Genomic DNA, 72,089 nt, shown 5'->3' with positions numbered 1-72,089 from the left:
AAATGATTTATTTACAAACTTAATCATTATAATGTTCCATTAACCACAAAAGTAAAGACTCAGAGCCACCATTATAATCCAAATTGGTTAGGCATCTGTTTGATTTTACAACTCATAGTCCAAAATGACTGCAGGTGTATTATTCCTACCAAGTTTAAAGTATCAATAACTCCTAGGAATTAGGAATCTAACAGAAATTGTTATTTTAAAAAGAGGAAGTGGAGTATATTCTGTATATAATTTCTGATCAATATATAAAGATGGGTTTCGACAAAGCAATCTAACGTGGACTGCGGACTGAGTGAGCGTGATTGAAGCAAGATTCTTTGAATCGAAAAAAGATCATAAAGAAACACAATTATGATTGTAAAGAAATATTGGGACCCGGAAAAAATATGAATACAGAAAAATGGCTATGGTATAACAAGGTTACTATCCACAATTGAAACTAGTGACACATTGAATGAACAAAAACCAGTACACACATTGAATCAACAAAAACCAGTGCACACAAAATACACGGTCTGCAAAACAGAACAGCTCCACAAAGATGAAAATTGGAAACTTCCAATTGGCTCAGATTTAACAAAATCCAAACTTGAGCTTTCGTAACTTATTTAACTCTAAATATTTGATCCATAAATGTCAAACCTTAAGACTAATCTGCTTTTAAATCCTCTGTCTAACAGTGTATTATACTAAAATTTACGTCTCTCAATCTGTGCAAACAGAAAATTTTCAGCAATACATTCAAAACACAGTACCTACTCCAAAAATAAGTGGGTGAAAAGGGGTTGGGAAGCCTAATGGAAAATGTGAGCAATTGGTATATCATTCCTTCAAAAGCATACACAACCACACCTAAACCATATAAATAATCACATGCTTCTTATGTCTCATGGCAACGGCCAACAATGTCAGATTGTACAAAAACATTGATTAGTGCAGAAGGAATATAGCATCATCGTATGAAACTTCAGTTCATAAACTGTTAATGAACACAAGTTTATTTGTAATCATCCAATAATTTGCAACTAAACCACTACAAATGGCTCACCATATCCTAGAAGTTGCTAGGTCTCTTATTTTCACCACACGTGTTCCAACATTCTTTTGGAGTGACTCAACAACCAAAATTCTTTTGAAAAGCTACATTGATTTGTGTGTACATATTTTGTAAATATTTATATATGTTCTAAGTTCTAACAACAAACTAATTTAACAAGAAAAACACAATTTGCTGAATCAAAAACATGGCAGCAATCTATGAAGCACGGATATGGACATGAACATCAACAACACTAATAATTTGAAAAAAAATCACATCATTCAGTGCAGGGGCGGTTTCACCGCCCGGCGACCCCGGGCGGTTGCCCTGGCTCGATCGATAATCAGTGGTGGATCTACCTTGGAACCCATGGTACCGCAATGTTTCTATATATATATATATTATATCAGGCATGTTATTTGCATATTTTCTAGTTAGCATAGTGGAAAAGCAGTTGCTTGTTCTCTCAGACGTCGCGAGTTCGATTCTTCCTTCTTCTCCTTTTTTTATATTTCTGTATATATTTACTTTTTTGTCAAAAAAGTTCCACGGAGGTAATCGAACACACACCTCTGGGCCCTACTCATGTAAATTAAACCACTACAATAGTTAACATTTATGATAAATCTTTCAAACAGCTTAATATATATTTCATAGAATTTTGGTACCCCCGAGATAATAACTCAAGATCCACCACTGTCGATAAATCCTTCAAACAACTTAATATGACGATCCTTTTTTATTTTTATATCTGACTATATTTTTTTTTTTAAGGAAGGAATTTATATATATTATGTCACATGTGAATTTGCGATAAATTTTTCGCCCAGGCTCTACGTAATTTCTGGCTCCGCCACTGATTCAGTGTAATTATATGTGTCGGTTTCGTGTTGGTGTCAGACACGTGTCTAATCCGAGGAGTGTCCGTGCTTTTTAGGCAGCAATTAAAATTTAAAGCAACCATAAAACTCAAAATCACTAATTGGCAGCAAATCAAAAAACCCCCCAAAATTAGAAACCCTAATATCCAAAATCACAACTTATCAGTAAATCAATCAATATATAAAGATGTGTATTATGATTCACTAACCTTTCAAGACTGAGCAAGCTAATATGGAGCGTGGTTGATGCGAGATTCTGTGAACAAAAAAAAAAAAAGATTGTAAAGAAACACATTGATTTAGTGTGATTTAGGGTTTGATTTCATTAAAATATACAAAATTTCAAAAAATCCCTAAAAAACAATTCAGAGGTTTTAAACCCTAATCCTCAAATAACATAAGAAATTGATCAAAGGAATGCCAACCTCATCTAAAAATCACTACAATTAAAAGCGATTTTTGTAGTGGTGTTAGCCAAACATAAATTATGTATAAACATAAATTACGTGCTAGTTTGCGAGGGAATAGACAATGCAAATCAATTCATCTTTAGTTTACATCTAAGACACACTGACACAGACACCGAACACGTCAAAACCGGTAATAACATGAGAAAATGAATTATTTGAATACATGTGTCAGTGTTGTGTATTTGCTACAGCGGTTAACTTACATACAAGTGATCAGCAATGCAAAACCATAAATTACACACTAGTTAACTGAAATAATTAAAAAGTAACATATAAATCAGCATGTTCTTCTTCGTCTTAGACAAAACCCTAACACTAACAATTGAAGGTAATGAATCAGAGTTTAAATTTGAATTTAGGGTTTCGGAGACGTACTTACAATTAGGAGGATGGATAGGAACAAGGCGAGAAACTGTGAGAGAAGATGTTTTCAGAGAGAGTGGAGCAAGTTAGTAAATAAATGAGCAGCAAGTAACATTGATGTGGATAGAACTTGGTAATCCTCAATCATTGAGGCCCCACATACATTCATATGATATGGCCCATTCTTAACAAATAATATTTTTTTCTCATTTTATTATGAGAAATGATATTTGAACATTCATTTTTTAACAATTTTTGTGACAACCCTCTCTCTCATACTTTCATTGTATTTTTATTATCTCTTTTCCTTTTTCTCTCTCTATTGTTATTGTCCAATAAAAAGAGAGGAAAAGGGTTGTCACTAAAAGTTGTTAGAAATTGGATGTCAAAATATCATTCCTCTTTTATTATTAATGATAAAAAAAAATTGTACTTTGTTAAATGACAAAACTAGCCCCTTAAGTTGGCAAAGAAGATAATCGAATTTGAGACTTTCGAGAGAAGCATACTCTAAGGTTTCATGCCAACATCTTCGGACCAACGTTAGTAACTTTTTTCAATGGTAAATGTTAATTGTTAATTTGTTAGATTAGTTTTTACACCATTAAAACTAGAGCTAGGAGTAGTGAAAATGGCTATTGGTTGCAGTGGCGGAGCTAGGATTATTGTAAAGTTCGATTAAAAAAATTTTGCAACACATTTATAAAGGTTTGCATAAGAAATTGCGAAAAATTTAGGCCGGAGCCCGGGCGAATACCCGGGGTCGCCAGGCCATAGAACCGCCCATCGGCTTAGCCAAATTGAGTAAAGAGGTTCGAGAAATTGAGCACCTATGCGAAGAGAAGATCAAACAGAGACCAAAGTTTCACTAAACTAGATAATAAAAATCAGTACTCCCTCCATTTCTCAATCCTTAATATTTTCTCCCTCACATGCATAGTATATTGGGATGCTACCAAATTGTTAGTTCATAAATAGTACGTTTCAGTGCACATGGGAGCCAAGACTAAGCCATTTTGTATTTAAATTAAAAACAGACTTACTTTCAATTGTTCTGTCTACAATTTTTCAAATTGTCAACTTTCTCACACATTTAGCATGCCACTGTACCAAAAATTTAATATGATTTACACTAGATCTCCTAGCATATTATTAAAAAATAATGAGTTTACTGAAACATTGTTCGACTTGATTATCAAGTGATTATCAAATCATGTTTCATTTAATTTAATGATGAGATTTATTGAACAGAAACAATCTTATCTATTGTGCAAGATTTATCTTCCTAATGCACCATAGACTTGATCATATTAATATTGAGTTTTTCGTTGAGTAGAATCAAATAGTTCTTAATACCCCACAATTATCGTTATAGATGAACCAATAAAAAACTCTTAACTAACCACTTAAGTACTAAAAAATATAGTTATACCCTTTTCAATGCTCAAAGAGATTCGACAAATAAAAATAAGAAAAACAAAATATAGAATGAGGTAAACGAAAAAACAAGCAATACATCTCAATTTGTCTATCTAAGAGAGCTAATTTGATAAAGGGAAGCAAAATGTAAACATAGAGAGCTACACATTTATCTCCTAATCCATTAACTATCTCTAACAGCTTTTCTCACATTTTGAGTTTCATGTCAATCTGTCTTTCTTCTTTACTGGTTCCTTTTTCCAATTTTTACATATGTTTTAAGTACTACCGACCTTTCACAATTTCTATCTCCTATCAATTACTCTTTTAGCCTTGTATTTTGGCACCAATCCTTATCCCCTCGTTTTCTCTCTCTATATACTCCCACCAAAGAAGAAGATAATTGTGAAATTCCTTCAAAAAGAGATAAATGTGAAATCTATTTTCCCAGCAAAAAGAAATCTATCATCTTTCACACAAAAAACCGAAACACACTTCAACACTCATTTTTTAAGAAAGCTCAAACACAACAGCTAAGCCAATTACTTTCCTATGAATCCATTTAATTTCATCATCATCAATCTCCTTCTTTGCACAAACCAGTTACCACCAAAAATTCAACATTGGACCAACATCAACCGCGGCCACGGATAGTACCATCCAGCCACCCTCAGGGTCCATGTATTCACTCTCTCCCTTGACCTTCTCTTCCTCATTTTCTTTCCCTTTCCCTTTCTCTCTTCTCCCTGATTTTTTTCCTCTACCTGTGATAGGGTTATGTGTATGTCATCATGAGCTTTGCGGCGGCCTAATCCCTATTGTGTGGACTTTTTGTGTGGGTATTTGGCATATAGTATTTTTTTGTCGTCTTGAATTATATGATTGGTCATAGTATATATTAATTACTTATTATTATATATATTGTTGATACATTAGTATGATCGCCAAATATACTGTTACATTACAACATTCAATCATAGAAGAAAAAAAAAAACAAGAGTTTTGTTGCTCTTCCCTAATTATAGACAACCTAATATGATATGTACTCATGAAGTTTGTAAGAGGTATAAAAATGCATGATCAAAGGCTTTAATTCATATGATACTAGAGACCAAAAATAACACCATGCCTCTACTTTCTTTGCCATATTTAAAGAACCGTTTGACAGACATAAATCTAACCAAAATCAACATCAAATAAAAAAAAAATAGAACTCATGTTAACCTTACAAGTGTTGCTGGTTGAAAGATCATATTAGTAGCTCTAGTGTCGGGTTGTTTTTCTTATTGTGGCTGTTAATTACTACTCAAGTATATCAAATCTACTAGCGTAAGTATGCCCGTAAAAAACCTAGAAGCGATGTTATAAATTATCAAAGTTACTTACCTCTAAGTTTTGTGATCTGTGTTTTGTGAACATCACTTACACAAATAAACAGATAAATTAAGTCCAGTGTTCTACTTCTCTTTTGTTTTCCACGGTAGAGAGGGTTTACCCTAGAAAACAGAAGAGGAGTCGTACATTTGCCTCGATCATCTGCTTACCTTGTTGTGCTAGTCATTGTTGTGACCTCGCAACTATAAACTTGATTACTCTTCCGAATCATATATAGAAATTAGATAACAAAGATTTGAGGATATCTGGCTTATGATTTACAACATTGCTTTAAGGTTTTTCACTTGAAGGTTCACATCAGCGGGGCAAAAATCCTAAGTCAAGAGAAGAAACGGAGAACCAAATCAGATATATGCTTATTAACAATCGCAAATGAGAAGATCAACCGTGACTAAGAACTACTGAACCCCGGATAGGTTCATTCAACCTGCAACACTAAAGGGTTGAGCAAGTTCCATTTGTTTGTAATTATTTTTGGCTTGGTGTATACTTAATATTTTTAACAAAATGAATATTTAACTTTTAACCACCCATGTGTACTTTCTTATGTAAATACTTTTGAAAACCCCTCCATTTTCTCTTTTCTTGCACCTGTTCTCTTTTTATTTGTCCCATAGTTGTAGGGAAACAAGATGAAACATCATGCCTTCCAGCATCACCGAGGATTGCATCTACTCATCGTGTCCCTGCCAACATTGCCATCTAGCTTCTTCCTCGATGAGTATCTTTTGTCAACCTGATCATAGATTGAGTTTTCACCAAATTTTGGCAAAACTCTAAATTCATATTTGATCCTTCACAAACTTATTCTCATCCATTCTACAAAAATAACAATCACATCTTCAAGGTAAACTTTATGTTACATTTGTTTCACGGTGGCTACGGTAGGCGACCTTAATGGGTCTCCTACCATAAGAGACTACAATTTTATTTTATTTTTGGTTTGTAAATTGGTTGTGAGCCATTGGATTTAGAAAGAACATTTTGAATAACACAGATTTCTTGGCAGATTGACCCATTAGGATAGTATATTTTAATCTTTAAAGTTGATCTTTAATAACTTAAATGATTTTGCAAACAATTTACGTAAAGGGTGTTATTCTCAATTTAAGTAAATGATTTTGTTGCGCATATGGTTTTCTTGTGTATATGTTCCCAGGAAAATCTTTGCTTCACGAACCCTTTAAGCAAAAAGTTAATTTCATATTTTTGCCTATTGAATTTTTGGGTGGGGATGTTTATTAAAGGGTTAGTTAATTTGACTAATTGAGGCATGATTTTGTATTATAAATAAATTTTTAACGCAAAAGACAATAATAGAAAACATACGAATATTTGAATTAAATAGGATTACGGCTAACAACATAATACTCTCTCTGTTCCCTCAAAAAACATAATACTCTCTCTGTCCCTAATTCTAAGCACCCATTGAGAAAAAAAAATTGTTCCTAAATACACCATACGGTCACTATTATAAGCAAAAATCAACATTTTAGATTCATTCATTAAATGATGTATGTGGTCGATAATAAAGACGATATACATCATTTAATAAATGAATCTAAAATTATGTTTTTGCTTATAATAGTGACCGGAGGGTGTACTCCAAACATAACCCTAATTAATACTACTAATTAATACTAGATGCATTTATTATTATTTTTTCAAACATAACCCTAATTAATACTACTAATTTACCTTTTTTTTTACGTTTATTTACCTTGGAATATGAAAAAGTCAAATTTGAATATACTACTAATTTACGTTATATCAACGTTTATTATTATTTTTTCAAACATAACTCCAATGCCACAACAGGACACAAAACCACTTATTTGGATACATCACGATGAAAGAATGTTCAATGACTAATCAATCTAAAATATCTTCTAAACAGTTAATAACGTATGAGAGCTACCAATAATCAAATCATGTGTAATAACAATTTTTAATCACTAATATAGGGTTAATTAAGTTTTTGGTTCCTATAAATATCTGCAGTTTTGTTTTTAGTCCTTATAAAAATAAATCACACTTTTTAGTCCCTACAAAATTTTCTGTTGGTGTTTTTAGTCTTTGTTAAATTAAAATTTGTTTAGTTATGAAGAAATTGTGAAAGAAGATGTTCTTCTCGTTTAAGTAAAGGCAAGGAAAAGAGGAAAGGTATTACTTTTGAACTACCCAAAATAACCTCAGCACTCAATTTGTATATGTGATTACTACCTCCGTTCCTTTTTAACTGTCACTTTTTGATATTTTACACAAACCAAGACACTCAATAAATGTTACTTTTTCTTATACAATAATTCATACTTTTACTATAAAAGCCTTAGTCATTTAATATCTTATTTCATATATTTCGCTCTCCATAATAAATAACTAAGGGTAATGTTGGTAAAACAACATTTATTGTTGCATTGAACTTTGAAAGTGACAGTTAAATAGAAACAAATTTTTTTTCCAAAAATGACACTTAAAAAGGAACGGATGGAGTAATATAATACTGATTACCTGCAACAACATGTAATTAATACTGGGTTGACCTACACATGCAAGTTATAAGACCAACATAAAAAATAAAAACAAACTTGTAAAAGCATGTCATGCACCATGCAAGACCCATAAGGGTCATGTACCTTAAACGAGGCCTTGTTTCACCCTTTCAAGTTTGAGTTTCATGTTCACTCTTTTTTACCATGTTAATAATTTTTTTTTTTTATATACTATTTTTATGTTTGTCATCGTTGTTTCTTTCTCTCATTTCCCCCTTTTGTCTTTGACTCGGTAACAACATATCTGCAATAAATCGAGAAAAGCATAAATATTGTAACATTGAAGATGTGGCATGTTGGGTATGTTCTTTTGGTGGTAAAGGTATGCTTTTTTTTGTTCAGCTGTGCAAAAATATTTTTGCAAGTCTTTCTTTTTGTGTGAAGGTTCATCTTTGCAACTTCATGGTTTTTTCTCGAGAGATTCTATCTCAATATCTTATTTTGTGTGTCAAAAGCGAACATAGAGTCTTCAAATATTGCTTCCCTTTTTGTGGTGAAGGTTCATCTTTGCAACTTCATGGTTTTCTCTCAAGAGATGAATTCAATCTCGATATCACCAAGAAACGCATAGTTTATTTGTGGAGGGTAGCCACCACATTCAAAAAGTTGCAATAAGTCTTGGTACTGATCGTGTATATCACTTGAAAAAGAAGCAAAAGATTAACAACATTAGGTACAATGAAAAATAGGATTATTTCAATAAATGACGCAAAACATAATAAGATTATTTTTATGCAAATTATTGTAGATATAGAAAAAGAATGCAAATGCATCAAATTTCAAAACATTGCAGATAATAGAAGAGTTGCATACGGCAAATACAGCAACCAACGTAACTTTTAGTTAATTTCTCTCATTTTCTTTCATTATGTTTTGGTTTACGTTCTTAAAATCGTTCACGACCTTGATTGTGTCCGCAATATAATGTCAAGGATTGCTGCAGTGCCATTGTGATTGCCTCAACCGTATATAAAAATGAAGTATATTACAAAAAAGTTCACCATGAATAACAATTACTCGACAAGATTCTTCTCTTCGGTGAGCTCTTTGCCAAGATCAAATCTTTACCACTAATTTTGTTCCTAGAACAAAGGTCACCATGGATAGGAATTACTTTGTTGAAGGCACCGTTGAATTTTTTTCTATTTTTCATTTCCTATTCTGTATTTGTCGTTGTTATAAGTGTTTTGCTCCGACTTTGTTGAAGGCGTCACTTTTCTACGGCAATTTTGTGTATTACTATTTGTTAATTTTTATTCTATTTTTTAATTAGTTTTTTTTGGTTGAGAATTTTTTTTTTTATCAAATAGCATAGCGGCTAGAAATTCAACCCTTAGGGTATGTTTGGATAGTGGAAGGAAAGAAAGTTAGAGGAAATAAGGTTAAAGGAAAGAAAGTAAGAAGTGAGTAGAAAGTTGGATGATTTGTTGGTTGTTTGGTTATAGTGAAAGTAAGGGAGGAAATAAATAAATGAATTTATTAAATGACATAAATAACCCTATGTTATTGTGTTATTTAAATAATTTTCAATAAAAATACATTTAAATAATTTTGATATAAACACTATTAAAATTGATCAAAAAAAAATGACTATCAAGAGTTTTAATTTGAGCATGCTAAGAAATGTGTATAAGTATTGAAAATAATAAAATATATGAGAGCATGGTTCAAAATAAAAGAAAAAAATTGAAATATGTGTTGTAAAAATACACAAGACTGGAGGGTATTTTTGTAAATGCAATATAAATAGTGGCATCCTCTCACTTTCTCATCTCTTTAGCACATAAACAATTCTAACGTGGGACCCACACAAGAAACTTGTTTTCCTTAGCTTTGTAGGTGTTCCAAACGGTGGAAAGGGCATCATTCCACTCTCTTTCCATTCCATCCATCTTTCTTTCCTTGGAACCAAACACAACATTAAGGTAAATAAATGGGTAATCCAGGGTTCAAACATAATGTGATGTCCATATCAACTGAGCTACGCTCACGGGATGTTGAGAGCTATTTTTTTATTAGTTGTGTAAGAGAAGCTATGCTATTTACCTGTTCATATTTATGTTTTTTAATCAAAGTTGTTGCATATACACATAAAGATATGGGAGCTCTTTTGAAATTATAGATTTCATATTTTCCTGGACAATTCATTATATCCTTTTGCTTCTCTGTTGGAACACTAGTGTATATTGGCAAAAACTTGGAGTATACTAGTTGTTATGAGGAGACATTGGAATGTAAACACAATGATGTAGAAACTAGTGTAAAGTGTGAATTGAAAATTTTATGTCCCACATTGGGTAGATAACACACTCTAGTAGTGTTTATATATGTGGGAAATCACTTCCAAGGGTGTGCCCTTGGGGTACCCACTTTTGTGAACGGAGTGAGCACTAGCCAAAAATTATATAAGCCACATGCGCGCGCGGCGACGACGCCGTCCGTCCGACCGGGCGGGCTGGGTTTGGCGGGTCGCGAACCGGGTCGGCGGAGAAAACGAGGAAAATTCCCCTCTATAAATAGAGAGCTCGGGAATGGGATTCTTCACTCCAAAACCGAGAATCGAATCCTCTTCTCTGGTTTTCTCCCCTTCTCATCTCCCTCGGTTTGTGTTGACGAACCGTTCTTTTCTTCCTCCCTCTTTGGTTTCTCGAGTGGTCTGCGTGCCATATTAGAGTGGTTTTTCGAAACTTTTCGAAACCATACTGAGGTGTTATTCTCGAGCGATTTCTGGCAGTGCAGCCTTTAATCGTACAGTAAGAATCTGGGCTGTTTTATCCTGGAGACGGCGCGGTTGCTAATCTACGTTGCACAACTTAGGTAGTGCCGCGAAACGTCTTAAAGAAAGCGACCTGATCGTGACTCACCCCGATAATAGTTTCAAAACTCCGTCGTAATTTTCAAATTACAAAAAACAACATTCTCTATGTGTGAACTTAACATGACATAATCCAATGTTACTATGTTAGGATGCACCCCTATCAAGAAAGTCTATGAGAGAAGAAACAAGGCTAAAGGGAGTGTGTAGAGAATCTATTAAATGAGTCTCATTAATTCAAATGGCATGGTTCTAAATTTAACAAATGAAAATCTGATGGTGTAATATGTGGTTAGAAGTTCATTGATAGAGTTTTAAAGCTCTGTTTGTGTATTTGGACAAATTGGAGTCTAATATAGATTTACGAAATTGAAATTATTTGCATAAAATTTATGGGGGGGAGTTCATTAACTAAGTCATGGTTAAAGGTTTACTTTGTGAGTATTAGTAGATTAATGTTTCTAATAAAATTTATGATATAATTGGTTTGTTTTAATCTCCATTTAAGTAATATTTCTCTAACTTGTTGAGGGTGAAGTGATTTTTCTAAAAAAATTTCCATTAGATATCAATTTTACTATTAAATGGAAGGGCTAAGATGTAAAATCTTGCATAATAGATGATGGCTAGTTTTTTTTTTTTTTAATAATTTTGGTGAAAAAAGTGATTTACTAGATTTAGTTAGGATATCTTATTTCATTGTGTTATTTATCAAAAATTGTTGATCCAAATTTTGTCTTGTGATTGCTTGAATTATGTAAAAACACTTGTTATGTGGTTTGTAGATTCAAGGCGGGGGATGAGTACAAAAACTCATAATTAATCCACTTTTTTTAATCTATTGTAATTAGTAATATTTTTTTGGTAGATTCACAGGTTTTTAGGCTAGGAAATTTTGCGACATTGTTTACACCTTCTCAAGAAGTTATAAATGTGACATTTTATTAGTGTTATCAGTAATACAAAAAGTGTTAAAAAAAATATATAAACAAGTAACACTTTATGAATGTTACTCATAATACTATAAAATATTACTCAAACTCTTTAGTAACACAGATTTTGCCTAACAATTTTGTTCAAATGTTACAAAATATAATTAGTAACATTTTTCTTGATTTAATTACATTTTTTAATTGTTACTTAATCTCAATGTTGTAGTGATAGAATCTTTTTGAGTTAGTTTAATTATTTCTTTCAATTTAACGTTGGTTTTAGAGTTATTTTGATAAGGTGTTTTTAATTTCATCTTCTTGATTAACCTTGCATTTTTCTTAGCTTCATTTTGTTTATTTGGTGCTGAAGTGATAGAAGCCTCCATGGAAGGCATATGCAAGGAATAAGTTCAATTGGGAACTTAGAAGAATTCAATATTGGAGGAGGATCATCAGGAAATGGGACCCACGCACATCATGGCTTAATCATATACGGAGTGGCTCCAATTTGCATCGGCAATCTTCACCAAGTAACATGCTTTGGCACAAAACATCATCATTTGTTAATGGTTCTCTAGGCCTTCCTCAGATGCCAAACTTTGCTAGAACACCGCCTCATATGCCGAAGAAACCACCGGATCGACGTGTTGCTACAGATATCGACCAACCATCTGATTATATTACTTTACAAAAATTTACACCACTCAGTGAATTGTCATTTAGTACTATGATTAAAGTCGAGGTTAAAATGATGGATCTATAATGTATCCAGCATGCTACTACATTTTCTCAATGGTATAAAGGCAACTGATGTATTATTTTTCAAATCAAACCATCTCCGCAATTCACTCAATGGGATCCAAGAGAGTGGTCTCTTGTTCATTGGAAGAGTCAACATGCATGGGAATCTCTTTATCAAAATGAGAACTCGGGGTGGAGTTCTTCAGATGTGGAGGAGACTAATGTAAGAGGGTTTCCTTAGTATTTTATTATTTCAGTTCAATTTTATTATTTGTTTGTTTTATTTTCAGTTTGTTATTTTCGGCATATTAGAGTTTTGTTATTTCCCCAATTAAGCTTAACAGTTGTAGCCTAAGAGGCAGCTTTTGATCATTCAATAATATTTTAGAGAGTTTTCTCAATTTCTGGTGGATTCCATAACCATATTTTAGCCTAAGCTTCCAACTGCGTCCTTTTATTTTTTTTTAAGAAGTCAAACTAACCCACTAAAATTAGAATCGGGAAGAATCAAACCTTGGATCTTGAGAAACACATTGTTATGGTAACATGTCCCAGGTCAACACCACATATGATTATTTAGTTATTATTTTTGTGTTAAATGATTACGTTATCTAATCTATACTGAATTGAACTTAAGGAATACATCACTACTAACCCTAGGTTTAAATGTTCATTAGATAATTTTTTTTATAGATACCGATTTGTCTAGTTGTGATAAAGAATTTGGTATTCCTTCATGTTTTTTATGACATTGGTTCAACGACGAGGTTATGGTTCTATGTTGGATCAGTGAGACCTTGAATCAAGATTTTTTTTTTGAAAAAGCCAAAATGGAATATATATTAGTGTATTTCGATTTCAACCACCAAAAAGATTGAAGTTTTGCCCTTTCACCTAGCGTTAGCAAGTTATCCTCCTTTCCTTTGAAAATTCTGTTATTCTGTTATTTCCAAATTGTCCAAGATACCGAAAGCCAAATAATCTGCATGGACTCAATCGATTTCTTAGAGAAGCCACGCAGACAACTGAAATGATGAAAATGTTCACAAAAGTGACAATGTAAAGCTATTGAGTAACCAAGCCAAGCCGCAATGATATGCCACACCCCGCCGAAAAAACCGCACGTGAAAAGTAAATGGTCTCTGTCTTCATTAAAACCACAATTAGCAATACACCCCTGTTCAGATGCAAGCAAAACCTTTCGTTGAAAAAGTTTGTCTCTAGTGGGAATCCGGTTGAGGAACAAGCGCCAAGCAAAAATTACTACTTTAAGAGGCACCGCTTTCAGCCATAAAAACCTGTAATTATTATTATGTTGATGATGCTCATCAACCTCCCTGTATGTTAAATAATAATAAGCATAACTAACAGTGTAACAATTAGAATCATGTAATGTCCAAATCCAACTATCTGCACCGTCACCCTAAAAAGAGAAATTAGATATAGACGACTAATACAATCCAACAACAACTCCTCCTCCCACGCGAAAAGTCTCCTACTTCACTTCCACGCTTCCCCGTTAACCCCCCACCCTCTCGCAAACAACCCGGCCACCGTGTCTAATTTGTTCTCCGCTAACTCATACAGACGCGAAAAAATAATACACAAAGGTTTCTCCTCCAGCCAAGGGTCGGCCCAAAACAAAGTGGACAAAACATTCCCTACACGACGAGTAATATTGTCCAACATCCAACCTGAATCAATCTGACCCACACCATCCCTAACATCTAAAATAGTCTCCCACCACAGTGATCCACCACCTTTATGAGAGCAGCAAAGTCGCCCTCCCTCCTCTCAGTAACGGGTACAAAGGACACAATACCAAAGGGTGCCACGCTCCTGTAAAATCCGCCACCACCACTTACCCAAAAGAGCTAAATTAAACTCCCTCAGTCTCCTCCCCCCAATCCGCCTTCCTCCTTACGCGAACAAACAATCTCCCATTTAATCCAAGTAATTTTCCTAATATCCTCACATCCCCCCCCAAAAAAAAAATGCATTAAATAAAGATTCAAGGGTAGAAATTATACCTGAGGGGGCTTTGAAGAAGGACATAAAATAGACCGGAATGGAGGACAGGACAGACTTAAGCAGTATCAAACGACCACCCATAGACAGATTACGACTTTTCCAATCGGACAACCTTCTTTTAATACGATCGACCAGAGGGTACCAAAAAGCCAATTTTCTCGGATCACCACCAATAGGAAGGCCCAAATAAAGAAACGGGAGTCTACCATGTTTACAATGAAGCACTGAGGCCGCCTCATGCAACCAATAGCCAGCAACGTTAACCCCATATAGCATGCTTTTATGGAAGTTTACTTTTAGACCAGAAACTAATTCAAACAACATCAAAACTGATTTTAAAGTTCGAATGTTGCCCCATCTCTTATCACACACCAAAAGGGTGTCATCCGCAAACTGTAAATGAGAGATGCCCATATCACCATGCGCCCCTATCATGAAAGGAGCAAACAATCCCTGCTCCACAACTGAATTCATCATCACATGTAACCCTTCAGCGGCAATAAGAAAGAGGAACGGAGACAAAGGATCGCCCTGATGAAGGCCCCTCTCTAAATTGAACTCCTCGGTAGGACTACCATTCACCGAAACAGAAACAGATGGTGTCGATATACATTCCCACATCCACTTGCACCACAATCTAGGGAAGTTCATTCGACGCAACACGGTATGTAAATAATTCCAATCCACCGAGTCGAAAGCTTTTTCATAGTCTACCTTAAATAATAAGAGTTCCTTCTTACGTTAACGGGCATCGTCCACCAACTCATTAGCTATCAAAAGGCCATCAAGAATTTGGCGGTCGGGCACAAAAGTTGTCTGCGATGAAGAGATAACACTACCATTTTGAAGCCTGTTAGCAAGAACCTTCGACAAAATCTTGTATAAACAATTCACCAAAGAAATGGGTCGAAAATCGGACAGACTTTGAGGACTCTCCACCTTCGGAATCAAGGCTATGAAAGTACTATTAATACCTTTCGACAGTTTACCATGCTTGTGAAAAGCATTAAAGAAACAGATCAAATCACCCTTGAGCAGCCCCCAAAAGTCCTTAATAAAGCCAAGAGAGATGCCATCAGGGCCCGGACTTTTATAGCTATCACAACTCCAAACTGCGTGCTTGATCTCGTCTTCTGAAAATAACCCCATCAAAGACCCACCATCCTCGACAGACAAGGTACTAAAAACCATATCCTCCACACTTGGACGCAAGACGTTAATCGACTTAAAATGATTTCGAAAATGATGAAAAACAGCACCACGGACATTTGCAACCCCTTCAACACGGGCACCGTCGACATCTATAAATAAAAGGGCATTCGACCTCCGCCTTGCAGACATAATACCATGAAAGAATTTAGAATTTGCATCCCCTTCACGGAGCCAGTTAAGTGTAACACCCCGTTTTCCCAATATAAAAATTGTTAAACATTTATCAGAGTAAAACCATAAACAACGAGGTATCACATATAACATAATCCAAAACAGTTAAATAATAATTTAACCAAATATCTTAAACATTGCAGCGGAAATTATATCATAATCCATGAAACGTTTTGGCGCGCAGGCCTCATCAAAATATTTCAGAAGTTAATCAACATTATAAAAATAACATAAATGTTTCACGTAAGAGAATGAAGCATGCATAACATACAACCCCATCCCGTTACGTATCAGAGCGACCTAGACGACACAATGAAGGCAAGGCCACTCACGACGGCAACTGCACACTAAGCACGATCACCTGCAAGTTACCCATACGAAGGGCAACGTTTTCAAGCAGAAGGGGTGAGATTTCATAACAAAATAATGTTAATCAAAGTAATTTGAATCATAATTAACATCATATCAATCTTAAACAACTTTGCATATTTGATAAACATTTATCATGTAATCACATATTCAATCGTCATCAACAACATAACATATTAGACATGACAATGCGACAATGCTCTTAGACTCCTTATATGCATGTGGTATCAATCGTCATCATAAGTATTAATATACTTCATACGTGCGGAGGACAAAGCTCCTAATAAATCGTGCGGAGGACAAAGCTCCTAATAATCGTGGTGAGGACTAAGCTCAATGAATGCTAATGCATGGACTCTTATCAACAAATCACCGTAATCATCATATCAATATGCATCCAATAATTTGAAGCTAAACGTCATCTTATTCTTCATATATAGACATTATGCACTTAGTTAAATAACAGCAGCAGCATAGTCAAGTCACACAACAACAGGATGATATCATTATATCAATTGCAATTCAATGGCATCATAATATTTAATTCATATCTTACATAATGCATAATACATTAATCATGCTCAATTAATATCGACATATCTTAAACGGCTTTACAGATTGCATTAAACATCATCATTAGGTCTCATTACCAATTAGGGATTCACTCTTGATCAAAACGTGTGACACAGATCGCACAAACACTCAAGGCACTCCAATCTGGAAGTGCTCGCGAGGCGAGAGTACCTACTCGCCATGGCGAGTACCAGTCAATTTCCAAACTAATGTTGTTCTGGGTTCAATCTTGTCCTACATTCATCCCTAATCATTACTAGGTATGTTCAGGCACTCAATGACACTCAAGGTCCAACTAAAAAGTCGAAATTGCAAAATCTTACATGCTCTCTGCCTTAGCTCGCTATGGCGAGTAAGGTTGCTCGTTGTGGCGAGCTGCAAAGTGCAACTCGCGAGGCGAGGGGAGGGGCTCGCTAGGCGAGCGATGAATGTTCATCACTCGCGAGGCGAGACTCATAGCTCGCCATGGCGAGCGATGAATGTCGCTACGGCCAGACTTGCTATTTTCACAAAAATCCGACGATCCTCATGGTTCTAAGCCTAATATTGATTCCAAAGTTCGTCCTAAACATTATCTAAGGTCTAGGAACACTTTCTACACCAATTTAATCAATTCCTACCGTTTGATCATCAATTCTAGGGATTTGACCTAGTTTTCGTTTTCTCCAATTCAAACCTAATTCTTGCTAACTAAACATCAGAATTACAATCAATTACCATTACTGAGTTATTAGTCTCACCCTTACCTGGTTATGAAGAAAAATCGCAGCTCTCTTTGATTCTCCCTTCTCTTAGCTTTTTCTCCCTTTTCCAAAAGTTTTCATGTACAATAGTTTTTCTAACAATTAGGTCTTCTCCTATGTATATCTCTTCCTAATAACTTATCTTATTTCACTTTCTCCCCCAAAACTCTGTAAAATCTCAAAACAACCCTTAACTAAATATTTTATATTATTTTCAAATCTTTATTTTATTGTTATTTAACAATAAAATAAGTCCCTTAATCTTATCAAATCTTCCAAAACTCATAACTTATCACAATATCAACCAAACCATCAAGATAGTCGTAAATCATTCAAATCATACCAAAATCATGCATATATTATATAAATATAATATAATCGCCTAAACTCGATTAAATAAACAATTAACGAAAGTGGGCGTTACATTAAGCCTTGATTTTTTGCCATTGAATGCTTGCATGAAATTTTGACAAAGAAAGAACTTCAGACAACAAGGAGTGAACCTCCTCCAATTCAGCATCTGCTAAATCATGCTCCTCCGCTTTAACGTCCAAAATAGATAGGCGCTCTTTTACCGAAAGAATGAAGATTTTGAACCAAGAAAGTTGATCTTACTCTATTTTTGCTATTGGTTGTATGAATTTTCATTATGGAGAAATTAGTCAACCCACCTTATTGACTTGGTCAAATTGACTTACTTTCTATTGTTCTGTCTCCAATTTTTGCAGAATTTTGCAAATTGCCAAATTGCTCACACATTGAGCGTGCCACTGTACCAAAAAATTAATATGATTTACACTAGATGTCCTAGCATATTATTAAAAAAATAATGAGTTTACTGAAACACTGTTCGATTTGAACTAGTCATCAAGTGATTATCAAATCATATTCATTGAATTAGCTTTTTTTTTTTTATCAAGTAGCTTAGCGGTGAGAAATTCATCTTAAAGGTAAATAAGTGGTGTATCCGGGGTTCGAACCTCAACCCCTGCATATATATGCATTATCCTTTATCAAGTAAGTTAAACTCGCGGATACTGTAACTTCAATGACTTACTCGAGATTATCTAACAATATCGAAGACTAATTTGATAGGTACTCGAAAAAACATAGAAGAGGGAAGCAAAATGTAAACAAAGAGAGCTGCACATTTATATCTTAATCCATTAACCATCTCTAACAGGTTTTCTCACATTGAGTTTCATGTCAATTTGTCTTTCTTCTTTACTGTTTCCTTTTTCCGAATTTTCTCCAACAACATATATTTATAGTACTACCTCTACCTTCACAACTTCTATAGTCTATCAAATTACTCTTTTAGCCTTATATTTTGGCACCATTCTTCAATCCTTATCCCCTCGTTTACTCTATATATATACTCCCACCAAAGAAGAAGTAGGCATAGTAAGAAAATAAATGTGAAATATATTTACTCAGCAAGCAAGAAACAATCATTTTTCACACAAAAAACCGAAACACCCTTCGACACTCATTTTTTATGAAAGCTAAAACACAACATCTAAGCCACTTCCCTATGTTAGTTTAATTTCATCATCATCATCAATCTCCTTCCAGTAACCACCGAAAATCCAACATTGGACCAACAACTTAATAATTATTATTATTCACATATCGATCACTAAACTAAAATATGATTCGAGCCAGCGGAACGATGAACCTTCTTTCATCATCGGTGTTGATAAAAGATGGGTAGAATAAGCTTTTGATACTTATAAATTCGTTTTTAGTCCTTATAATTATACTTAGATTTTTAAAGTTTTGAGTGTGTTTTGTTAAAAGTATGTTAAAGAACATTATAAGAAACTCTTTTTAAAAAATAGATGTTTTTAATATGCAATGAATTGAATATGAAATTTTTAATCGTCAAAAGTTTAGGATAAAAAGTAATAAAAATTTTGAACTTATTTTTTGTGGAAGAACTTTTATAATGTGTTAAACATGCCTGCAAAATTAATTCATAAATTTAAAATTTTATATTAAACAAATATGAGTTTAGTAGAGACGAAAATTACATGCTTAGAAATTTAATAGGGACGTAAACATGCATTTTTTTATAAAGATTAAAAGCAAAACTCGTTATATTTATAATGACCCAAAACATGTTTAACCCATTAAAGATTAGAGTATCTTTTACTTTGATAATGAAATTAAGAGAAATAATCTACATTAGTCAACTTGGTTGTTACTTTTTCAAAAATCTCTATAAATCCTCTCTTTGTTTCTCACAAAAGGAGGCTGCAACTTATTTTTGCCCGACAATAGTTAACGGGCTTTGTCTGACAGGCAGACATAAATTATTGTTGCATTATCCATAAATTTATTTTTTACTCTTGAATCAATAAATCAAATCATATTTCATTTTAATGATGAGATTTATTGAACTGAAACAATGTTATATATAGTGTAAGATTTATTTTCTAGTGCATCATAGACTTGATCATATTAATATTGAGTTTTTTATTGAGTAGAATCAAAAAATTCTTAATACCTCACAATTGTAGTTATAGATGAACCAATAAAAAAAACTCTTAACGAACCACTTAAGTACTAAAAAAAAATGAAGTTATACCCTTCTAGATGTTCTAAGAGATTGGACAAATAAAAAAATATAGAATGAGGTGAACGAAAAAACAAGCAATAAATCACCAAATTATAAGACACTCACAAATAGTGTAGCTAAAACTTAAGCACTGAGAAGCAGAGTATATTGTAAATACAGAAAAAGATGATAAAACATGTTGCAACCTGAAATAACACTACAAGAAAATTGCCTTATATCTACAGAGGTTTATAGTTACGAACGAAAAACAGTAGGTATTGAAAAGCTTTACCTACGGATGCGCCTGTAAGTATAGACATCTAATAGAATAAAATAAAAAATAATACAAAGAGCGCACCTAATGAAATTATAGACTGGAAAAAACCCCACCTTTTCCAATTTTTCCCACCTCTAAGTGTCCGTTTGAAATTAAAGATCGGCTAGCGTTTACGTTAATTTATAGTCGATTCTGTACACTATGATAAAACAATAGTAAGTTTTCTCTATCTTTTAATGAAACATTCATCTTTTTTCTTATGTTAATTTCACATGTTTATTATGTGATAAAATACATATGGAGCAACATGACGACCTTGTATCACGTAGCGCATACGATCTCAAGGTGATCAAAGGAACAACTTGACAAAAAATTTCCTTTTTCTATCTTAAAAGGGTAAAACAAAAAATTATTTCATATAAATGGTAAACAAATTATGTGACCTCATGTTTAATTTTGTCCAAGGGACAAACATAACACTGCAATGTAGTTATGAGATTTTTTTCAGGTAACTTAGTGGCTAGAATTCACTTTATAAGATGAATAAGTGGAGTGTTCGAGGTTCGAACCCCGGCCCCTGCACATAATAATGCATTGTCCTACCAACTGAACTATGCTCACGGGACAGTTAAGAGACATTTTACTAAGTCTTATAACAACAATTTAATTTGTATAAAGAAACTGTGCGCTTAATACATTAATTCATCAAATTCTATTTTATTTGTTTCATGCAAAAGGGAAAAATATGGGAAAGTCACTAACTTTGTTTATATTACGATCCTCTTTCTTTCACTATTTTTCATTGCAATGAACGATGCCGGTAAGTCATTTTTCATTATTTTACAATTTTATTCTTTACATCTTATCTAACCTTTTATCCCATTTAATTAGTAACATTTTTATCTTCTCTTTTATCATTACAATATTTTTTGAATGTCGTAAGGACTCTCATTGTGTAGCAAAAATTAAGTGTATTCTTCCTCGGCTACCGCAATGTACGAGGGACAGCTGTGTTTGTTTTAAATCATTGAAATAAATATCGATGATGATAAAATGTTACATGTCATGTCATTTAGCTGGAGATAATCTTTCTTATCACTGTTGTTACTTGAACGAATTTCGGTACACTTGTCAAAAGTCTTAATAGATATAACTTTTTTATACTCACACTTGTAACAACTGAAGTCTTGTTTGTGAAGCCGAAACTTGTGTTTGTCAAGCAGTATGGATGATGAAGAATATGGGAAATTTAGCTCATATGTATTATGGATGTACTATTGTGTTATGTGATAATAGTTCAACCATTAAACTTCAAAAAAAGGACCGAGGTCAAATAAAAAATTTATAGGGACTAAAACTTAAACATAATAATAGTAGGAACTAAAATCATATTTAAATCTTAGAGTGTGTTTGGATGAGGTAATTTGAAAATTTTAAAGAATTTAAAATTCTAGGCAATTTACCTCAAAGTATTTGAATTCCCTCATAGCATTATATTTCCTCAACATTACATTACATTCCCCACATCCAAACAATGGAATTCACCTCAAAGTATTTAAATTCCCTCATAACATTACATTCCCTCATCCAAACACACTCTTAGAAATGCAACAACAATCGACAGTGCAAAGAATCATTAATTTAACTACAACTTAACATAGTGATAAGTATTTTCTTAACTTGCTCAAAAAAAAAAAATTCTTAACGAAAATTATCTTAAATTTTTATCCTATAAAATATATTAAATAAACGGGTAACATTTGGGATTTTTCTTTAAACAAGCCAAAATAAATTATATACCACGGAAACATATCGCCCTGGCAAAAGAAGTGCAACAGGAAGAAAATAGTTTTACAAAAGATCCACACACAAAAAGAGCCGAAAGAAACTACAAATTGAAAGCGCATCCATTAAAGGGTTGAGACATCAATTATGAAAATCAAAAGATAAATATTTGATAATTTGATATATCATGTATTACTTGTCATCATATTATTTTTCTAAAAACAAAAAAATTCTAAACATAATAGAATGTGGTTTCACTCACTTGCTAGTATTTATTTAATTGCAGTATAATGAATAGAATTTCAAAACAATGATAAAAATGTGTATTGGAATAATTACAAAGAAGAAAAGAAAAGAGGATCAAATGCACAATAGCCTTTGTTCTCTGTTTCACTCTTTCACATTTCACCAAACTAAAGAAACAAAAGTAAAAGATAATAACAAACGTGAACAACCTATCTTCCTATCTTTGTGTCATTCCAATTCATATTTACCAACTGTTTTTTCATTTTTCCATTTGAAACATTACTCCACAATCTTCACTTTACTATGATTTCATTCTCCTAACCACCAATCTTGCAATTTCAACCAAACACTAACACAGTACAATTTGTCATCTTCCTCATATTTTAACCTAATTTTGAGTACAAATAGAAACAATAAAAATCAGAACAAGGAGGCTTAAAAAGAAAGAGCAACTTTTGTAAACAAGAGGAGTAGCAAAAATATCTTGTTCCTCCCCTTATACACTATTCCACCATTATTCTCACCATTAAGTTTAATTATATCGATGACTACTCTAAATCCTCTTTTATATTTGATCATCACAAATTTTTAATATACTAAACATTTATTTTGCTACTTAATCGACATTAGAGACTAACCAAAATAAATATCATATTGATGACTAATCTAAATCCTCTTTTAGATTTGATCATCACATATTTTTAATATACTCAATATTTCTGTTTCTACTTTTTTCAGGGGAACTTTATTTATTTTTCTACTTAATCGACATACTTGCCAAAATAAATAAAGTTGTTATATATAAACAAGACTTGTTAAACAAAATAAGAAAAAATAAACCGTTAACCTAAACATCCAAATTTTAATCAACAAACTTTTAATTCTCAATCTGATTAGGCACAGTTAACCTAAACTAAATATGTTCATCAAATAGATAGAATAATTAGCTAATCTTTATTGAAAATGAAAACTTGATTTTATAAGCACATTACAACTTTAACTAAAACAACGGAAAAATGTAAAACACTAATTAGTCATCGTCTATTTTGATACTTATTTAATTGTACTAAATAATTTGTTAACATTAACATGCTAATTTCAATGAACAAACTTTTTAATTCCCTCCATTAAGGGAGAGAATGAAAGAGTTTGTTGAGTGAAATTGAGATGTTTATGTTAGATATTTATCTAGTATTATTGTGTTTCAATAAAGTCTTATTTATATGGATTTCCTTGGGTTAACTAAGTGACAAAATAGGGGTCGATTAGTTAGTGTGGTACTTATTGCCCGTTGTTTAGTTACATATGTAATGTTTTATAAAACCACAATTTTATTTCAATAAAGATTTATAATTCTTTCTTTCCATCTGATTATTATGTCACATTTCGCTCTCAACAATGCCTAACAAGATTGGTTTGTCCTCAAATTTTGCCAAAATCCTAAATTCATTTTTCGTTTCTGATTCACAAACTTATTCTCATCTGCACAAATTACAATGACATCTTCAAGGTATACTTATTGTGTTCCATTTGTTTCACCCTTTCAAGCTTCAGAATTCATGTTCACTCTTCTTACTATGTTAATATTTATATTTGTTAACTATCTTTTAAGTTTCGTCTATTAAACACCATCAACGTAATTTCTTTGAGTCATTTCCCCTACTTTCTTTGACACAGAAGAACAAATGAATACCTGTCTAAATGAATTTTAATAAATCAAAGAACATATATATTTTAACTGCACGATCAAACATGTGGGTGAGGATTTTTTTGGTGGTTAAAATTTCATTTTTTTTCAGTTTCATTTGTGCAAAATTTTGTCTGCATGTTTTCTTTTATTTTTATGGTAAAATTTTATCTTTGCATCTTCATGGTTTCTCTTAAAAGATAAACTTTGTCTAAATATCTTATTTGTAGGCCAAGAAATGGTATGCAGCTAAGAGAGTAGCCATCATATTCAAAAAGTCGCAAAAAGTCTTGGTATGACGACCATGCATATCGCCCCGAAGAGAATCACAAGATTCACAACATTAAGAACAAGTTAAAGTAGGCGCGACAATGACATTGATTAATTTTAAAATGAAAATTTCATTACTTGGTTTCTTTCAATGACACACAAAACTATATAAGATTATTTTTCTGCAAAAATATTAGAGATATAGAAAAGGAATGCACATGCATCAAATTTTAAAACATGATAGATGAATAGAAGAGTTGCATATACTACAAATACAAGAACCAATTTTTAGTTAATCTCTCTCATTCCTCGACACAATCAAAATCTTTAAAAATTGGCAGCATCTTTATGCCAATATTTCTATTGAAAAAGAGATCACACCTTTTATCATGTGTTTGATAAAGTTTCATGTCATTGTCAATGCGGGATATGTTGCAGGAATAACATGCAATTACTTGGCCAAAGGATGAGAAAGACAGTTTTGTATGTACTTTTATCTTATCAGAGTACAAAATACATATTCAAATACAACTTGATAAAGCATTTCCCTATCTTTATTTAACCTTCAAGGTTCACAAATTAATGTTAATTATGTTTAAATTTATTGTTAATGAGGTTACGTTGGTTAATAATGAATCTCGATATGTTAATAAAAAAAATAACTGACTCTCAATATGTGATATATTTAACCTTTTATTTATTTATTTTTGAAGAATAATAATTAACCATTTTCTCTTGTTAAAGAGAACTGCTATTCAGCACGGGATGTTTGCGTATGGAATTTCACAGGCGAGTGTAAATGTTCATTTTCCACGCGTTTCAGATAGAAGCTAATCCATCTAAACATGACTTAAACACCAAACCAAAAGAAGAAACCAAAGCAATGACATTGGTTTGTAGAGACACTAAAATTACTCTTTCATCAATATGAACAGCCATTAGAGAACACAAAGCAAGCATGCATTAGTAGTTTTATGGAGTAAGTTTTGTATTAAAAACCATTGGATGCATGTGTCTGGGTGTCGGATAGGTGTGAACATAATAAACTTTGATTTTGGGACTTTTATTGTTTTTGTTGTTGTAGTTTTGCTTATCTGGATCAATGGCAGTTGTGAAGGTATAAGGAGTAACACAGGCACCTGATGGTAAACATGATGAAACAGTCTGGTCAACAAAGGTATAAGAGAGTGAACCGATAAAAAATAAAAAATAAAAAATAAAAAATAAAAAAAAACTATTATCCCTATAAGATGCAGCAGAAGTTGGACTTTTAAAAGCCTCAGTCCATGCTAGCATCTTGAACAGAGCTAAGTAAACATGCATTGTATACATAGAGATAGGAAAAGGGAAGAGTTGCAACTTCTCACTTTCAAACTATAAAAAAGGATCCAATGAAATGAAGTACTTCATTCATAAAAGTAAGATGCTCAAGCCTCCATACTAAAATAATAGGATAAAGTCTCCTCCATGTTGTTCAAGCCAACAGCTTATACCCTGAAATGCATGGTTAACATAATTGTTTAACAGGATCAGTCTTTGTATAGCGGGAATTGAGAAACTGTATGCGGCGGGAGTGGTTTAAGTGGGTTGATAGACCAAATGACAAAGTCATTATAAACTCACACATATAATTAAATGTATGTGTCGGCGTTTAAACTACGGTCGATATTTTTTTATTTGTTGAGTTATGACTGGTAGACAAAAACTAACATTTTTAATGTACGGAAGTAAAGTTATAAAAGGATTAGAAGAAGCAAAAGAATGTAAATTTATTCCATTATAATTAGAAATTTAAAATTTGAAAAGGAAAAATTTGAAATTTAAAATTTGAAAAGGAAAAAATGTTAAAAGAAATTCAACAAATCAATTCAACACATTGAAAGATAATTTGCTTACATATATACTCCAATCAAAGTGTATTTGTACAAATTCCTCCATGCTTATATACTGGTAAACCTATGTTTTACACTTCAAAGAGATAGGAATTAAAAGTAGTTTATGAAAAATGGCACTCTTCATTTTATAATTCGATTTTATAAACATAAATTAGATTAAACATAAAAACTTAGGTATTAGAACATATCATTTCGAGCCACCTACCAAATAATACATGCACTAAACTTAAATGATATTACGCGTATTGAAAAAAAGTTCAAGTTTCACGTTGAAAATATATATGGTCCTAAAAAAAGACTATAAAGAGGGGAGCTCTTCAATTTTTAGAAACACGTCTTCAGGTCATATCTCATCTAATATGAGACTGTTAACATTAATTTATAAGTTATTTTTTATAATCATGGGTTAAACCTAATATAATATTTGTTTCACTAATGCATTTGAAACAAGTCTTTCATTGTTTTTATAGATTTAAGTGTGCTTGGTTTTGCTATTGGATGTGTCAAAATGAATTTTAGATGTGCATAATTGATTTTATCTTTAAAATTGATTTTAATTTAAAAATAGAATTTGGAGTTTTTGCATCTATAGCTAGAATTGATTTCTAACCTTAAATTTATCATATAACACTCATTTTTACAAACATTAACAAATCAATTTACTTTCAACACATTTTTAGCCATAAACCATTTTATTCAAAATCATTTGTTTTCACCCCATAATTCAACAAACACTTAAAATATGGAGAATATATGGTCAAGCAAATCAATCATAGAAGTGAAAGAAGTTAAGCTTCTACATTTTTTTTTTTTTTGTATTTATCCTTCAGTTGTTAGGGAAAGAAACCCTAATAATATGAAGTTCGACCAGAAGATAAGTATTGTCTGGTTAAGAATTGTTCCATCCATAAATCTCTTAGTTTTAAACATAATTGTACTCGCAAAAAAAATACAACTGTCATCTAAAATGTGACTACTACTACAATTTAGTGCATTCAAAATATTGTTTTTAATAAAGCACTCATGTCATGAATTGCATTTGATTTGTTCTCATGTCATATTGTAACCATTTTTCTCATATTGGAAATTGCTCAAGAACACGTTATTTCCACTGACAGAAACCAACAAATTTTGCTGACTGTTTGATATCACATTGTTGAATATATGGACCCCCTCAAAAGTATTATGAAACAAACTATATACCATAAATAACATGTCATAAGTGCAATTCCTCAATCATGTAAAAAGGACACAAAACTTTTGACTAACATGTATACACATATAGTCCTAAATTTTACCACTGTCATTTTCTTTGAAAAATAATTTAGAATCTCACATAATTCCACACGCAAACCAACTACATAAAACACAAATACAAACACTAATAAGAAGTATTTGATTACTAATACTATAAATAGCTTGATCAATATTCAATATCCATGATCACCATCATCCCTTTAATTACTTTTTGCTATACTCTTTGCAGCCACTGATTTTTCTCTTCTTCAATTTTTTTGATGAGTTTGAGTGTCTATCCCATCAAGGACCGTTTAGTAAATATCGGACAATTCATATTCAAACTCGATATTTTAAAATATAAAATTTAAACTTGTATTTTTTTTGGATCGTCTGATCAATATCGGACAACCACCAGTATCCCAATGAGTGAAAGCCGGATCTACTGAATGCACAAAAACCAAATTCCTTGGTTATCCAGATGAGGGTCCATGATTCAATAAATCATCAAGAAACATTTCAAGAAGAATTGCATCATCATGGTCATATTCAAAACATTGATTATCATTATTTTGTTCTTCTAAGAAAGGTGCACTTGAAAAACTTGAAATTTCCTTGGTGGTTGGTGTAGTACTACAGCTACTACTCAAACTGCTTCCAGTGTAAAAAGCTTCTGATTCCATTTTAATTGGTAAAGGAATATTACTAATTGGTGTTTCATGCAAATCCAAAAAATTGTAGGAGTCAAAACAAGGTGTGTTGGGTTTTTGATCAAAGACAAAGGGTGCTTCAAGTTGAGGTTGAAAAGTCAAAGTACTTGAAAAGTGGTCAGAACTAGTAGTATTGTTGAAAGTGTAAATAGTGCTGCTTGTGGATGAGTTTCCTGCTACATACTTTTTCTTTAGTTTAGTGTTCCAGTGATTTTTCACATCATTATCTGTTCTTCCTGGTAATTGTGCTGCTATAAAGGACCACCTGATGACAAAAAAATAAATATGATTTATGCATATTCATATACGAATAACGCAAACAGAGAATATACAAGATTTGATCACCGAGTTTGGCTAATTTTGTTTATGTCTACGACTAATTTTACGTTGAAGTCTCTTTGCATTGTTCAAGCTTTGTGTTACGTATTACTACTTATGTTTAAATGCTACAGTTCAATTTACAAGATTATCTTTACAAACTGTGAGCGGTTTGTTTACTTAAATAAACTATGAGTCATACTTAATAAATAAGGAATTAACAAAGCACTAACAAATACTCATATAAAATCAAATCATGTGATAGTAAGTCTAAAATGAGTGTACTTATGAATTTCATATTATATCTCATTATATGGTTATTTTTGCATGTAAAATGTATAGGAAAACATATGGCACACATAGAAACTATAGAAGACTTGCCTGCTTCCTATGGTGCTAAAAAGAGTGCAGATAATGTTGTCTTCCTCCTTAGTGAAACCTCCAAGCTTGATATTAGGCCTTAAATAGTTCAACCATCTTAGACGACAACTCTTCCCACAACGATTTAGGCCTGAAAAAATTACGACAAATTAAACATAATGAAAAATAAATTTTGAATATCAAAATATTGCTTTCAAAGGTGTTTTTTATTTAGATTGTAAAAGATAAAAATTAAGGGAAATAGAGATAAACATATTTTGATGTTCAAGTAAACACATATAAACATAATATGAAACCATTGGAAGAAAAAAAAATATAAGCCTTCTTAAACGAAACTTTCTATAAGAATTAGGGCTTGAAATCTAGAATATGAAGTTTGCATATACCATCTTAGATTTTAGATTTAATTAAACTAAAAAATTTGTAAAAGTGAAGATTTTTCAAGTTTTATAACAACAAAAACAATATACATAAATAATGAAAGATATATATCAAGGAGAGTGATGAATTGAAAAATCACCTGCTTTTAGGGGGAGAGATATCCAATTACCAGCATTGCCATTTTCTTGAATGTAGTGTTTAAGAATATCATCTTCTTCATTAGACCATGGACCTCTTTTCACTTTTGATTTGTCACAACATGGAGCCCTACCCATGACCTTAATTATTTGCTCAACAACCCTAGAAGACTAGTATACACAAAAGGATCAAAGATGAAGAAAAAGTAAAAGAATATGAATGCATATATATATATGGTTAGACTTAGAGAGAATATATATTGTTTTAAAGATGTACACATTAACAATATATGAAATTGAAATTTTCCAAAGCTTGACTTAGTCTGACTGAAAATAACTGAATTTGCTTTATTTTTCCTTTTTGGTTATCTTTACCTTTTCTGTCCTTTTTTTAACCTGTGTGCTCAGTTACTTGTTTCTAACCTAGTGAGCTGGTAAAAGATTGAGGACAGAATCAGTCAACAATGAGATCTCTTCAAGATCAATGAAAAAAGTACTTATATTTTTTTGGCTACAAAAAAGTACTTATATTATTTTCTTTGAAAATATCAACCCAAATGCACCTATAGTTGATATCACTTGGTCACAATTTATTTTTTTAAGAGGGTCACAAATTTATGAAGTTAGAAATGTTGAACGTTTAATCTAAAATTAAACGGTTTATATTAGTATATAATATAAAGTAAGTCCCCTCAAATTAATCGGTCCTTAAATCAGATACCGAGTTTTAAAAAAAATACAGTTTATATTAGTATGAAATAAGCATGTGTTTTCTAAATATTAAGTAGGTCTAAAGAAAATGATTGATAGGTTGAGTTATGTATGAATCCAAAGAAACATTCATTTGTGCATTTTAAGCTTAGAAAAAGTCTACAAAATCTCTTGACCAAAAAAAAAAAAAGAGTCTATAATATCTAGTATCTACTACTCTCTACTCATTAATGCATTTTAGCTAAGTCAAGTATGTCTAAGAAGAAAGAAAAGAACGTCCATAGCCTATTATCCCCATTCATGAATTAATTTCAATTCCTTCAAAAGAAAATTAATTAATTTCAATTACATCTCGAAAAATATAATGAACCAAGGAAATATTTGGCATCTTAACTCTTGATTTAAACGAAAATTACATTGACAGGTCAAAAATTCTAGGAAACCTTTTAACTCTTGATTTAAAGGAATAAGAGATATACTATGTAATTAACTCTTTTTTTTATAGATTTTTTTTAGGATAGATTTTTTGTATAGTTGTTAAGCTCTGGCTTGCATTCGGCTTTACAATGGTTGAGTGACATACAATTTGATAGTGTAAATTTTGAAACGGAGTCTAAGCTGATTTCTGATACTTTTCTTTCTAATAGGAACGACATGCCGAATTTGGTTGCATTATTTCTTCTTGTCGTTCTTTGTTTACTTCTTTATTTTTTAACTCTAGGGTGAAGTTTGTTATGCGAAAAGCCAACGAGGTTGCTCATGCTCTTGCAAGAGAAACCATGTTACTAGCTAGTCCCGCTGTTTATTTTGATATACCCAATTGTATTGAAACTCTTATTATCAATGAAATGCTATAAGCATGTTTCTCTCAAAAAAAATATTCTACTATAAGACCATTTTAAAAGATTTGATTATCGTTAAATATAAGACTCTCTACAAATTATTTTATATATTAATATAAGATTCTCTACAAATTATTAGATGGATTTATTATGTTTTTTAAGCCACTAACACCTTGCGGTTCCTTATGAGTTACTTTTTTTTATTATTATTGGTAGTTCCTTTATTTTATTTTTCCAGTTACTACATAGCAGTTTCTTTTCTTATCGTCACCGAATAACAACTTCTTTTCATTATTTTTTTTTCTTTTTCTTTCTGTCATCACATATCAATTTTGTATTATTTTCTTGGTGCAAACTTTTGTATATTATTTTCTTTTGATTACAATGTTCTCTATGATTTATCATTTTAATTGTATTGATATCCACCTTTGATTACTTCCGTTGAACGATAGTTATATATGAAACTCTACAAAAGAGTCTAGTTATCAATGAAATGTTATAAGCATGTTTCTCTCAGAAAAAATATTCTACTATAAGACCATTTTAAAAGATTTGATTATTGTTAAATATAAGACTCTCTACAAATTATTAGATATATTAATATAAGATTCATGTAAAGAATCTTATATTAATATATCTAATAATTTGTAGAGAGTCTTTTTATGTATAATTCTTTACAAGACTCTCTACAAATTATTAGATATATCAAAAAACGATTTATTATGTTTTTTAAAATATATCTCTTATTAATAATATTGATATCCATTTAAAGAAACAAATAAAAAATATTGATATCCATTTAGATTAAAATATAAAAGAAAAAATCTACATTTACAATTATACATAAAAAAGACTAGTATTTTAATAGTCATACACAAATTAAACATATTAATTAATAATTATACTATCAGCTTTTCTTTTTCTTTTCTTTTTTTGATAAAACTATCAGCTTTTCTTTAATATGGGTAAAAAGTAACATTCACTTATAAATAAGGACCAACAAAATCAAGTAATTAGGCTCAAGTAGTTAATGAGTTTCACTAAAGGATCAACTGTTCAAGGGAACCCGGGTTCGATTTCTAAGTGAAACAATTTTTTATCAAATAATAATTACCTCACGACTGAACTTAGAATGTCTTTTCTCTTAAAAATCGGAGGGTTAACACCAAAACAAAATCAAAAAAGGAGCAATGAAATATTAGTTAACTTAAACATATTGTACCATAAGTATGTTTTTTAATAAGATGTTAACTTATGTTTTAAGCGCACAAGATAAAAAAATCAAATATAAGAATATAATCTTAAAAATTATACATTCAAAATCTCAAAACATATAATTTTATTTTTTTTCCAATAATTTCATTCTAATTTTAAATCCTTATCTTATCTTATCTTGTCCCTTTTTAACATACTCCTTTTTCATAATCAAAATTTATCTAACGGAATACTATATGATAAGTGATACTAGTACTCTCCAACCCGATACGACAAAGTTGTGTACACAAATTGAAAACAACCCAATGATAAGAACACCAATAAAAAATACTTCAAAATGAGGCTTTAGCCTTTCTTAAAATGAACCAAAAACACTGATTTTATCTTTTGCTTCCACGTCTTGATAATCCACCACATACCCCTTAAGAATCGTTCTATATCCAAGATCACAATGGCCAAATGAAAAATCTAACTCTTGTGTATCTTTCACCACTAATTTCATACCCAAATTGTAGAAAATGAGAAGCTCCATTATCGTGACAAACTCCAATCACGTAAACACTTTGTTCCATATACATCATATGAAAAAATACATGTAAAGGGTAATGAGTTGATATTTGTCGTTATGCTCGAAATAAAATGCACACAAAACATATCCCTCTATAATGTAGAGCCAGGCATATGTAAGAGAAGAAGAAAAAGCAAGTGAAAAGTAATTGGTAACTTAAGTACAAAATAAAACTATGGTATCCTAATAAACTAGTAAATCCTAAAACTTGTTAACAAAAACAATAAGTAAATTCTCGATTTCATTCTACAATTGTAATGTAATTGTATGCGTGAGTAAGTTGGTCTTTAAAATTAATAAATCAACAATCAAGTGAATTTAGCTTAAGTGTTTAATGAGTTCCACAAATTTGAATTATTGGGGCACCATTTCCATAAAAACCAGAGAGTTAACAAAAAAAAAATAACTGAAACGTTCCTTAAAATAGTATTTTTTTTGTGTTAATAAAATAAGATATTTTTGAAGAATTAAAGACCCAAATGAGTCAGGTCACTTACAAAGGAGAGCACACAAAAATACGGGACTTCCAAAATCCAAATCATTGGTAATTTCTTATCGATCCTACATTTATTTCCTCATTTTGGGTTGCATGTTTGGCAATACAATGGGTCATTTGGTGACCCACCTATATGGAATGACAAAAATCAACTAAAGTAAAAGGAGGGTTTAAGGACCAACAATCAACATGAAAGAATTGAGTTCACGATTTCTCTAATAGAATTTTTTTATGAGCCATGTGGATTACTCCGTCACTGAAATAAGTTGCTCGTGAGTTACAATTCAATCCCAAAAAAAAAAAAGTCAATCGGGTCGAAACTTAATACATTTTATGTGATTAGGAGTTACGATTTGATAAATCCGACGGTTTTTGAATGATCAATAAGACGCATCCAACAATTCTCTTCATATAAGACTTTTCAAAGAGTTGATATGTTTGCTGAATTAGAATTTGATTGTCTCATAAGGTTTTTTTATTTTTTATAAGGGCTTTTGACAAAAACTAAATAAATTGAAAGACCATATTCTCATATGGATTTAAATAAATTAAACATAAAGAGATCATGAAAGTTCCTCTATAGGTCTCTCATATTGCTTAACTCCTCAAAAAAAGTCGGAAGATAGCTTTTAATGGAAAAAGGAAAAAAAAAAGTTGATCGTAACGTATCTACCGATAGGTTTGTGTCCTCAAAAGATACGTTCAGAAAAATTGAGATTCCTAAACAAACATGAGCGGTTTATAGAGCAATTTCCACAAATTATCTATACTATGTACAAAGAAAATAACATACTTCAACTCTTTTAGGCTGTTTTTTTCTCGTTACAAAAATGTCTTCAATTTTCAATACAAATAACACATGTAATAAATAGATAAAAATAAATTTAAATATTAAAATAAAAGTGTAACAAACACAAATGTTCAACTTTTTCCTTTATTATTTAAAAAATGTGACAAACTAGATGAGTGTATCTACACTTACTTTTTCATTATCCCAATTATACTCTTTTTTTTTTACAAATCAAAATGATATATATATATATATATATATATATACTCAAAGGTGCTTCAAACCGCACAAGGTGTGCAAGGAGGAAATACACCAAAATGTTACATAATTATAATGTCGAGATGTCCTTTAACGGACCGGCCAAGAAAGAAACTAAAACAGACCCATACAAAGCAACGGGTGTTCCCAATTATACTCTTAAACAACAACTTTTTCTATAATAAAGATTGTTGTTGGTGAAAATAAAAATTTAGATTATAGTTTTTGTTATATTGTTGGTTTTATTGAATTAGATAGTCATGGTTAGTTTGATTTGTTATAATTTGAAAGCAAAAAACATTTATATTTTTATTTTTTAATCAAGATTAAAATTTTATAAAAAAAATACATCATTCATAAATTTCATACATCAGCGCAATAAAAAGAGCGGAAATACGTTATACTATAAAGATAGTGTTACCATTTGTTAGCAAATACTTAAAATTAGTTTCTACAATTCAATAGTTCAATCCCCTCAAAAAAATTCGATGCTTCAAATCAAATTGATATTTAACAAATCATTTATGAATGTTAAATCAATCTTAGCTCATACTCAAAATAATACCTAAAGAGTAGCATTTGAGATTTCTTATGCCTTATTTACTTAGGATCCGATTTTACAAGTAAATCACCTAACAATGAAAATATGAATGGTGAATTAAGCATTTCAAAATCTAGATTCACCTCACCAGGTTAATACATTGCTGAAGACACCGCATGCAAACGTGGAGGTATATAAAGCATTATTAATTCCCATAGCCCAACATACAATGCACTATTAGTTCTTGCCAAAGGTACCCAACACTACAGCCCAAGATTTCATAACAATTGTTTTGGACTTTGGAGGTGAGATTCTGTAAGAAAATTGCTCTTTAAGCTTCAAAAATTACTCTCCCACACCCTAAAGCTAATTGTCGTTGGAGGTATTAAGGTAATTTAAAGTGTGAGAGAGAAATTTTTGAAGCTTAAAGAGGCATGTTCTTGTGTAAAAGGATAGTAAAAACCACATTCTTTTAATTCCAATCAATTTCTACATTTTTTTTTTAATCTACATATTAAGTTATCGAAGACAAATTTGTTTGAGGATGAGAGAACAACAAGGATGCAACTTCTTTTAAGAAATTATGTTTTGAAAATAATGTATCATTGTTCCCTTCGTGTTGGTTTGCTCGGGTGAGCATGTGTTTGGGGTTCTCTTGCGCTAAGTGGCTTGAGGTGTTGCCTGGTAGGCGGGAGCTCTGTTGGTGGTTTGTTTTGGTGGCGGTTTTTTCCCATATTTTCCTTTGTAATATGTTTCTCATCTCGGTTGTTATGTACCATGTGTTTTTTCTTTAGTCATATTATCTTGAATACTTCTTGTACGCCTTGTGACTTCTTGGTGGTATACCTAATATGTTTTACCATTCAAAAAAGAAGGATAATTTTTTGCATATTTTAAAAAATTTGAATATGGAATCCATTCAAAATGGAAAGGGGGAAATGAACTGAGAAATGGACGAAGGAATAAACTATATGAAAATGTGTTAGAAGTGTTAAGTGAGTAACAAATTTTACATAAATTGAACTAAACATGTTGAACAAGAAAGTGAAAAAAGGGAGAAATATTATTGAGAGTGTAGTATTTGAGACATGTGAATAGATTTAAAAACAAGTTAAATTCAATGACATGGCATACAAACCCCTTTTATAGTGCATCTAATACAATTACTTGATTGACAAGTAAGTTGTTATTCTAACTTCTAATAACCAACAAAACTAAATTGATTATATCTTCTTTTTTTTATAAATTAATCTTAGCAGAACAATATATAAATGAAAACACATTTATTTCTAATTCTTACGGTTTTAGGTTTTAGAAAAAATGTGATGTTTATTAGAGTATAGTGAGCATAAACTAGAGTTACTTAGTGGTAACTATAGTAGAAAGTTAGTTAGGGAGTTAGTTACTCCAAATCATTATAAATAAACTACACCTATGTACTATTTCACTATCTTTTATACAATTGTTTCTTAGTAATGACTCCTAAAGAGAATTACATAAACTATTTTTCCGTTGTATTTGACCTAGAACCATGGAATCCTTTGATTTATAACAATGTTCAAATCACTTGTATGATTGTTCTTAATTTAATATAAAGATTTTTTTTATAACCCAATAAACTAGTAGTATGTGGGTATGTTTTTCTTTATTCTTATGCTTTTCTTATCTTAAAAGAGAAATCAAGAACAAGAAATTCAGACAAACTTGAAACCCCGACAAGAGAATCCATTCATATACAGACTTAAGAATCAATTTAGTGAACAATTTATAAAGCACTTCGAATTTCACAAAGCTCTATATAGTATATGGTTCTCTCACATGGGAGAATTTCCCATTCCGTACATAAGGAACTCATTCACTTCTCAAAAGATTAGGAAGAAAAAAAAATTGCCTAATAAAGGATTGTTCTAGGAGTATTATTTAAAGGACCTTAATCAAGAAATATTTTAATGAAAAAGTGAAGTAAAACAAATTTTAATGCATTAAATGCAAAATATTTCATGAAAAGTTATACTTTTAAACTTACTAGTGATAAACAAAACTTTACGACATTCGTTAGGAAACTCGATAATTTCAATCATCTAATCTGAAATAGGTGTCTTGTGTATTAACTTAGTAAACATGTTTTGTCAAACAAAAAAAAAACTAAAAAATACTTATATTTCCTTTTTTTTAAACAAAATAAATTAAGTTTTTGAATAAAATATATTCTAATTATAACCAGCTTAATTAATAAAGCAACCTTTAATCTTATTTTAAATGTTATGATATGAGTAATATACTAGAAAAGCATCTATCCAACTCAAAGCACAATAAAGTAGTTTGATTCATTTATCTTGTTTGTAGGATTATGTTTTTTGGGATAAAGCCAAGTACACTAATATTCTCCTTTAAGATAATAATATATGATGCACTTAAGCTAGACATGCTTCTACATAATACATATTTCATGGCAATTTGTTACTACTTTGTTAGTCAATTCCATCAACATCGTATCTCCAAATTGCAACATGTTCTTTGATCTTATCTACTATTTAATAATTCATTTTTGGTATTTTAGTATAGTAATTTGAAAGCCCATGCCTGTTGCCACACAACCAACAACTCGAGATTCTGCAAAGCATTTTTCTTTGGAAACTTTGGGTTTTATAGACACTTGAAAGTGACATCCGTACACTAAGTGCATGTTTGCTTTCTAAATAGTGTTTTTTTTTTTTTGTTTGGGAAAAGATCTAAGGGGAGTGGTTTGTTACCACAATTATTAGAGGATTTTTCTTTTGAAGAAATTAAAGGATTTTTGACCACTCAAAATTTTGTGGACCTTATAAGTTTTAGAGTTAATGGTGTTTTACCCCCTGTGATATAGGTCATTTTTTGTTTTTCCCCCTGTAAAATATTTTTTTTGATTTACCCCCCTATAAAATATATTTTTTTGGAATACCCCGTAATAGGTCATAAAAAAAAGACTTTATTTTTTTTTTTGTAGAATTTTTCGTTTTTTTATGACCTATTAGGGGGTATTCCAAACAAAAAATATTTTACAGGGGGTAAATCAAAAAAAATATTTTACAGGAGGAAAATAAAAAATGACCTATATTACAGGGAGGTAAAGCATCATTAACCCTAAGTTTTATAAAAATCATGGTTGAGACTTCAGGAGAGCCTACAAAAATGGATGTATCATCTTATTAGATCATGGGTAATCATATAAATGACTTTGATATTAGATCAAGGGTAATCATACAAATGACTTTGATATTACATCTTCGTAAAAAATATTAGACAAAGTATATAAGTTTTTTCACTTTTATTTTGTTCAATATCTACTCGTATATTCTATATGAGATTTTTAACTCATATTAGACACACCATCATTCTCTCTCAAGTGTGACGCTTTATGCGTCTTTGATCTGACACCTGAAACCGTTCACACTCGCATAAATCCCCCACTAGATTTAACCGGATTCTTATACCATTGTTGAGATTGTTTCGGTGAAGTATACAATATTGAGTGAATCATCACATTCGATTAAGAGCAATCACGCAAGTGATTTTGACATTGCATCTTCATCCAAATCTTAAGGCAATAAGTATATAGATGTTCTCATTTATATTTTGTTCAACATCTAAATTTTTATCCAAAGTGAGACATTTTTTCATAGAAAAACAAATCAGGTGAATTGAGCTCTGGAAGCTCACGAGAGTGAGGGCATGACTCAAGGCTCAAAGAACGTTTATAGAGCTACTTACAGATCATCCACCAAAGAGGTCCTCATATGTTAACGTATACCGTAAATTAAAAAAAAAAATTACATACTATTTTAGTTATTCACACTTTACTTTAGTTTGAAACAAAAAATAATACTAAATTTTTTTTTGACAAAATTTAATACTAAAATTAGTCTCTAATATTTTTATATAAATAAAAAATTAATTCATTTATTAATTTGGACTCATTATAATATATAGACTAATATATCCATATCCATATGTAAAGACGTCAATCATTAATTTTTATACTATTTTTTATAATCGACTGAATTGGACCATATAATACATACACTTTTAATTTTTAATGCTTTTTCACTTCAACGTTAGATGATTTTTTTATGCTAACATTTGACCAACACTAATTTTGTGATAATCTTTTATATTTTATTTCTGCACTGCTCATGACATGAGGTATGGGTTTATCTTGATCTAAAGTGGTTGAGATGCAATGTTGCATAACAGTAGACTTTAGTAAGACTCTTTAGTACTTGAACTAGTAAGACATAGTATTAAGAGTAGCAATGTGAATAGTGTGTCTATATAGTAGTAGTAACAAGCTAAGACTAGAGTTAGTGTGCTACATTAGTTATCAAACAATTTAGTGTAAAATTATTAAAAAATTAAAATATTCTCTAAATTTTTTAAATAAATTAGGCTAAACTATTGTTTAGATCCCTTAACTATTTAATTGGATTCACTTTAATCTTCTAATTAGTTTTTGTTCCATTTGATCCTTCAAGTGGATCTTCGTTACTCACATTGATCTATTTCGTTAGTTTTTAACCTTAAATGTTTAAGATGAATATATATTATAGATGGTCCACCAAAAATCTCATTGATTTTTTAATATTAATTCGCTGAATTTTTTGTAAAAATAAAATAAAACCAATGAATTTTATATGTCTAATATTTGTATCTAATCATGTATTATCTACAACGATTTTTTTTTATATTTCTTCTTTCTCTTCCCACACTCACCTTCATTATTTTCATCATCACATTCATCAAATAAACCCAACAAAATGAAAAAATCCATTATATACTTCTCATTCTTCATGTGTTTTTATATTTAATTTGTTTTAACCTTTCAGTTTTCAAACCAAATATTGTTCCACAGATGAATCGCACTCGGATTCTATTGATAATGTATCATTTATTTAGCCTTATCAACTTAGTCAGCCGATAAAACTCTAAAAATCTGTCCAAAAAACTAAAGGATCCAATGTCTAAGTGAATAGTTATTGCAATAGTTAATCAGACTATTTTAAGACATTATTATTGTCCAAGTGAATAGTTATTGCTATACAATTTCAATGTCTAATTTGGCTAATCAAACCGGCTTAGATAATTTCAGATTTTACAATTTTCAACAGCTATTTTTAAATAAATATAGCATTTCATGGTGCAAACAAACAGCGCATATCATGTCATTGATTATTACAAGGATAATTCTCAACTGATAAAAATATTTGAAAGGGTTAGATTGGACGTTGTGTCGAGATTCCGACTCCTTTATTTGTAACCAAAAGCACTAGGATGGTATTATAAGGGATCGCTTATAAATTAATAAGTAGGCATGGCAATCGCGTGGAGTGGAGACGGGTTTTACCTTCCCTATTCTCATACCCTACTACCATATACATACCCATTCCTCTACCATATCCAGCGAGGATAAGAAATCGAATCTCATTTCCGTCCCCGATGAGTTTGGGTATCCCTACTACATTCCCATCATCGTAGTGGATAATTTTTTTCATAAAAATAAAAGTATATTTTTTAGCCTCGAGCGCATTTTTATAATGAATTATCCAGCAAAGAGATGTTGGCGATCGATGACTATGGTGAAGGAGAAGAAAGAGGCCGAGAATGTGAGATATGGAAGAAGAAAAGATAGAACTATGATAAGTGACTCTCATCTAAAAGACTGAGACTCTGACTGTGTGAGTGAAATGATTTAGGGTTTGGGTTTCTATTTATATAATTTATATAAAAGGAGTAATAAATTAATTTTCTACATTCGGAACGGATTTGGGTATAGATTCGGGGTGGGTACCTATATCCCCGTTACTCGCTCCGAACCCGTATTTTAAAATCGGGAAAAACCCATACTCAAATCTAATCAAAGCAAAGAAAACCAATCAAATTGAGCTTGGTTCGGACGGGTACCCACGAGTATGAGTTTTGTTGTCATTGCCTATTAATAAGAGGTTCTAGAGAATTGCAGTAGTGTTCAATTTTTTGAAAAAGAATTCTGTCAACTATTATAGTTCTATCCCGTTTGAAAGATTAGTCATTACAATTATATACAGAAAATACTCGTTTCATTAAAAAAATGTAGTTAAGAGATGAGATTGCACTAAAAGTGATAAGTTTCATTTTCTATAGAGATTAATCATAAACAAAACAGTGAGCACTCGTTCACAAATTCTGGTTTAACCGGCAAAAATATTAAAATTACTAGATCGGATGTATAAACACATTATGTGACCATCTCATATTCGATGTGGGACTCTTAACACACCCCCTCATGACCAACACTATTGTGTTTGGTTCGTGGACATAAATGATAAGTGGTCCGATAACTGAAACCTGATAGCAGGTGGCTCAATAGATTTAAAGAGGCTCTGATATTATCTTAGAAATCGTGGCTGGAGCTAAAACAACTTCACAAAACCGACTAGTGAAGTGGTGATTAACTCATGAGTAAATCATCAACTTGGTCCCTGAATTTGCACTGATCGACCAAATCCGTCCCTCAATTTAATGAAATATCAAAATAGTCCCTGAATTTGTAAAATGCCTGTCAATTTTGTCCCTCCGTCCAAATGGAGGGTTAACGGTGTTGGCGTGGTCGTTAACCTCTCACATGTCAAATGCCACGTAAGTAGGGACTAAGTTGGCCGATAATGACCTAAATTTTCAAGGACTAAGTTGATTGAATTTCAGGAAATTGCTCTTATTCCCCAACGGCTCTCTTCCTTCTCCAACGACTATTTCTTCCTAAAATATATAAAATTGGAACCCTAACTTTACAATGTGTAATCTACACTCCAAAATCTTCAAATTTTCTTCCAATAATTAAGGGTCACGTTCTTCCCCGAATAAAAAAATTGCAAACCCTAATTTTTTTTAATTGGATATGAAAACCAAAATCTGCAAAATTCATTTAAGCAAAAGTGTTGAAATTGAATCTAAAATGATTGGGGTGGTCATATGGGCAAAAAGAGCTATCAAAGTCAAGCTTCAACTTCATCCTCCATGTTTAATGGTGATGTGAGAGTGCTTGAATGTTGTGTGGGTTGATGAAGCTGAAGAACTAGGTTACTTTAAAAACAATGGAATTTGTGCTGCTCATGGAAGAAAGACAAGAATGATGGAGAAGGTTCAGTCCATGCTTAAGGCTAAGGAAAGTGGCAATGACGAGGTTTGGAGGGCAAAGTTGATGGACAAATGTATAGGAAGTGAGCTTAGGGTGATTAAGTTTATGATAGTTATAATCTGCTTGTTTGAGTTTTGCAACATGCTAATGTATATTTCTAAGGTTGTGTAGAGTTGTAATGATTTTACCATGAAAAGAGGTTGAAAATGAATGAAATATTGCGTATCTGTTATAATTTTACCATCAGATTAGTCCCTGAATTATTTGTGTTACTATCAAATCGATCTCTGAATTATTTTAAAAACCATCCCTAAATTATATTAACAGAAATCAAGTTGATCCTTGAGGCATAAATTTGCAGAACAACATAAGAAAGGCAGTAGATACCAATCAAAATAGTAATAAGTCATAACTAAATGATAAAAACATGAAAACGGAAATCATAAAAACGGAAAGAAAAAAATCGGCGAAAACGAACAGAGAAAAAGGAGAAGAAGATGAACGAAGTTACCTTTAAAACAGACGAAATCTTCCTTCAAAAATGCAAGCTTGATCGCTGGAGAGGATGATGATCTTGGAGAAGTGAAAATGGAGGGAAGAAGAACAACCAGGGACTTAGTTGATGCGTTCTGTATGAAATGTGAGGATGTATGGTAATGGGAAACATAGGGGTAAAAAAGGAATTGCAGAAAAATGAAGTTAAAAAAGTGAAAATTAAAATTTTCGCAATTTACCTTTTTCCCACGTGTACAAGCCAACACAGCACACTAACGGACCTTTTGGACGGAGGGACGAAATTGATGGACGTCAAACAAAATTGAGGGATATTTCGTTAAATTGGAGGACAAATTTGACCAATTCTTAAAAATTCAAGGACGAAATTGATGGTTTGTTCTTAACACACTTATAAATATATTGTGTGATCATCTCCTATTCATCATGAGTCTCTTAACAAATTTAAAGAAATTTCACTAATGAGTCTCTTAACAAATTTCAAGAAATTTCAGTAATTACTCACATCAATGACATGAGATGGTTACCAAAATTCAATACCGACATCTAAAGAAAAAAACAAAGTTGAATAAAAGGACAAGCACAGTAAATGCTCCTACAAAAAATTATCAGTACCAAAGGACCTTATGTCCACAAATTAAATCTACTCTATACTTTATATGAACCGTTCATGTCAAATTGTCAATTGAGGGACTTTATAATTTGCTTGCCCTACACGTGTGCGACCCTAAAACACAGACTGCCAACACAAATCTCAAAATTTGGCAACTTTAGATTTAACATGAAAATATGTTCCCCAAGTCTATTTCAAGGCATGGTGACACAACTTTTGATTGTGATATTTTTATTGGTTTACTTTTCAAATTTCAATCTAGCTTTTAATAATGCAAAATCAAATCGACCTAACCTATTTGAGAAGTTAATAATTCAATTTAATATCATTAAGTCACTTTCTTTGCGGTACAAAAACCATTATGTCACTTTAACTTGCAATATATCATCTTAATTGTTGGAGTTGTTAACTTTCTTAAATTTCTCCTTAAAGAAAATATCTCTAAATTTCAAGCAATGTTAATATGTATTGAGAGATAAGGAGAGTTTTGATTGTACATTTAACATCGAATAACTCTTGGAAATCGTAATTGGTCTAACATAATCCTATAAAATCAGTTTGTGAGGTAATGATTGCCCGATGTGGGACTCTTAACACACTCTCTCACGGCCATCACTATTGGACTTTGTTCGTGAATATTGACCCTCCATATTCATAGAAAATTATAGACATTAAATATATGATCATCTCAGTTTTATGTTAAACAACATTCAAGTCTTGTCTAATATGAAACCTCTAATTCATACTCCATAATTGACACATCAACAACATATAACACAACTACAATAATAAGGCAATCTCCAATGACATGATATAACAAAAAAAACTTTTTATTTTTTGATATGACAAAAAAAACATCCATATTCAATCTTATAAGTTTCAAATCGAGATTGATCATCACATAATGAGGTGTATGAATTAGGATTGATCATCACATGATGAAGCGTTTGACAATCACAATACAAATCCCTAATCGACTTCAACGAATTTCTCACTCATTTTTCGACAAAGATTTCAACACAATAAGAAATATACGCATTCTATTATATTAAATTTATCATTGAACTCACAAGAATCAAAAGAAAAGCATTGTGGATGACGAACTAGTAATAGTAGTTCTTGTGATCAGTTGTCACATCCAAACTCCAAGCCAAGCAACCCCAATAATATTTAACACTACATAAATTGATCTTTCATGATTTATTTGAATTAATTAAGTCGACAAAACATATAAGTCGTAAAGAGTTTTAAAAAATCAAACACATTAATCTCTTAATAGAGTATATTAACCAGTCTACATCAAATGGGACTTCTTTATATTTCACTTCAAAACAAAAAAAAAAAAAAAAAAATTAAGAAGGGTCATGCTCTTACGTGGGATCATGGCGTTACATCATCAATTGAACTTGTTCACAAGTCGACAAAGTTTCAAAGAAAACGCCAAACAAGTCACTATTTTTCGTGTTAAAATGGGTTATACATGGATAAGATCATGCAAATGAAATGAAAGGACCACTTAAAGAATTAAATATTAAAAAAGCTTATTCTTTAGTTAAATTAATCTTATTCTAAATCTTTCTTCAAACACGTGCTACGTGTGAAGTCCTAAATTGTCTATGGATATGGTCAAATCAAAATACTAACTCCACCGCCGTTTATTAATTAAGAAATTATATTATGACTAATAATTTTTTTTCCAACCATTTTAGGACAAATTTTGACAGAATCTTTTTTTCTTATTCTTATTATTCATCAATAAAAAAACAATAGAAAGAAGAAAAAATGAAGAGAATAATAAATAACATACATGAATATAAGAAAACGATGTTATGCGTTAGAACATCTAATAACATGAACATAATTTAAGGTAATTATATCTGTTATTTCGTATCAATGTCAGATACTGACATGCATTCGACACATCCAATACGACGAGTATCCATGCTTCCGACTATTTAATACATTGGTTTATTTTATCCAAGAGTAATACATTAGTTTAAAACACCCCAAATATGCTTTAGCCATATATGTGCACAAAACTTTGTCTTTCAAGAAAATCATATCTTCCAATGTCTTAAAAGATTCAAATAAACATCTACATAATCCCAATAGAAACAATGAAATAAGACATAAACAATGCATGGAGATAAGAATTGCATCTTAAGCACATCCAAAACAGTTTAGTAGATAATACAATTGCATGACAGAAAAATAAGAACATGGCTCCTTCCTACTTGTAGTACATCAATTAGATTAGTAAACAAAAACAAAGAACATCACACACTTGGTAATATAATAATAATTCATAATTCATAATAGTAATTAATAATAACAATGATTAGAAAGCTATACAAAAAGAGTTTAATCTCCTAAATTGGTTATTGATCGGATTAAACCCTAAACCCTTCAACCTTAATCACTCATACCTTATGAATAAAAATATTTACAAAAATTTCACTCCCTTACTTCCTTGTTCCTTCCATTCTATTCACACTGCAAGGACAGTAAAATCTTCAAACATTCAAAGTACCAACAAAACAAAAACAACCTCAAACCGATGTCGCTTTTAACCAACCAAACCAATTACCTCCAAGAAAAACCCAACAACCTCTTCACTTCACTTCACTTCAACAAATCACAAACCCACCCAACATCTGGACCGGGTTGACCCGACTCCAAACCCAAACCCGAATTTCCATTCTCATTCTCCAATGAATTTTCTTTGCTTAATTTCTCAAACATCTTAGCCCTAATATCTCTTCCACTCTCAACTCTCTCCATTATAGGCTCCTCTTCACAACTCTGATCCCATAAATCAAACCCACCAACCCGGCCTAAACCTGGTTTTTTTGTTGGTGTATTAGGTAAACTTAAAAAACCAGACCGAAGCGGTGACCCAAAAACCGGTGAACCCGAACCAAAAACCGGTGACCCAATTGTAACATTTCTATTAATTGGCATAGTTTTCATCCGACCCAATTGTAAATTCCGTAACGACGCCACCATCTCGCTCGCCATCGGTGACATCGGTGGAGATTCTGGCGGCGTCGTTATAGTAACCATTTGTCGTAACGGAGAACCGTCATACGAATCAGGCGAATTAACACTCCGTGAGGAAGATGGACTCTGCTGAACGTTAAGACGAAGCTGTTCCGGCGTGTGAGCGAAGAAGCAAACACGCCGGCGACAGCTGGTTCCGTCTTTACACGGCTGAGTACGGTAACGTGCAGGATGAAGCCAACACTCGAAAACACCATGCGCGTGTTCACACGCGTCACCTTTCTTACAGTTACCTTTACGAAAATCAGGACACGCCGTACCGGAGTAATGAAACTTCCTCGGATCACGGCGGCGTGCTTTCTCGCCGGGATGTGCGTATGGACACTCCGTCCAGTCATGTGATCTTCCACGTGCGCATCTTCTTATCTTGAACTCGTACATGCGGAAATGATCGCATGAATATGCATCCACCGTTGAATCCGCCGCCGCCGTCGCCGGAGATTCTAAATCAGAATCGTTGAACTCGTTTGACGGAAGATAACGTTGAAGCGCTGCAAGTGCTTCTCGGAGATAGTAATCACCGGAAGAGTAATCACCGGTGGAAAAATCTCCGGCAGTGTAATCTCCGGCGCCGGTGAAATCACCGGCAATGTTATTGTTATCATAACCGAAACAAGAAGAAAGAATCTCAGCTGTTGGATCATCATGATTCGGCCAAGGAGGAACATGAACCGTTGGATTAGCTCTCAGCATCATTTTGTGGATTTTGTGTTGTGAAGTGTTTTCGGTTTTATCTATAGATGTTTACAAAACAGAGACAAGGTTAGGTTGCTTTATAAACTAAAATTTAACCGTGGTTAAGTTGAAATTTAACTGTGGTTACTTTTGATTTTTTTTTTTTTAACTGCGGTTAAAGTGGAGTGGGAGATTTTATCATCACCGTACATGTAATAGGGTTTTTTCTGACAGGTGGGTTTATCGTTTGCCACGTGTGTTGATTTTGGATTTGTTTGACACGTGGCATTTGGTGATTGTGTTGTTTGGATTTTATTTTATTTTGGTTCTTTTGATGGCCCTAGTCTTGTGAAAACGGTAGAGCGTGAGATACGTTACATTAATCAAAGAAGATAATATCTAGTGTAATAATTATCCATAACTACAATTTTAATTAAATAATAAAAAATGTCAATACCTAAAAATAAATTTTAGTCAAAAAAAAAAAATTATAAGTATAATACCAAATAGGGTCATCCATATAAAAAAAAATTAAAGCTTGCACAAAAAAAGTACAATTCTAAATAGTACAATTGCACATAGTTTTATTCACTCCTCAAAATAAAATAAGATAAAGGAAGAGAATAATAGAAATCGGGGATCCAGGGAAAATTAGGAAGGCACATGGTGTGGAGTGAAACGAAGACTTTCAATTTTATTACTACTAATTTAAACAAATGGAATATGCATTGAAATAAAACCAATGGGCAAAGTATGGTTTTATTGGAATTTATTGTAGTCATTATTTTTTTTCTTTGCAACTATAGACTTAGAAAGTCACACATTATAGGTCATGCTTGAAAATTTTGGAGAATGACAATAGTTCTTTCAACATATCTATGGTAATCTAAATTTGTTAAAAAAGAAAGATTGAATGGAAGATGTTAGTTTTTGGTTGTTAGGTTAGTTTTTCCGATGTACTCGTGTTCGAATTCAGGATCTTCAATTCTTTTTTCTTAGTTCAAACTATTGAGTTATCCACCTTAAGGGCAAGTCAACTGCTTCGTTTCTTGGTAGCTATCGTCTAAGGGGAGGGTGAAACTCTCATGAATTATATTGATCGATTCACAAAGAAAATGTAGTTAAATATTCTAAATTAATTACTATTTTTTAATACATTTTTAATGCTTTTAACAATGTTTATTAACGATTTAATGTTTAGTCAAAAAAATTGAGGATTTAATGTTGCTTTCCAAAAAATAAAGATTAAGGTGTTGGTTCTCGTCAATATCACCTCATAGTTGATGGCTATCTAATCCATTTCTTGACTTCCATGTCACTGGTCAATGTTGCTTTCCTTTCCGACCTACCTTCGTTTTTTTTGTTAGGAAAATTTAGGGTTTATCATGAAATACCTTCCTTCGTTTTGCACAAATTCCTACTTGGTATTGGCCTTATATAATAATAGAGGCCCCTTATTACCTAAGGGAAATGCTTTACTTGCTACTGTTAGTGCGGTTTTGTTTGACACTCTACCAAGTGAATTGAGGCTTGATTTCTTTCGAGATAGATGTGAATTTTCTAATTACAGATTTCCTTGATCTGCTCTTTGGACTGTTTTGTTGTTTCCACTGTTTCTTTTCTTTTCCGTTCATTTTGAGGATTTTGGTCTAGTCCCCCCTCCTTTTGTAAATATTTTTCCCCCTTTTTTAATAAAATCTTTTGAATTTGGCGGCATAGGATGGAGGTCTCTCGGGGTGCCAACCTAGTTGGGATGTCGATGATTCCTCTTGATGGCTGTCATCTCTCCTTACTTATCAAAAAAAAAGTTTTGTAAGCTTGTTTTTTATTATTTCATTTTTACGTCAAAGACAACAAATCTTAATTAAGCATTTTTATTAATTGGTATCTCCGAAAAAAATTAGTTATCCACTAACCATAAACTACTTTCTAAAATCTAATCATCTTTTATTATATAGATATATTGAGTTCAATAAAACTTTCGTCCTTATAAATATAATAAATTTTATTCTTAAATAGCATGTTGTTTTCTAAAAAAAAAAATCGCATGTGACTTTAGTTTTTGTTAAATTTCAATTTGTTTTTGTATAAAAAAAAAATTCAATTTGTTTAATTATTTTTAGCTTTTATACTTTTCAATTAGTTTTTTTTAAGACATGTTTAGAACATTATAAGAAGTTTCTCTAAAAAATTACATTCAAAATTTAATTTCTAAATCCATATTATCATTATTTATATTTTAGAATTTTGTATGTTTAGCAAATTGATATTAATTCATTCAATATTAAAGCATGTGTACCTTAATTAGGGTTACATGTTAGTAATTTCAGGATGGTGGTAAACCCTCAACTCTTTGGGGTTATCCTGCACTTGGAAGAAGAAGAAGTAGAAAAGGAAATAAATATAGTGATAATTTAATTCTTTGCAGTTGTAGCAAATTAAACCTTTTATGGACTCCGATCTTATACATATTAGCCTCATTCTATTTGACTATCCATGATATTATGTCATTAATCTTTTAATGACACAAATCATTTGGGTCCTACAAGATTCGAGAGATTAATCTTTATAATTCAACAAGGAGGATACTAGATTTAAACTAACAAATTTATTAGATAAAAATCAGCATATTAGTATAAAAATCAATCATCATATAATACATTAATATCAATGTGTAATAGTTAATACAATTGTATTTTCATTTCCCTCCATTAATGAAGCTTTAGTTTCTACCAATGTTTTAAGAATTGGACTAGTGATTGACTTCTTCAAGATACTAAGTCAATGGGTTGATGGTCGAATCCATAGTTATAAAAACCGCCTCAGACCACTTGTTAGTAAATATACTTATTGTAATTTTGGTCTCAAGTGTTCTTTTTATTTTATAGTTGTCATTATTTTAGTTTTTGAAGTGATGGAGTCATCGGTTCAATTCGATTCAATCAACACTCTTATTTCCTTCTCGTCAAGTATGATTGAAATGCACCTGTCAATTCAACTTTAAGAATTCCTGAATACGGTGCATCAAGGTGGGCGGATTACCATTGATCTTGAATTCCATGTGATCATGTGATCAACAAGAGTATTTTAGTCACTTTCCACTTGAAGATAGTGGAAACCCCGTCTCCAAGCAAGTTGCATTCCCAAGCACATTCCCCACATTTGAGCACAAAGCGCATCACATTTTCCAATTTCCAAGTCATTTTCAAGCAATGTGTAATTTCTTGCTCACCTCGCACTTGCCACAACAATCTTTCCCTCAAGCATGAGTCATTCCATTCATTTGATTATGCTCCTTTCAAGCAGGATATATTTGCACTGTCACTATTGTTGCACTCATCAATACACACCTGGACCGTCATAAAATTCCTATGGGTTCAAAGCCCTCCAGCAGGACCAAATCCACATTATTCATCACTTCGCCTTGTTCCAAGCCTCGTGCTTGGGAGGCTGTGGACCGTCATAAAATTCCTAAAGGGCTGAAAAGCCCTCTAGAAGGGCTTAGGCGCCCTATAGAAGGGACTTTGGAGGTCTAGGCGCATCTTCCTCAGGGCGCCGTCTACCTCGGCTTCTAGAAACCTCTAGAAGTCGCCCTAAACCGCCTAAATGAACTAAAAAGACTAAAAACCCTGCTTTCTTAGAGCTTAAAGTCACGCAGGAAAAAGCCCATTAGCAAGCTATAAATAACCCTCTTTAGGTCATTCTAAAAGGATCCATTATTCAGTCTAGAAGCCCTAGACTAGAACCCTAGTCTACGATTCTTAGCCTTAGAATCCTTACCGTACTTTTTCTGCAAGTACAGTTGGCGCCGTCTGTGGGAAGAGGTAAAACTAACCTCAACCACGTTTCTGAATCAAAATCGTGATTTGGAAACCCTTAACCTAAAACCCTAAATCGCATCTCTCATGGTGATTTAGGAACCCAACCTCGCCATCTCTCCGATGAGTTATTGTTCCTCCACCGTCATAGGTTTCACCACGCCTCCTTTCAACTTTCAATTTTACCATCTTTACACCAACCTAACTTGTTATCGCCTGGCTGTCTTTCATTCACTACCGGATTCTGTTTTCGCAAATTCGTTCTCGTTACTCATTGATTCGCAACTGATTTTGAGGTTAAAGTTATATTTGTGATTTCGTTCACTACCTGATTCCGTTCCTCTCCATCGCAATGTCACTGCGGCGGTCAAAGCGGCTGCGTTTTTCAATTTCAGGGGATGACAGAATTAGTGCTCTTCTAGGTTCACTTCTTCATCACATCCTTTCACAGCCATAAGTCCCGCCAACCCTGCTTCATGTCCTTCCTGCTCCGTCGACGCCGCCGAGGTAGATAGGAAAGGCAGCCCTTGTCACAGGTCGCCTAAAGATCAGTGATATATGGCAGGTTGTATCTTTCTATTGTTTTTTGATTAATCCTTCAATCGAAATTCTTAAAGGAATAAAAATTAAAATCGCCGATTTATTTTTTATTTTATTGATTTCTTTGGTTATGTTTGCTGGTCGGGCGATATGCATATAGTTTTGTTGCTTTTGGAGTAGTTTTTTATTGGAGGCAGAATGCTTCAGCCGAAACCTACCATATTATGTTGTTATGTTTTTTGCAGTTCTACCATTATGATCTAGCATATAAAGCTGAACAATAGCAATGGAAAATGAATCTTCTGATCCATTCGAAGGTTCTGAACCAACAAGCCCCTGGACAGTTAAAATTCCTCATTGTGGGCGTGGACTATTTTACAAAATGGGTCGAAGCAGAAGCGGTCTCAAAAATCACAGCGGAACGAGTAGTGAAGTTTTACTGGAAGAAGATTATCTGCCGTTTTGGTCTTCCAAAATATATTGTGACAGATAATGGGACACAGTTTGCAAGTTCTAAAGTCGTAAATTTTTGCAAGCAGTTGGGGATAGAAACGAAATTTGTCTCCGTCATTCACCCTCAAGCCAATGGTCAAGCAGAATCCGCTAATAAAATGATAGTTAACGGCATCAAAAAGAAGCTGGAGGAAGCTAAAGGACTTTGGGCAGAACAATTGCACGAGGTAAGTCCTATATACATGCAAAGAAATTATATAATAATTTTTTTTTGACATTTGAATGCTTCATTACCACGTAGATTAACGACTTGAAAAGAAAATAGTAAATAAGTATTGTGAATAAAATGTCAAGCACAGGTATTATGGTCATATCATAAAACTCCACACTCTACCACTGGGGAAACGCCATTCACTATGGTATACGGTGCTGATGCAATGCTCCCAGTAGAAATAGATACCCCAACGTGGCGCAGAGAGCATTTCTCTGAGGAGTCCAATGAAGTAGGAATTCGGTGTACTATGGACATGATTGATGAAGTGAGGGAAGCAGCACACATCAGGGAATTCGCAGCCAAGCAAAGAGCAGCACGAAGATATAACTCCAAAGTTATACCAAGAAGCATGAAGGAAGGCGACTTGGTTCTGAAACAAGTGGTCGCCCCAACCAGGATTGGAAAGTTACTGCCTAGTTGGGAGGGTCCTTATAGAGTAAAAGAAAAGCTACAGCATGGAGCCTATAAACTGGAAGAACTAAGTGGAAACCCAGTTCCTAGAACTTGGAATGTTGTTAATCTGCGACATTACTATAGTTAAAATTTTACTATGTTTTATTATTTTCTGCTTTTCGAACAGATATTATAATAAATAAAGGTTTAGGGGCGCACTCTTTTTCCCCTGCAAGGGCAGGGTTTTTAACGAGGCACCCTAAATTCTTCTTACTTCTTGTGCACCGTTCTTTCTTTTTTAGTTTTGTGTAACAGAAGGAAAACGAGTGACAGAAAGCCTATCAATGGCGACTCAAAAGATTCAAAGCCAGTACGACCTTCTTAAAGGCTACTGAGACTCAAAGCTAGTACGACCTTCTTAAAGGCTACTAAGATTCAAAGCTAGTACGATCTTCTTAAAGGCTACTAAAATTCGAAGCATCAAGTACGACTTTGTTAAAGGCTACTAATATTTTAACATTCAACAAAGCACCTACAAAAGTTTAAAACCTTATCAGGTCTCTAAATTCAGATAATTCATAAAAGGGAGTAAAGGAGATTTGAGATTTTTTATAAAAACTGATAGGCGAAGTCTTATTATCATAGAAAAATGATTCTTATATGCGCAAATTATCCATAAAGGCTTCATTTCGTCAGAAATACAAATGGAACGAATCCTTATTAAGGGGATTAGGCCAAATTTTGATAGAGAACAGGAAACTTCCACAAAAATTGCGATAAGAAATAAAATGCATAAGTCATATCAAAGTTTGCCAAAAAAGGCGAGTATTACAAAAGAAAGCGCCCACAAAATAAAGTTAAAAGTTAAATAAAAACAGGCCACTATGCAATACGCCAAGAACGATCAAGGTTCCTCCACTAATTCGCCATCTTGCACGATCATCAGAGAGTTCAAACCCGATAAATTCAAGTCTGGATAAAAGTGCAGTGTTTGAGATTTTGCCCTCTCGAACCCATCCTCAAAAAAACTGACAAGGGCCATTTTGCCAGTTTCCACTTCATCTTTACTTTTGACCAAATCACTCTGTAACTTAGCGTTCTGAGCCTCCAAGGTTTTCTTCCCCTCCTCCCATGCAGTCTTCTCTTTCTCTGTGTCAGCAAGGGTCTTCTCTAGCACAGCTTTGTCTTTCAGGAGCCCTTCCACCCTCTCCTCAAAAGTTGTCGCCTTATGCTTAAACTTCTCCACATCCTTAACAGAATCTTGATATTCTTTTTCTAAAGCTTCATATTTTTTCTCCATTGATTGTATGTAACATAGAGTTCGCAATGCACTAGTTCCAGCATCTTGCACCAACTCATCGAATTTACCATGAAATGCAGCGTCTTTATCCACTGCTGAGAAAGGGACGTGCTCTTCCATGTACTGGCGATAATTAAAGTCACGGTGCCAGAGTGAAGTTTCAAACGCCGCCTCGGCCTCCACTGATAGAGCTCTTCCGCCTCCTTTCCTTGTCGTTTTCTTTTTCTTCACTTGAGGAGAAACGGTCAAGTCGTGCACTTCATCCGCCGTCACCTCGCCCTCAGCTCTCTTCTCAGGCACAGCGTCGACCTCGCCGGTGGCGGGCTCAGAGCTTGTAGCATGGTCTCTTTTCTTCGCGCCTTTGCGAAGAATGACCCCAGCTGGGTCACTTGATATATGCTCTCCAGAAGCATGTTTTTCTTTGAGAGCCTCGAGATACTTCCTCCTCTCCTTTCCAGATAAAGGCAACATCGGTACTGCATTAAAAAAGTACAAAACGCATCAGTTAAAATGTTAGAGAAAATAAGATCAAAGAAAATACATCTCGAATCACCAATACTCACAAATGTATAATTCAAGATCCTCTGAATCTCCTTCTTTATTTAAAAGTTTCCGGATGTCAGTATGTAGCATCCGATGTAAAAAACCAACCACTCCCTGCTCATAAGGAGTCATTTTTTGGTAATCATAACCAGAGACCACCAACGGAGTAGCAGTCCACCCTAAAGGAAACCTCAACTCGCCCCTAACACTCGCAACGCTCACTAGCGAATCTTCGGATGACTGAACTCTTAAAAAACTTTTCTTCCAATCCCTTTTAAAGTTAGAAGCGAAAGCTGGAAAAAGTGCTTTTCCGGGATGAGCACTAATTGGGACCCAGGAACCCTTATCCACTCCTTTTGTTCCATAGAAGCAGAAAAAGACTCCGGCTGAGGGGATCATGTCCAAAGCATCACAAAGGATTTCGAAGCCTCGGATAAACGCCCAACTATTAGGATGAATCTGGGTAGGGGCGACATTGAGCAGACGAAGAACATCCATTTCAAAAAGGGTAAAAGGGATCTTCACCCCAAATTCTTCCAAGACTGCGCCATACATATGGAAGACTTCCCTTACCCCTTTTGGGCGAATAATACATACCTTCTCGCCGGGCGGACAAGGCGAAAGGACGATATCTTCTTCTCTCATGGTCGATGAAACCAGAATTTTGCTCCTAAAGAAATCAACTTTTGATTGATCGTTGTAGGCGGAATCGTATCGTTGAACGTCGTCCGAAAAACATTCTGCATCTGCCTCCAGACATGCAAGCTGTTTTTCCTTCCCACAAACCATTTTTGGAGGAGCAGTTGTTGTATTCCCTTGTCCAAGAGGGTCTAGGCGCATCTTCCTCAGGGCGCCATCTACCCCGGCTTCTAGAAACCTCTAGAAGTCGCCCTAAACCGCCTAAATGAACTAAAAAGACTAAAAACCCTGCTTTCTTAGAGCTTAAAGTCACGCAGAAAAAAGCCCATTAGCAGGCTATAAATAACCCTCTTGAGGTCATTCTAAAAGGATCCATTATTCAGTCTAGAAGCCCTAGACTAGAACCCTAGTCTACGATTCTTAGCCTTAGAATCCTTACCGTACTTTTTCAAACCCTTTGTCAAACCATCGACTCTGGCACTACTGTTGGATCATGAGTGAAGTTTGAGGGAACAATCACGTTGAACCAATAACAACCATACAAGTCAGTTGAACACCACATTTTAAACAAACATCTAAAAAAAATTATTACTCTTTCATTTATTTGTTACTCAACTTTCACTATTCAACTGACACTTGTCACAACATATACATCATATGAACACTTCTTGCCCAAACCATTGCTTTTGTTATGAATTTTGGTACAAAATATTTTTGGTTTCAAAGTTTGTCCGTGGACCACATAACACACCCTCTTATTTTATGGATTAGAAGGTGTCGTATTGACAAGGCACTTAACAATCACTAGACCAACAATTCTGGTTAAAACATTAAAATGTCATTGATCACACTTATGATGTTTTGGATGATTTATCTATTTATAGAACTGCTACTGCATGTTGTTAATTTTCACCACATAAATAATTTCTTACAAGGGTTGGTGATTCTTATTTAACAAGCATTCAGAACACAGAAAGTCATTAATTAAAGAAACTGCTTTGTACAAATGCCAATAGTGAAAATTGATGTTTGCCTCCTTTCAGGAATCCTATCCCAACTAAATCATGCAGTCACAATCCAAATTTATTTTATTCTTATTGTGGGAGCCATAGAAAAATTTGTCATTTTATATCAATTTTTTTCACATAAAGTAAGAATATTTGAGATGTATGGAACACTAAAAATAAATATTGCTTACAACTAAGAAATAATTTTTTTTGATGTAGTTTAGTGGTTAAAACTCACACACATAATATACAGTATCTCTACCAACTGAGCTAAACTTACGAGATTTAAGAAATAAACTTTTTTTTTGAGAAAAAGAAATAAACTTTTATTCCCCATATTTTACAAATCTATTTTTGTAAGGTAAAAGTAATTATTTTACATCAAGATTGTATACCACATAGTTTTTTTTTTCAAGTATATACCACATAATTGGTTGGGCTAAGTGGCTAGAAGTTTGATTATTCTTGATCTAATTTTAGGCCATAATTGTTTTAAATGGAAAATTAGGTACAAGGAGCTTTCGCCTCTAAGGTACGGTGGTACGGATTCACCCAACTCAACTTTTTAATAAATCCAACCAAATCAAATATTATTACTTTTAAATACGGATGATCACTAAAAAAAACATAAAAACTAAATATTTATCTTTACCTTTGTAAGTATTAGTTTATAGTTTATACTTTCTTTGAATGATAAATAATTGTTAATAATTTGTTATCATAATAATATTTACTCTTTTATACGAGTTTGAACCCAAAATCTTCAATATCTTAACACTTAATTCAAACTAGTGTGATATCATACACAAGCTACGTCCTATATATACAACCTAATATGATAGTTTCCAACATTCAATGGAGTCTTTTGTTTCTTTAAGTTATAATTTTTAATTGATTTTTGTCAGGTGTGGCTCTGAGGGTGGACGGGAGAGGCGGCAGTTCAGGACACCATTTTTATAGGGGCAGTAAAATTATTATTTTTACTTAGCGGTTAGTACTATATATATAAATTCACTTTGATTAATTCTATTGAAAATATATTTTTAGAGAACTTTGCTTATAAATAGATCTTTTGCAACAAAAAATGCAAGAAGAAAAATATTAGAATAATTAAAAGGGCATGATTTTATTGTTTCGTCTAGGCACCAAAAATCGTAAGACTGACTCAGATTTTCGTCATACGGTTCTTATTTGATCACATGTCCTGTTTGGGTGTGTCTATAGGGTGTTCCCATGACATGGTTTGTTCTTAAGCTATAATGACTAGAGAATTTTGTAGTAGATTGCCCTTAGGCTATTAGGATGTTATTGGACCACATTGATTAACTTTTATGGATCTAACTTTCTCTTATACTTAGAATGGAAAGGAGTATAACAAAGTTGCATGATACAATAAAATACTATAACCGAATGAATTTATATATATCATAGAACCACATAAATATTTAACGACTTAATATATGTTTGATATAAGTATGTATTAATCACGATGATCCACTATAATATGCTATATCCACCATCATACCTAAGATAACCTTATGAATTGCAAATGTAAGTTGCCAAATTATATGCTTGATATGGAGTCAATTTATAAGGGTAAAATCTTAATTATAAATATATAATAAAAACTTTACCCCGTTGTCTCTTTTTTAAATAAACTTTCACTCATTATCGGTAAAGAATCTTATTCATCTTTTTCTTATTCTTTCCTTAGACCACTTACAATGGTTTGTTTAATGGCACATTCAACACCAATATTGCTTTCAATGGTGTGTTTAATATGTGTTGAATGAGGGAATAGAAGAGAGAGAAGGTGAATGGATTCAACACCAATTAACCCTGCCACGCATGCCACGCGGCGCCTCGAAATTGGCTGAAAACTGGCGCGTGCAACACACGCGCCGACAGGGCGCGTGAGAGGTCAGACGGTCGGAGAGAGAAACGCATTTTGGAAAGATAAGGACACATGGCGCGTTTTAATTGGTTGTCCGGATTCTTATCATTTTCATAATTTAACCTCAATTATTTCGTTGTAAATTAATTTTAAAAAAAAAAAAAAATTATACCAAAATTCATGATTTTTTTTTCTCTATAAATAGAGACTTGGTTCATTTGATTTGGACACAGAAAAAAAAACCAAATTTTTCACTATCTTCTTCTTATTATTATCTTTCTATTAGCAAACTAAGTGAAATTTTAATCTTATTTTTAGTGAAATGGATCCCAATAATAACCATTTCAACAACCAAAATTATTCTAATTACCCATTTAACTACGAAAATCCCAACAATTATCCAAATTGCATTTTAAGCTATTTGTGTGTTGCGTGCTTAGTTTGTTGTATTGCATTTTAAGTTAAGAAAATATAAATAAATTATTTAAATAAATTTTGTTTTTACAAAAAAAAAAAAAAATTAAGTGTATCTTTATTTTAATTTAATTATAATCGATAATTTTAATTTTATGTAATTATAAAAATAAAAATATAAATTAAATAAAGAATAAGAAATAAAAGGTGGTGGGGTAGGGTGTTGAATGAAAAAACCATTGGAGATGTAAAAATTGAATGAGTGTTGAATTAAGAGAGATAAAATGATGTGGAGTGTTGGGAATTGAAAAAGTGGGTGTTGAATGGTATTATTGTGTTGAACCATTGTACATGGTCTTACACTTTGCTGGCTCTTCAAGTACTGCTTAGTTCATGTGTCTTTTCATGTGCATTGTGCAATCCTTTTTGGTTGAATAATGATTGTGTTGTCACGCCTAAAGGTAGCAGAATGGATTGGATTGGTGCAATTTTGCAAACGTGGAGGATAACCTTAGACTTGGTCTTCATAATTAATAGCAGAATCAACCACCATTCCAAATTCTCTGCAGTAGTAGATTTACACATTAACTATATCAATAGTCATTAGAGTAATATTGAACCATATAAATTTTAAGATTAAATATGTTTTTGCTCTCTATAAATATGTGAATTTTTCCTTTTAGTTCTTCTAAAATTTTCCTTCAATTTTTAGTTTCTATAAAATTTTTCAATCACCATTTTTGGTCCCTATTTTAAAGTAATTTTTTGCATTTTTTAATGAAATTGTGCAGAAATGTATAGAATATTGTAAAAATCACTCCAATTTTTCTTTTTTTTAACAAAACATGAATTAAATATGAATTTTTTACCTTCAAAAATATAAAAACTCATTTAATTCATGTTTTGGAAAAAATTCTAAATTTTTTTGGGATAGATCCTAATAATATTATAAATTTTTCTGTAAAATTTTATTTAAAAATATGAATTCTACATATGAGTTTACTTTAAAGGAGGGACCAAAAGTAAAGATTGAAAATTTTATAAGGACTAAAAGTTGAAGGAAAATTTTAGAGGGACTAAAACGAAAAGTTAGTATATTTATAGGGACCAAAATATTTAACCCTAGATTTTAAATCAATTTTGTTTCATTTTTAAACTACAAACCCTAAATTTAAATTTACATCGTTCAATTTTGATCGGACGACTCTCAATATGAGTGACTATAAAGATGCCAAAAATATGCAACGTCGAAAATCTGAATTTGATATGAACATATAAATAGGAAACAAATTTCTTGCTTTAACGGGAGACTACTATAAAGCATGTCAATTGTCTGATCAAAATTGTACGGTTAAGATAACTTTATTAATTAAAAGATACAATTTTTAATCTTAACTGTACGATATCAAATAAACGGTCGAGATCTAAAACTATATGTAATTTTTAATCTTAACTGTTGGATATCAAATGATGAATGTATTCAACTATAAAGTTTGTTCATTCAATTCTTATGGTATAAGGTTTGTAATTATAAATAGGTTAGGCCATGTGAAAAGTGAGTCCATCCGAGAGACAAGGATGTAAGGAGTGCCTTCAATTTCGGTCTGACATATTTGTGGTTCCTACCTATATTGCTTGCCCTACACTTGTTATTCTTCTACTGCCCTTTGATTAATTGTCCTATCTTTTATGCCACCTGTGTTACATTTCTTTGTCCTATAGTGGTTCAAACTCGTATATTATTGTACACGTTGCATGTAATAATTCAACACAAATCTGTCCAAGTCTAACTACTTTCTTTTTTGGCTGAAAATTGATGTCAGATTCAAACGAATAATAACAGCAAAAGGAGATGACACTGAACTTAAAATGAAGAGATATTGCCATCCAATGAGAATAGCAATAAATAAAAATTGTTATATTTCCATCTTTTATCCTAAGGATAGATATAACGCTAAACAAAAATAATAAGTAAAAATCTCTTGTTCAGAATAATAAGTAAAAATCTAATTTGACTATTGAAATAGTAGAGCTGTATCAACATAATTTACTACCTTAATATTTTAAGATAATTAATTAAATTACAAAATATTAATCTTGTTTATTTCCTGTGGGTATTTGTTGTTGATAATTTCAGATAATTATAAATTTGATACATATATTACATAAATAATATTTGGTAAAGCATCATGTTGAACCAAATTACTGTAACTTTTTACGTCAACATAGAAGCTACCATTTGAAGCTTCTTGAAATCACGGCAAAAACACGTTGAAAACCGTGAAAAGCATAAGTCTAGAGTAGAAAATTTGAAACCAAAACACACTTAATGTTGAAAAATATAGCATCTATATATGAAATGGTGAAAAAACTCAGCGGTCTTTGGTTTGATAATATTGAACAATCTTACAAATTAGAAAGTTGAAGTAAAAGAGTATATCAAAATCTATTTAGAGGCATTCACTAACTATTACTACTTAACACTCCTAATAACTACTAACTAGCTATATCTCCGTTATTTAACAAGAGATCGAGGTAGATGATCAAATTTATTGACTTTATTATTCAATAACTTTTGTTTTTGACGAATATTATTCCACAACTTGATCATAGGTAGAGGTTGTATTACTATAGAAGTTTCTTAATATTAATCCAACAGATTTAGGTAGAGTGACAAAAGTTCCTTATAACTTGGCCAATGTATTTCCTCTTCAAAACTAGTTACAAACCTGTGTCGCACTGGTTGTATTATCTTTTTTTGGAAAATTTTGTTATAGAGGAATAGATTATTAGAGACAAACATAGATCCCAAACATATAAATCTAAAAAACTATGAAGTATCAACTTAGTTTTAAATAGAATACTAATAGTTACATTATAATAACATATATATCATCCTATCATTAATATATATATTTTTGATATTATATTTGTCCATTGACAGGTTGAATTACGTATCTTGTAAAAAAAATTATTCTAAAGGAAAATATTATTATTCCAAAACATGGAAAATGTATTATACTTGGTATCTTTCCTTAGTATGATAGCAATTCCAATCCACATGGTCTTATTCTTATAAGGTATGAGAAGCTAGAAACTATCTACAATCTTCCACATGACTACCATGTCACATGAATGAGTATGTTCAATAACAACAAATAATTCAATTTGTCAAACACTTTCTACTGAGCTAATAATGGACAAAGTAAACTCTCTTTTCAAATATTGAATAACCAAAGGTTCTTCAACTCCTTCTTCCAAAGAAAATAAGCTTACGAAATTCTTTCACCACTTTTGAAGAGTTCTCCTCATCATTTATCCATTTCTTCCTGTTGTGGATTGATTCTTGCATTGCTTGGTTACTCGGCGGAGGAGTAGAGATTTGAATCTCTCAGACTTTAGGTGAGGTAACATTACTTTCTTCTATTTTCTGATTCACCTTAGAATTCACAACAGTATATATTAATGGTTTGTTAGGTAATGCAGCTGGATAATTATGTTTAGTATTATTTCGAAGTTGGTTATTATCACCACGAAGTGAAGTTGTCATTGAAATATTATACAAAATATACATGCCAGAATACAATTTCCAAAAGATTAGAATATGAGTGAAAATGCAAACTTCATATTCATAATATATATATATATATATATATAACATTTACATGAGAATGGAACATTTTCTTTTGACATTGTTTTCAACCTTCTTGTTTTCTTAACTTGAAGAACATTTTTTCTAAGAAGTTTAGCCTTTGCTGCTTTATTTTTTCTCATCCCATCTTCAAAAATCAAGTGTTCCTTTGACTTCTGATGATCCATCTTAAACCGAACTTTATCAAGAATTTTGATTCCAAAATCTTTCCCAAGCCATTTTAATATCTGCAAAGATACCATAACCACAACCACTCATTGTTGAGCAACAATTAACTATAATTAATGAAAAAGTAAGCATCAACAATATAGTGACACCTAAATTTTGATTGAAACTACTTATAGTTGAACAAATAGGACTCCAAGGAAAGCAAGAAATCAGATATGATGCACAAAAATGAAACGAAAAAGCAAGTCCCTGTTGTGATAATTGATAACTAATTATTTATGTTAATACTTTCCTTGGTTATTCTTGAACCCGTCACAAATTCCTTGTGTAGGTAGAAGTTACATTCAACTAAACATTATTCATTCTAATTGTGTCATCACAAATCAAAGACAAAATCACTTCTCATATTGTTCAGTAGCATATATGAGCATCTTTGAAATGCATGTACATGCGCAACTAATTAAAAGTGCTCAAATTATCGAATTCAATGTAAAAGGACTAATGAGGTTATATTTTAAATGGTTATGAACTTCAAAATAAATCCCACCTAGGGTATGTTTCGGAGTTTAAGAGTGCCTTTGGGGAGTGTTTTTTTTCTTTCTCAAAAGGACTAATGAGGTTATATTTTGTCGAAGGAAGATGTGACTTTGGGAGGGCAGTGCCTTGGGGAGTATTTTTTCTCAAAAGGGAAAGAGTATTGGTCAAAGTATACAGTTATAGATGCTATTGCCTAGCAACAACCCAAAAAAAATTAAATAAATAAAAACATGAATTAACTCACCTGGTGGGCAATATTGTGAATCACTAATATACTACGCGCATCCTTATATGCCTCATATGGACGATACTTTTCTGCTATACTTAAGTTAACGCCCAAAATTTTCTAAACACACAATCACCATCAATATAAATAAGCCATAGTTAGCAGAGTCCTGCATTGTGTACATACCCACACTCACACAGAGACTCGTAATAAATATCAGTATTTACCCTTATGTACTATAGAAATATGTGGTTGTCATGCAATATTGCATTAATGTTGACATGGAATAGGATGAACTACAATGAAAGCATACAATATAGTGACAAATGGACTGTATTTTCCACTTAACGAAAACCACTTAATGAAACACGTGGCTCAACCATTGATATGCTATAACTCGCAAACCATAGCTAACTCCTTAGCGTTCTGCAATAATTAGATATATGGCTTAGTATTTATAATAAACAAGATATGGAAAATGTGAAGAGTTAAACTTATTTTTAAATAAAAAGTTTCCCTCCAACTTTCTATACTTCATTACTTAAATTAAATCAATCTCTTAAGGTAACTAATGTTGTAAACTATTCATAGGTCTACTTAAATAAAAAGTTTCCTTCTATCAACAATATTTTTTGACGCAAAATATTCACAGTTCTACGTGACTAACTAATTTTTGTGGCTTATTAAGTTATTATAGACTTGATAAAGCATGAATAGCAGGTTTTGAAAAAAAAATCATAGTCAATTGGTCATTAGAATTCTTCATAACAATACTTATTAAAAAGGACAAAACTATGAAAGAAAGACAAATCTAATAAGTCACATAAGCATCTGCTTGAATAAAAAATCATTCATGTACCGTGCCTATGGTCAGATCTGTTAAGGGAAAAGATAACTTTTAATCAAATTAAGAGAAAATACATCCTTTGTAATTTTAATCTTCTATTTCTTGTCCTATCAGTCATTAGAGAAAATACATATTTCTCAAAGCTCTTTGCATGACAGATGCATTCCTTTATTATTCAAGATATCTCCTAAAAGCGTTGGACAGAAAAAATGTTGACGTACCGCAGGAGTGTCAAACGACTTTGAAGATTCAACACCAACATTCATCTTCTCAACATTGAATGAATGAGTTGGATTATGGTGCACAACATCCTATAACAGTAGAATGAAAAGACAAACATAAACCAAGCAAAATTAAATAGATGAATAATTTGTAAATAAAAGGCGAAGCAAGCGCAACAAACCTCATTTGCTTGTCCCTCCTCTGGCTCCATTTCACCAGGATGAAGGTGCCTTAATTTTCTCAATCACAGCAGGATCACGCGAGAAACCTAGGACTGATGACTGAGATTCTAAGCAAAGCTATGAACTTGAGTTTGAAACCTACCACAAAAAAGAAAGAATATTAAACGTCTATAACCAATGGATTTGAATTGGATAATAAAGCACAATTTCCTCTAATCAACCAAACAACAGAACGAAGCATACACTAAATAGGATATAAAAATCATTGGAATATTTTATGAGATTATACACCTAGCATACATTGAAGCACATGTTCGCATAGTTCCTTAAAACCACAAATTAAGACGCAAAATCTTTAGCCAAACAAAAAAAAGGTTCAAATTATATCATTATCCATCAGTTGCAGCCTAAAACAAACTCACCTAGCCCTAAAAGTCTCGACAACCGGGTGCTTCAAGTTAATAAGCAACTTCGAACCCGACCAATTGTTGCAGAAATTAGGCTTACCATTATCTGCACAATAAAGACCAAATAATTAACACAAATAAAATATAATGGCCAAAATGTGAAGATGTTCAACAGAGATATCTTCCATTCCGAGGAGGAAGTTGTATCCCGGTAAAGCTTCTTTATAGAATGAAAAGTCTTATGATCGCGTCAATAGTTGTAAATGTGTTTAATCTAATATGTCTGCACATTGATATCTCATGCAAAGGTCTCAATAGCATTTGTTGAAGAAAAGATAATTCAACACGGGTTCAATAACGTATTCGAAAAAAAATTCTTCGAAAGAAGAGATGTTAAAACAACGGAACATTGTGATTCATCATGAAATATGTACGGGCAGATTAAGAGAGCATATAATCAGTTTATGAGATTAGAAATTGGCATAATATTTAGGATGAAAACAATTGGAACCAATGATGTGAGAATTATGATTACACATTATCCAAAATTATAAAAAAGAGTGTTGTTGTTATAGAGTTACCAAAAAAGGATTGATACCCATATTTACATCAGATGAAATCAAGAAAAGAAGTAGCATCGGTGAGTGAAGATAATTTTTTCTAGGATTAGAGTTAAGGTGATCTGTTGAAAGTGCGGATCATGAACACCAAATCTTTATTTGGGAACGACTTGAACGTGCATATTTTTAGGTGGCTTCTCTAGATGAAAAATTAGTTTTTCACCTACCTCTAACATATGTTCTCAGCAAAAGTTGAACCATTGGCCGCCTAAGTATTTTTCGTAACTTGCTCTCTTTGCCGTTATCAAGCGACACTTATACCTTTTTTGAGCTTGTTTGTCGATGAGTGTGATTGTTTTCTGTGTTCTTTTTAGAAATGTCCTTGATATCTCATTTGGGAAGTGTTAGGTACAAAACAAATTGCAATGTTAATTAAATATTATATATACAAGTACATTTCTAAAACATTTACCAAAGCATTATAAAGATTTGCTGTAAGAAAAGAACATGTTCTATTTTGTTCAAGAGATTAGAAAAGCAACATTATAATTAACATGATACTAATTGGAACCAATGAAGGAATCAACAATGTGCAGATTAACGTTACATAATAGTTAGGTTTATGAAAAAAAACTGCAAGTGTCATATACTAACCAAAAAAGGCTTTTTGCCAATATTTACATCAGACAAAATGAAAAGAACAAATATCATCCCAAAGTCAAGATAGTTTACGATTACAATCCAAAGCGATACGTCAAAATAGTAGAAGTTCAAATAGTTCAGCAACAAAGATCTACTATGGAACAACTCGAACATGCAAGTTCTTTGGTGATTTTTCGAGATCAAAGATGAGATTATCACCTTCTTCCATCACACATTCTATGCAGAAATTGAATCATTGCCCTTCCAAGTATTTTTCACAGCATGCTCTTTCGGCGGTAATGAGACGACACTTATACTTTCTCTGTGTCTGGTCATCAATGAGAGTGATAGTTTTGCGCTTTCCTTTTAGAATTGTTCTTGACACCTCGTTTGTGAAATGCTAAACAGGGAAATAACAACAACATTAGTCTAATACATATTAACATGGATGAGATTTATGCGAATATAGTTACATATAATTTATAAAATAAAGGTAGCATAACTGATTTTAAGATAAAGAAAATGTATTATGACTTCTAATATATGTTCCTATTATCTTCCTATAAAGGCTAGATAAATGCATGCATGTGAATTATATGAACCCCGTTGACCAATTAACATTGTTGAAACAAATGAAAATTAAACATCACTCCCGCTTGTGCATCTATATCTAGCACCATTTGACATTGATGTCTTCGAACATTTGGTGCAACTCTCATAAGACCATCCAAACTGGTTAGGATTGAATTTAGTTGCTTTCCAAATAGTGATGCAATATGCATCCTAACAAAAATTATGCACATGAAATAAAGAATAATGCAATATGTATTTTTAATTTGTGCCTAAAAAAAACTCAAAGCATGTTTGTGTATAAAAAAAGCAGACATTGACTAAGTTTATAAATTCAGCAATTGGCCTAACGTGAGACAGATTGGAAAAATCGTTGTATGAAGTACGTTGAGAAGAAACCGAACTCTGACTTAAGTTCTGACTGATGCTTTGACTCTGAGCTTGAGAAGTTTTAAGGTCACGACAACAATTCAAGAAACTTGGTCAAAAAACAATCAAATCAGATTGTGAAATAGTAAGTTACTCTAACACTCTATTGTGAAATCATAATGCAAACTTACTAAGTCTTAAACTTCTCAACAACCGGATAATGTAGGTTGATGATCAGCCTCGAACCTAACCAATTCTTACATATATTTGGGTTACCATTGACTACAAAATGGAAGCAAAGAACTCAAGGTAAATAGATTGTAAATGATAAAGCTACGAAATATTTTACCCATAGTGTTACATCGACTATATTCCCACTGCATAAGAGAAAGACATCTTTCAGGTCATTATCAAACTTATACAAAATCCTATCATCTGATGCTGACAAATTAGAAAATAATATCTTTTATCTTTAAACAAAATGTTCGTACACAGTTTCTTTCCAGTCCCAATTGGCGTTGTCTTGACAATCTCATTAAGAAGCCCGATGATTTCTTAAAAAAAAATTACATCTATAAGAATATTATAATAGGAGAAAACACAGAAATAAATTAAAGCACATAACCATACCATATAAAACGTCAGTTTTGAATGCAATGAGTAAGAACGTAGTTAACTTGTTATACTTATGCACCTTTATACCAAAACCAAAAACAACCTTAAAGGAATTAAATGCAATGTCATTATCAAACACATGACAATTATACAAAGTATAAATCTTGTTTTCCTCGTTGAAAGCCTTCCAATGCTCCAAATCTCTATATCAAGTTATTACATGAACTCGATCACCCTAAATCTGAGAAAGAAACCAAAAAATATAAATAAATCAAAATATGCACTAATAAGTAACATTGATAAATCATAAAGAAAATTATAAAAAATCTTAACTAACTCATCTAACATTTGCATCACAAATAATGAGCTTCATATGTTGATTCTCATTACTACCGGTCACAATCCAAGAATCTAGCACTCCAAATCCTATTTTCCAAATGTCCAAATCATTTTTGAGATCCTTAATGTAGTCATAATCCCTTGACATTGAAAGTCCTATATAGAAATACAATAATACATCATTTAATTTTATTCTCTTTGTTCATTCTGATATCAAAAGAAGCTAACATATTTCTCTGTGATTAATTTTTATATCATAAAATCAACTTGATCTTAAATGCACAAATTTTTGTATCATCAACTTTTTAGACCTCAAAAAATAAAACCCTTAAAATGCAGAATTGTGAAAAAAAAAAAAAAAAAACCACCTATGATGAAGCAAAAACTAAAACAGTGTTTCAAACCATAAAAATCAGTAATCTCAAGTCATGTATGGTCTCAGAACCATGAAAAAAAAGGAAGAAAATAACCTTAGTAACGTTTGGCCAAGGTTTTTTACGGTCTAAAAGTTACTTCAAAACAAAGTTAAAATAAAAACCTTTAAGAAAGAAGCTAAAGTTATTTGGTTTCTTTGTTTTTTTAGATTTAAACTATTTTTAAGTTAAATGTTGTTTGACAAAATATTGTACAATTTTTATTTTTATTTTTATGGTGTCCGGGGTTCGAACCTCATGAGGACAAAACTTTGAATTTATGCATTGTTCCTATCATCTGAGCTAAACTCATGATGACAAAACTTTCAATTTATTATGAATTAACATAATAAATAAAAAATGTTTAAAATATTTTCTGAAGGCTAAAAATGTTAAAAAATAAAAGATATTTTTTATTTTTTTACAAATATTATATTAACTTAATAACGTTTATTTTGTGTAACATGAATACAAATTTGTATCATCATATAAATGATTTGTTACATATTTGAATAGGAAAAACAATTTAATGAGTTTGAAATAATAACTCTATGACAAATTTCATTATAAGAATATCATATTTTTTATGTCTTTCAAAAAGATAAGAATTTATATTATATGATATTGTATTTGTGACGTTGTTGGTGTCATGGAAACATATATGTTTAGTTTTTTTTGAATAAGTAAAAGATATGCATAGTTTGTTACAATACAAAGGAGAAATATATATATATATATATATATATATATATATATATATATATATATCTGTGTGTGTGTGTAAGTTTTTTAGGTATCTAGACCTTTTTTTTGAAGAAAAGACATCAACAATTTTACTTTTAATTAAAATTGTATAAAAAAAATCATACGCATTATGCAACGCCACAAAAAATTATACGCAGTAGCGTAACAAAAAAACAGACACGCATAAAGTATTACTCTAAACGCTAATGTGTGTGTGTATATATTTGCGAGGTTGAAGAAAGAAAATAAAAATATTTGGTATCATTAAATTACAGCGTGAATAAAAATATTTGTGAGGTTGTGATGATTAAACGATATTGAAATTAAATATATAAGTGATAAAAAGATAATAAAATTTCTTTGAAAAAAAGGTAATAAAATTAAATGGGACCTCTTTAAAAAAAATTAAATGGTACGGTTCAAAAAAAAATTTAATGGAAGAAAAAAAAACATATTGAAATATAATATTAAAAAATAAAAGAAAAGGTTCCCAATGTGAATTGCAGAGAGATGCTTGTGAAATAAATTTTCGAGAATTAGTTTTTTGATGTAGCATTCAACAATTTTTGGTCAAAGCTCATTTCATTCAATTTTATGCATTAAAAAAAAGTACCTTTTTTAGTAAGAACTCAATTGATATTGTATTTGGCCTAAGTTTTCCTTAAAAATGTAGAAAAGTTGAAAAAAAACCCTGGTCAAACGGTATCTTAATCTCCCACAACGGCAGTGTAGAAGCAACTGAATTTGGGAGAAATTTTTTGGGAAATAGTTAAAAATAAAAAATTGGAAAATAGTTAAAAGTTTTTAAAAATATAAAAATTGGAAAATAGTTAAAAAAAATTGGTGAGGTAACACTCAACCAAACAACACTAAAAAAATTATATGCATTAGCGTAACAAAAAAACAGACAGACAGACATAAAATATTACTCTAAACGTTAATGTGTGTATGTATATATTCGCGAAGTTGAAGAAAGAAAATAAAAATATTTGGGATCACTAAATGACAGCGTGAATAAAAATATTTATGAGGTTGTGATGATTAAACGATATTGAAATTAAATATATAAGTGATAAAAAGAAAATAAAATTTCTTTGAAAATATGATAATAAAATTAAATGGAACCTCCTTAAAAATTTAAATGGAACGGTTAAAAAAATAAATTTAAATGGAAGAAAAAAACATATTGAAATATAATATTAAAAAATAAAAGAAAAGGTTCCAAGCGTGAGTTGAAAAGAGGTGCTTGTGAAATAAATTGTCGAGAAATAGTTTTTTAAAGTAACATTCAACAACTTTTGGTCAAAGCTCATTCCATTCAATTTTATGCGTTCAAAAAAAGTACTATTTTGGTAAGTACTTAATTGATATTGTGTTTGGCCTAACTTCTCCTTAAAAATGTAGAGAAGTTTGAAAAAAGTCGTGTCAAACGATACATTAATCTCCCACAACAGCAATGTAGAAGCAACTGAATTTGGAAGAAAAAATTTAAAAATAGTTAAAAAATATAAAAATTGAAAAATAGTTAAAAGTTATTAAAAGTATAAATAGATAATAATTAAAAAAAATTGGTTAGGGGTAAAAATGGAAATTCATAGGCCAAGCCATGAATTAGTAAATTACCAAATTGCCCCTCTTAGGGGCAAAAAGGTAAAATCAATGGACATCACTTTTTATATTAGTAATATAGAAGTTCCTTATCTCACGTCGCCTGACACACTTGCGAAGCGGGCCTTTCTGATGCGGTGTGGCTGAAGCAAGTTCTGTTGAAGGTTTCAATGTTCGTTTTGTGACTCCTTTGAAACAGACTGCCAACAAAATACAATATGGTTCACAGGAGAGTCCTTCATCACGACAACACCACTTGTGTTGGAGGGTGCGGCTTCCCGAAGACAACGGTTCATTTTATTATTCGCTGCGACATCTTTGGTAACTTGTTGCACCTTATTTTTCAGTGGGTTGGTATTTCTGTCATTAGGGGCGGATCTATGTAGAGACCTTCAGGTGCCATGGCATCCCCTAATATTACTATATATATATATATATATATATATATATATATATATATATATATATATATATATATATATATATATATATATATATGATATTAGACATAATTTTATCACTTATTTCCCTTGGTTGTAATGGAAGGGTTGCCGAAGATTGACTGTTATTGCGCAGGTTCGAGTCCTGCCTTCGTTTATTTTTTAATATTTCAACTATAATTTTTATATTTTATTAAAAAAAAACGTTCCTGTGGGGAATCGAACCTGCTCCCACATACTATAATAAAAAATGATCGACCATTAAACTGATGGTTACTCATTGATTTTTCAAGAAACTGTTTAGTTTATATTACATACAATTTTGGTACCCCAAAAAATTTATTCAAGATCCGTCACTGTCTGTCATATCTCCAGAGTCGGTTAGCGATCATTTACATCACTTTGATCATTTGGCGGGCTTATGACAAGAGACTCATAACTTTGTATTTTCTTTAGGTGAATCTCTTTTGCACACCTTTTGCGAGATGAATCACTTTTGTTGAGTTATATTTTATTTTGGTTTGTTAAAAAAAAAAGGCCAAAAAAAATTTAAGAGATTTTATCATCCATTTATGTTGCACAAGACTTAAGAGATCTATAATTGTGTGCAGAGGGGATGTTCGATTTAATAAAATAAACAAGTATCTTGGTATTTCTTTTCTTTAATTTGTTGTTTCTACTCTCTATATCTCCTCCAAATTCTCAAATTGTTTCATATACTACAGCAAGATATATATTTATTCGAAAATGAGAGACACGCATGACATAATTTAGTATGGGTGGCCCATTTTCTCCTTACATACATGAAAAATCTGTGTATCATTGATTGGAACTGCGATACATACACGTAGTCTTCACTTTGTTTTGCCATGCATACACGTGTATATCGGTATGTCACTGAATTGATTTTTTTAGTCAAACTCCAAACCTTCCGTATACTATGTATTATCCTCATAAATTAAACTTACAATAATAGTAAATTGGTTTTTGAAGGGTTATGAAGGAGAATACTTTCGAGCAAAATTTATATTTTAATACGTGAGCATATAATTAATAGGCAAATTCTATGGTACATCCAATGAATTTAGGTGTATCGGTATACCAAGTCGTAAAATTAATAATAAACAGTTGTTTTTTTAAGAAAAATAATTATTTTCTATCATTGACAACTAAGATAATTAAATTTTATTTACCAAAAGCTTCGACAAATAAAATTTAATTTTTAAAATTTTTTATTACTCAT

At 31.9% G+C, this 72,089-nt stretch overlaps 3 protein-coding genes across 5 annotated transcripts in view; all 3 read right to left on the bottom strand.

Moving 5' to 3' along the window:
• Window positions 1-2,912, bottom strand: part of LOC25496999 (NAP1-related protein 1) — a 4,330-nt gene extending 1,418 nt beyond the window's left edge. For 2 of the 3 annotated variants that reach the window (XR_005642160.1, XM_039826796.1), the window contains exons 1-2: window positions 2,775-2,859; window positions 2,139-2,185 (exon numbers count right to left, since the gene is read on the bottom strand). The gene's annotated coding sequence lies outside the window, so the exon portion shown is untranslated. Of the gene's footprint in view, window positions 1-2,138; window positions 2,186-2,774 lie in introns of all 3 variants that reach the window. The other variant, XM_039826797.1, reaches the window with a different exon arrangement.
• A 24,704-nt stretch (window positions 2,913-27,616) lies between these two features.
• Window positions 27,617-30,089, bottom strand: LOC25496996 (transcription factor MYB87). The gene is made up of 3 exons (XM_013597752.3): window positions 29,601-30,089; window positions 29,081-29,210; window positions 27,617-28,646 (listed from the first exon to the last, which is right to left on the bottom strand). The coding sequence occupies exons 1-3, from the start codon at window positions 29,734-29,736 to the stop codon at window positions 28,145-28,147; spliced, it is 768 nt and encodes a 255-aa protein (XP_013453206.1). The 5' UTR covers window positions 29,737-30,089; the 3' UTR covers window positions 27,617-28,144.
• A 15,493-nt stretch (window positions 30,090-45,582) lies between these two features.
• Window positions 45,583-47,117, bottom strand: LOC11427095 (zinc finger CCCH domain-containing protein 20). The gene has a single exon (XM_003620734.4). The coding sequence runs from the start codon at window positions 47,049-47,051 to the stop codon at window positions 45,918-45,920; it is 1,134 nt and encodes a 377-aa protein (XP_003620782.1). The 5' UTR covers window positions 47,052-47,117; the 3' UTR covers window positions 45,583-45,917.
• Between the last annotated feature and the right edge of the window lie 24,972 nt (window positions 47,118-72,089).

The sequence above is a fragment of the Medicago truncatula genome, chromosome 6 (assembly GCF_003473485.1).
Source record: "Medicago truncatula cultivar Jemalong A17 chromosome 6, MtrunA17r5.0-ANR, whole genome shotgun sequence".
In the NCBI taxonomy this organism is placed as follows: domain Eukaryota; kingdom Viridiplantae; phylum Streptophyta; class Magnoliopsida; order Fabales; family Fabaceae; genus Medicago; species Medicago truncatula.
The sequence above is the reverse complement of the archived record's forward strand: the minus strand, read 5'-3'. Positions and strand labels throughout refer to the sequence as shown.

Coding starts and splice junctions, on each gene's coding strand:
- LOC25496996 (XM_013597752.3), bottom strand. CDS start 29,736: ATGGGTAGGGCTCCATGTTGTGACAAATCAAAAGTGAAAAGAGGTCCA. Junction 29,211..29,600: donor ATCTCTCCCCCTAAAAGCAG/GTGATTTTTCAA, acceptor TAATTTTTTCAG/GCCTAAATCGTTGTGGGAAG. Junction 28,647..29,080: donor TTTAGCACCATAGGAAGCAG/GCAAGTCTTCTA, acceptor TTTTGTCATCAG/GTGGTCCTTTATAGCAGCAC.
- LOC11427095 (XM_003620734.4), bottom strand. CDS start 47,051: ATGATGCTGAGAGCTAATCCAACGGTTCATGTTCCTCCTTGGCCGAAT.